This window comes from Cetorhinus maximus, chromosome 23 (assembly GCF_964194155.1).
Source record: "Cetorhinus maximus chromosome 23, sCetMax3.hap1.1, whole genome shotgun sequence".
In the NCBI taxonomy this organism is placed as follows: domain Eukaryota; kingdom Metazoa; phylum Chordata; class Chondrichthyes; order Lamniformes; family Cetorhinidae; genus Cetorhinus; species Cetorhinus maximus.
Window position 1 is genome coordinate 8,560,682 of NC_135901.1, and position 60,948 is coordinate 8,621,629.

The following is a 60,948-nucleotide window of genomic DNA, read 5'->3' on the forward strand; positions in this document are numbered from 1 at the left end:
ACATCCGATCCGCAGATAAAGAAGATAACATTGTGGTTATCCATTGACAATCCCTCATGTCAGGGATGATTCTTTCTTGTCGATGACTGGGTGGAAGTGAGATGTCAGTGTTAGCTGTGGGTTCACAAACGACTAATGAGCCCTATTTTAGCCTTGCAGGCTCTCCCAACAGTGAGGACATGGGAAACAAAAACAGAATTACCTGGAAAATCTCAGCAGGTCTGGCAGCATCGGCGGAGAAGAATAAAGTTGACGTTTTGAGTCCTTCATGACCCTTCAGCAGAACTGTTGAAGGGTCATGGGGACTCGAAACGTCAACTTTATTCTTCTCCACCGATGCTGCCAGACCTGCTGAGTTTTTCCAGGTAATTCTGTATTTGTTTTGGATTTCCAGCATCCGCAGTTTTTTGTTTTTTATCAGTGAGGACATGGGGGTTGTCAGCCAGTGGAGTTGGTGGTGGATTGTTGACACGAGCAGCTGCCCTCGCTGTTTGTCTCTCTCAGTGGCTGCTCTTGTTGATTGGAACATTTTTGGATGATGAATCACCATTTTGGAGGTGATTGGGAATCTGCTTCCCAAGTGTTTATGTTGATAGAACAGAATGTCATGGAGGCCTTGAGATTGTCTTTGAAAAGTTTCCTTTGGTCCCATGTGAAGGGCCTCCCTGGTGTAGCTCTGAGTACAGCACCTGTTTGTCAATCTGAATTCAAGCATTCTGATGACATGCCCAGACTTAGTGGTTACATTACTGGATTACTAATCGAGAGGGAATAATGATCTGGAGATGTGAGTTCAAATCCCATCACAACAATTAGAGATTTTAAATTCAATTAATTCGATAAATCTGGAATAAAAACCTACTATAAAAGCTGTTATCAGTGATTATGAAACGAATGCATTGTTACAAAAGTCCAACTGGTCCCCTGACATCCTCGAGGAGCGGAAATCTGCCATCCCAGCCTCATCTGGTCTTCAGGTGACTCCAGACCAACAGCAATGTGCTTAATGGTGCATAAGCCACTTGGTCATGTGAAAACCGCTCAGAGAAAGTAAAATTCAATTGGATTGCAGCGGTTTGGGAAGGCAGGTCACCATCACGTTCTCAAGGGCAATTAGGGATGGTAATAAATGCCTGCATTGCCAGTGACACCCACATCCTGTGATGAATGAAAAAAAAGGAGCTGCAGCCTGTTTCCAGGTTTCTCTGTGTTATTGGTGTGTGACAGTATAACTAAAAATACACTACCAGGAATATCCACAAGACGACAATCCTGACAGTTACTCACTGAAAGGATTCACTCAGTCACCCCATCTGCTGAGTTCACATTTGACTGGAGGTATTGGATTCCGCGTCATTGCTGCTGTTTTGGTAAAACTTTGGGGGATTTGCAATTCACCATCAATTCCCTTCTTTTTGGTGGATAATGGAGGTTCTGTGCACTTGGGCTTCTGTATAATTTGGTTGCTAATTTTATTGACTGCCCAACACTCGCCCCAATCCCCACATCGTTGCAAAAAAAAGGATTCACGATTCACCAATTAGGCCATTCGATGGCGAGGACTTTACCCAGCATCGCCTGCGGTGGTGACTGTCCCCTATTCCCCACCAGAGGAGAGCAGTGCGCAGGCGCAGTACCGCCCAGTGTTTGGAGCATGCACCATAATGGCGATGCGGAGTCTTTTGTCTGTCTTATCTTCAAGCTGGTAAGGAAATGAAAACACGGAGAGATCGATGGAGGCGGCGGGAGGACGGGGAGGATTTCTAAACATCTTGTAAAGGCTCCAAACCTCGAATAAGACCCTGAGATACTCCCGTTTGCAGCCCGGTTCTTTTTTCCGAACAAGCTCAAATTAACGGCCGCCATTTTGGTTGAGCGGGGAGCAGAGCGCATGCACAAACGTCATGGTGACACAACAGGGAGTGGGCGGGGCTGCAGGGATGAATCTGTTCCCAACTGGGTCCCAGTGCCCGGGATTTGTTGTTATCGGGCAGCGCGTCAGTCTTCTATGGTCTTGCCTGTCCCCTGGTGGCCAGGGCCAGCGAGGATGCAGTGTCCATCCATATGGTTGATGCCTTCTACAAACAGTGGGCCCCTCAGATTGCAGAGTGTCTCATAGTCACTGCAGTTAACGTTGTGGTTTAATTGTGAAAATTCCATTTGCTTTTTTGCCTTTTGGGGCTCCTTTTAGTTTGATTTAGATCACTTGTTTGGAAGAACAGAGAGAGAAAACTAGAAACGAGAATTGTCTGTTTTGAATTTCTAACATGAACTTATAGCGATACTGACACTGTCAACTCTTTCTGCAGGATATTAGAAGGAGATGATTTGCATAGAAAACTAACCAAACATCAAATCAACACCTCTCAGAGTCAGTCGATTCATCAGGACCTGAATATCATCAGCCTTTGAATGTGGAAGGAGAAATGTTTCTCTGATCTGTCTGTGGGAAAAGATTACAAACATCAGTGTGACCAGAAAAGCACCGAGACACACACACCCGAGTAACAGTGTTCCAGTGCACTGACTGTGGAAAGAGCTTTAACCAGTTACACAGCCTGAAAAAACATCACACCATTCACAGCAGGGAGAAACTGTACATGTGTTCTGTGTGTGGACAAGTTTGCAACAGATCTTCCAACCTGGAGAGACATAAGGACACCCACACCATTGAGAAACCGTGGAAATGTGGGGATTGTGGGAAGAGATTCAGTTTTCCATCCCAGCTGGAAACTCACCGACGCAGTCACACTGGGGAGAGACCGTTCACCTGCTCTGTGTGTGGAAAGGAATTCACTAAGTCATCCAGCCTGGGGTCACACCAGAGAGTTCACAGTGACGAGAGGCCTTTTAAATGCTTTTACTGTGGAGATTGCTTTAAAACCTCTCCTGATCTAATTAAACACCAGCTTGTTCACACTGACAAGAGACCATTCAGTTGCTCTCACTGTGAGAAGAGATTCAGACAATCATCTCACCTTATTCAACATCAGCGAGTTCACACTGGGGAAAGGATATTCACCTGCTCCATGTGTGGGAAGCGATTCACTCAGTCATCCAATCTCCAGACACACCAACGCACTCACAGTGGGGAGAGGCCATTCACCTGCTCCGAATGTGGGAAGGGATTCAACCGACCATCCAACTTGTTGAGACACCAGCAGGTTCATGTGTGACTGCAGGGGTTGGATGCTGCTGCTAATCACATGTTTTGTTTATTTCTGCTGAAGGTAATAACTCCTATCACTGGGCCAGAGTTTAAAGTTCTTTGCAGGGCAAGTGCTGTGCCGGGACTGCAGCAAGTAGGAGTTTCTGGAGAATATTGTGATCCTGAACTATCATATCTGTGGTGAGTGTCTGTAGCTCAGGAAACCTGGGCTCAGGGTTATTGAGCTGCAGTCTGAGCTGCAGACATCAGGGCCATCACGGAGGGGGAGAGTCAGCTGGACACTTTCTTTCAGGAAGCAGTCACAGCCCCAAGGTTCAAGAGAAATTTACAGTTAGTCAATGGTCAGGATATATCAGAATATGTCAAGGAAATCAGTTTTAGCATCTGTGGTCTTAATTTCTCTGGGTTAAGAGGAGAAAAACTGACATCTGGACTTAGTGTGTGTCAGTCAAGGCACCTTTCCCTTCTTTAAGACGCTGGAACATTGATTCTGATGTTATCAGTGAAATTAACTGATCTGAGAAATTGAAAGGATTCTCGTTACAGCACATCAGGGATTTCAACCTAATTTCGACTTTGGGACAATCAGAATACTTGGTAATAGACAAGACACCGAAAGGCTTGAAGGGATGACTCTGAAGAAGAATCATATGGACTCGAAATGTTAACTCTGTTTTTTTTAACTCTCCACAGATGCTGTTAGACCTGCTGAGTTTTTCCAACATTTTATGGTTTTGTTGCCCTTGAACTGAGTCGCTTATCACACCATAAGAAGTTAAGAGTCATCCACATTGCTGTGGGTCTGGAATCACATGTAGGCCAGATCAGGTAAGGGCAGCAGGTTTCCTTCCCTGAAGGGCAGTGGTTAACCAGATGGGATTTTACAACAATGGTTTCATGGTCATCATTATTGAGATTAGCTTTTCAATTCCAGATTATTACTTGAATTCAAATTCCACTGGGATTTGAACCCTTGTCCCCCAGATCATTAGCTTGGGATTCTGGATCACTAGTTTAGTGATATTTCCACTATGCCACCATATCCCCCTCCCTGCCCCATGCCACACACAAATAAATTATTGATTAATTTATTTCAAGTTTAATGAGAAAATGATTAGACCTACCCTGTACCTATGTCTAACCCATTGGAAATCTGTGAAGTTATTGGATTCAAACAAACCCATTCGCTCCTCCTCAGATCCACAGTGAGTGAGACAGGGAAAAGCAGAAAAGCAGCAATATTCCGCCCCACACTCTCCAATCGCCCGCTGCCAGCAGAAAGTGGCGACTGCAGCTTCAATCAGTGGGTTAGTGCCCATCCCTGGGATACAAGATACTCCAACCCAGGTCAAACCTCCCAATACACCCAGCACCAGCTCAGGGAAATGCAGGTAGATTATATCCCGGTCACTGAACCTCCAAGCAGCATTTACAGAATACCCGAGTGAGTGTGTCACAAATAAAAACAACTTTCTAAATATTTTCACTGCAAAACTCCTTCCTTTTTAAAAGTTGACTGTTGTGAATCTGAATATGAGCACCATGGGATTTGTGTTACCGACTGACTTGTTTTCCATTGTTTGTCCGACAGGTTTGCAACTCAATTTGTGTTGGAGATTGAAGAGAATCTGATCTTAAAATGAGGTCACAAAGCAGGTAAATATTAAATCCAGGAACAAATCCTGAAGAAAATGGATCACAGTGTTTGGAAGGAGATGCAACTAAGAAAGAGAAGCTGTGAATGATTGAATGGAAAGCATCAGCCCCTTGAACTTCTGGCTAGCACAGTCAGTAGTGCATGAGGCCTGTAACCTCAGGTTTGTGGGTTCAAGCCCCACTTTGGGTGCTGTTGCTTTTTCTTTAAACTTTGGTGCTTTCATGGGTGAACCTCAGCTCTCCATTCATCCACTGTGTCACTGTGCTCCAACTGAGTCTTTCTCCATCCTGCTTTGTCTTTATCACAGTTGCTGGTTTATGAAAGCAAACTTCCTCCACTTCACTGGAAATGCTAGAGACCAGTTTGTAGGTGCGGCCTAATGTACAATGAATGATGACACTTTAAAAGTGGCAAGTTTCACTCAAGCCCCGGGACCAACAAAACTGCTCAGAGTCACTGAGTTAGAATGGTCACTCCCTGGGTGCCCAATAGCAGTGGACCCATGTCAAGAATGATCTGATTCATAAGATTAAGGGAGAGAAATTAGCGAACTCCCACTGAAACCTTATTCACATCAAAAACAGTTGGGAAGAGGAAGCATTTCATAGGCTGGGTTTTATTTTCTTTGGAAAGCTGCTGGAATGGTTTGGCTGGGGGTGTCACTAGTTCTGGAACACAAGTCTTCAGAGATTTGATCTGATACGTTGGTTGTGAGATCGCTTACCTCTGGCTATCATAGGCTCCTTCCACTGTTTGGCAAGCAGTCCTGTGTTGTAGGTTCACCAAGCTGACATTCCGATATGGCTTGTGCTGCTCCTGACCTGCTGTCCTGCACTCTTCATTGAACCAGGCTTGATCGCCTGGTTTGATGTAATTGTGGAGTGAGGGATATGCTGGGCCATGAGTTTACAGACTGTGGTTGAATACAATTCTGCTGCTGCTGATGGCTCGCACTGCCTCATGGGTTCCCAGTCTTGAGTTGCTAGATCTCTTCTGAATCTATCCCATTTAGCACAGTGGCAGTGCCACACAACATGATGGAGAGAATTGTCAATGTGAAGGTGGGACTCTGACTCCACAAGGGCCTTGTGGGGTCATTCCTATCAATACTATCGTGGACAGATGCATCTGTGACAGGTAGAATGGTGAGAATAAGTTCAAAGATTTTCCCTCTTGTTGGTTCCCTCACCAGTTGTCACAGCCCCAGTCTGATAGAGCTGGAGGCAGCAGGTTATTAAACCCTGGAGGAACTGCCAGACCCAGGTATAAATTAGTGTTCTTCTACTGCATGGCGTGTTGCTGTTTCGAAACACCTTCAAATCACAGTTGTATTCTGAGGACAAGGAAAGGCTATGATAGAGGAATCCACACAGACATTCCTCTTTTCCCCCCACCCTCCAATTTCACACTGACACATCTTACTCCTCCTTCCCTCTAACTTCATGCTATCACTTTCCTGCTCTCACCACGGTTCCAGCTCCTGCCATTTCAGTGCCTCCACCATTACTTATTGCCTTGTTGATGTGTTTGAAGTGACTGAGTGTTTTTGCACATTATGGGAAGCAATTCCTGGACACAGTGCGGAGCTGTGTTTAATCACTTGATACAACAACAACAGGATGCAGATGTGAGGAGCTTCAAATGGCAGGGAGAGGCCAGGAGCTGCGCTGAGGGGGCTGGGGGATGATGGGGAGTGGGAGTTCTTGTTGCTGGTGAGGACCAACTGGCAATTGTGCTTCATCTATGTGGACTCGACACCCATGCTCATGGCCATGAACTTTGGGACAATTTTTGCGCTTCCTTGGTTTCGATTAAAAAAAACATTTTCCCATATAAACCTAATGTGATGGTTAATGTTTCAAATGGGACTCACTAAGAAGGAATACATCTTGCATGAATTGTACTCAATAATCAATCCCCACCCCCCAAAATAGTGTTAAATATCAGGCTGCATGACATATTTCACATCGTTACCAGCTTTTGTAACAAAATCTGAATAGTTGGGTGGACACAGATGGGAAGTGGATTATGAAAAAAGATATTGAAGACAACAGTGATTAAAAACAGAGTGAGAAAAAACAATGGGGTCAGATGAATGCTGGAGCTGTAGAAAAAAAATTGAGAAACAAACACTGGTTATTAAGGTTTTTGAATAAATTAGTCTGGGAGACAACCAGCTTCAAGACATTTGATTAAAGTAAATGTATGTGATAGAACAAATATGAAATGCGCAGCTATTCCCTATGTGTTATATTCACAGCAGATCTACCAAAGCACAGATCATACTGAGCCAGATTATCTGCTGTTTTACAACCATAGGAATGTTATACAATGTGATGAACCATTTAACAGAGACACGGATTTATGTTGCTAAAATGTGTGCGTTTCCATTTTTATTGTATGGAAATTGTGTTTTTGTAAAGGTGTTATATAAATGCAGATTTTTGTTGTTGTTGACTGTTTGGAGTGATTCCATTGCCATTTGAGATGGAAACTCTTGTGTAGTCGCACCAGGGGGAGGATTTTCAGAGCTGACAGGACATGGCAGCAAAGCCACATTGTGACAGACCATTCAGATAATTTACACGTGTGAAAGGATTGACTGAATTTTCCCACCTGGTGGAGAGAGGCTTTTTAAACGTTGTGTTTGTGGGCAGCGATTCAGTTGTTCTTCCTGCCTGCTGGGGCACCAGTAAGTTCATATGTGACTGTAGGGGTTGGATTCTGCTGTTATTGCTGCTCTTTGGAGATTCTCTATTTTCCACTAAATCCCATTCTCCTTTCTGCTAGATAATGGAGGGTCCGCGCAGTTGGGTTTCAGAATTACAGAATCTCTCAGTGCAGAAGAGACCCTTCGGCCCATCGAGTCTGCACCGACATGTGAGAAACACCTGACCTACCTACCTAATCCCATTTACCAGCACTTGGCCCATAGCCTTGAAGGTTATGATGTGCCAAGTGCTCATCCAGGTACTTTTTAAAGGATGTGAGGCAACCTCCACCACCCTCCCAGGCAGCGCATTCCAGACCGTCACCACCCTCTGGGTAAAAAAATTTTTCTTCACATCCCCCCTAAACCTCCTGCCCCTCACCTTGAACTTATGCCCCCTTGTGACTAACCCTTCAACTAAGGGGAACAGCTGCTCCCTATCCACCCTGTCCATGTCCCTCATAATCTTGTACACCTTGATCAGGTCACCCCTCAGGCTTCTCTGCTCCAACGAAAACAACCCAAGTCTATCCAACCTCTCTTCATAACTTAAAAAACCAGGGCAACATCCTGGTGAATCTCCTCTGCACCCCCTCTAGTGCAATCATATCCTTCCTCTAATGTGGCGACCAAAACTGCACACAGTACTCCAGCTGTGGCCTCACCAAGGTTCTATACAACTCCAACATGATCTCCCTACTTTTGTAACCTATGCCTCGATTGATAAAGGCAAGTGTCCCAAATGCCTTTTTCACCACCACGCTAACATGCCCCTCCGCCCTCAGAGATCCATGGACACACACGCCAAGGTCCCTTTGTTCTTCAGAACTTCCAATGTCATGCTATTCATTGAATACTTCCTTGTCAAATTACTCCTTCCAAAGTGTATCACCTCACACTTTTCAGGGTTAAATTTCATCTGCCACTTATCTGCCCATTTGACCATCCCGTCTATTTCTTCCTGTAGCCCAAGACATTCAACCTCACTGTTGACCACCTGGCCAATCTTTGTGTCATCCGCAAACTTACTAATCCTACCCCCTACATAGTCATCTATGTCGTTTATATAAATGACGAATAATAGGGGACCAAGCACAGATCCCTGTGGTACGCCACTGGACACTGGCTTCCAGTCACTAAAGCATCCTTCTGTCATCACCCTCTGCTTCCTACAAGCCAAAACCTTGTCAAAGGCTTTGCTGAAATCCATATAAACTACATCAACTGCACTACCCTCATCTGCACACTTGGTTACCTCTTCAAAAAATTCAATCAAATTTGTTAGGCATGACCTCCCTCTGACAAAGCTATGCTGACTAACCCTGATCAAACCTTGCCTATCCAAGTGGCGAAAGATTCTCTCCTTCAGAATTTTCTGCAATAGTTTCAATATAATATAACGATATAATTTGTTTCCTACGTTTATTATTTGATCTTCCTGCCCCAGTCTCCGTACCACACCAGGAAAACAAATCGCGATACAATAATTTGTACTTTCAATGGCGACGCCTTCACCCATCATCCCCCGCGGTGGGGAATATCCCCTATCCACATCACAGGAAAGCAGTACGCAGGCGCAGTGGGGAAAAAACCATTGGAGCATGCGCATAGCGAGAAATGGCAATGGAGAGACGGTTATTTGTCGGATCCGGATCGGTAAGGGGAAAAGTAGGGGGACAGAGGAAGCGATGGATCCGGTGGGTAGGCCGAAAGGGTTCGTAAACATGTTGCGTAATCCGCAAAACCCCGAAAAAGACCTTGGCGTTCCCACTTTTGCACGGAGCCAGGACGGCAGTTTTGTTCCGATTGCAGCCCCGAGGTAACGGTCGCCATCTTTATTGTGGGCGGGGCGCATGCGCGGCCGCCATCTTTCTTGTCGGCATTTTTTGAAATGTTCCCAATGACAGACTGAGGACAATTGTCCATCGAGCTGCTTCACACTTTGAATTACAATGTGTAATTGATGAGGCAAATCAACGATATATGTCCAAGGCAGTGACAATAATTATGCCTTTAGCATAATTTTCCAAGGCATTTCACAGAAATATTACAAAGTAACGTTTGACACTGAGCCACATGAGCCATATTAGGGCAGGAGACCAAAAGCTTTGTCAAAGAGGTAGGTTTTATGGAGTATTTTAAAGAAAAAGAGTGAGGCGTAAAGCTGTGGCCTAGGCAACTGAAGGAACAGTCACTGATGGTGGAGCGATTAAAATCGGGAATGCTCAAGTGGCTGGAATTAGATCAGTGTAGAGATCCTGGCGAGGGGGCGGCGAAGGTTGTGGCTGGAGGAGAATACAGAGATCGGGATCATCACAACCATGGAGGAAAATATGAGAATTTTAAAGTTTTGGTGCTTTTAAAATGAGAGCCTTTGTCGATCAGTGAGCACAGGGGTGATGTGTAAACAAGACTGAGTGTGAGTAAGCACATGGATAGCAGAGTTTTGGATGACCTCAAGATTCTGGGGGTGGGAGGATGGAGTTGAATGTTGGAGGCCGGTTGGGTATGCATTAGGATAATTTAGACTACAGGTAACAAATGAATGGATGACGCTTTCAACAGCAGATAAACTGAGACTAGGGCGGAGTCGGGTGATGTTACTGAGACGCAAATAGGCGGTCTTGGTGTTGATGCGGATATGTGGCTGTAAGCTCATCTCGCGATTCTGAACAGTGTGATTCAGCCTCAGGCAGTTGCCAAGGAGAGGGAGAGAGTCAGTGGTTAGGGAGTGGAATTTGTAGTAGGCACTGAAGGCAATAATGTGAGCATTGGTAGCTCAGCCAGCATTTATTGCCTATCCCTAATTGCCCTTGAGAAGGTGGTGGTGAGCTGCCTTCTTGAACTGCTGCAGTCCATGTGGTGTAGGTACACCCACAGTGCTGTTAGGAAGGGAGTTCCAGGATTTTGACCCAGTGGCAGGGAAGGAATATTTAAATGGAGGAGATTTCTGCTCATCCAGTGCTGGATGTCAGACAAATCTGCACGGTGTGAGACTCGGACTTTTTAAAATTCATTTATGGGCGTTGCAGGCTGGGCCACATTTATTGCCCATCCCTAATTGCCCTTGAGAAAGTGGGAGTGAGCCATCTTCTTGAACCGCTGCAGTACCTGGAGGGAAGCTTGGAGGTGATGGTGTTCACATACACCTGCTCCCCTCATCCTTTTAGTTAGTGGAGGTTGAGGATTTGAGAGATTCTGTCGAAGTTCTAGTCGAGCTGTAGATATATAAAATCCCTCTCTTTCACTCTCTGCCTCCTCTTTGTCTTGGTGGCAGGTTTCCTTCCCTGAAGGACATTAGTGAACCAGTTGGGTTGTTATGACAATCCAGCAGCTTTCATGGTCACTTTTGCTAGTGTCAGCTCCACAAATTACCAGATTCATTTATCTCAATTTCACAACTTGCCTTTGTGTTTTTGTGGGTTCTCTCTCACTCCCATTTTTTCTGTTTTAAATCAACTTCACAGAGTATTAGAGGGGGAGGATTTGCAGTTGGGAAACTCAAAGCAAGTATCACATCAGGATCTGATGGAGTCGCTCAATTTATCGTAACCTGAATGTCATCAGATTTTGAACGTGGAAGGAAAAAGCACCGTTTACAGTGGGGACAAACAGTGGAAATGTGGGAAATGTGAGGAGAGGTTCAGTTACCCGTCTGAGCTGGAAGCTCATCGACGCATTCACACTGGGGAGAGGCCGTTCACCTGCTCCGAATTTGGAAAGGGATTCACTCGGCTATCCGACCTGCTGACACACCAGTGAATTCACACTGGGGAGAGACCTTTCAAATGTCCAGACTGTGGGAAATACTACAGAAGTTCTGGGGACCTGATGTACCATCAATGTCTTCAAACTGTTGAGAGACCGTTCAGGTGCTCTCACTGTGGTACTGGGTTCAGGGGATCGTTTCAACTCATTGTACACCAGCGAATTAAGTAGTGAGAGGCCATTCACCTGCTATGTGTGTGGGAAGAGATTCACTCCATTGTCTCATGTGCTGAGACATGAGAGAGTTCATACTGGGGAGAGACCTTTTAAATGTCCAGACTGTGAGAAGTGCTATAAAAGCTCTGGGGAACTGATGTCCCATCAACGTGTTCACACTGATGAGAGACCATTCAGGTGCTCTCACTGCGGGACTGGGTTCATTCGATTGTCTGAACTAACCGCACACCAGCGAATTCACACTGGTGAGAGGCCGTTCAGGTGCTCCCACTGTGGGACTGGATTGAAGCACTCATCTCAACTCACTTTATCTACCTCATGTAAACCTGTCATAAACTTGTACCTCTCTATAAATCTCCCCTCAATCTCGTTTGCTCCAAGGAGAACAACCCCAGTTTCTCCAACCTAACCTTGCAACTAAAATTCCTCATCCCTGGAACCATCCTAGTAAACCTCCTCTGCACTCTCTCAAGGACCCTCACATCCTTCATAATGTGTGGTGACCACTGGTTTGTACAGACCCAGATGTTCTGTGTTCGTGTCTGTGATGTCATCACACACTGACAATTGCTCAGTGACATCACCCCGCTCCCCGGGTATTTCCTCAACTGGGAGATTTTTTTCTGACTCCAGTGCTTCTGATATCTTTCCAGCTGCAGGCTCCAGCAGAAGATTTTAAAATTGAAAACCGAAATTGTTCACTTGTCGGCTTAGTTAACCATTCATCTAGAATTTAGGGCTTTTAGTGCTGTGCTGTGTTGTCTGTAAGGGGTTCCATGGCTCTTGGACTGGTGGATCTAATCCATGTCCTTCCACTGCCCTGTTTCACCTCTGCCCTCCCTGATCACCTCTTTGCTGTTGTCTAACTTCCTCTGTCTCTGGGTGTGTTTGAGCTGTGTTTAGTATTTTACTGTTACTTCTGCAACCGTGTCTAAATGAGGTTTCCACCATTGTTCATCCCTCGACCTTGTGCTGCCGACTTACCAGTTTTATCTTCCTGCAGCATCTTACAGTCAGGAATTGTTTTTCCGGTGCGATTGTACATTTCTCTCATGTTTCAGAACTTATATTAACCATCAAATTCTGCATCATTGTAATTCCGTGTAATTTATTTTGCACAACCTGAAATGTTAACCTTGTTTCTCTCTTCATACATTCCAGCAGATATTACCAATCCCCAGTTACCTGTGGAGATGATGATGTTTGACCTTCTTGAACCGCTGCAGTCCGTGTGGTGAAGGTGCTCCCACAGTGCTCTTAGGTAAGGAGTTACAGGTTATTCACCAGTGATGATGAAGGAACGGTGATATATGTCCAAGTCAATGACAAAAGTGTGATATAAATACAAATTAATGTAATAAAATATTCCAAGACATTTCACAGAAATGTTACACAGCAAAATTTGACAATGAGCCTCATGAGCAGACATGAATTCAGGTGACCAAACGTTTGTTCAGAGGTAGGTTTTAAGGAGCACCTTAAAGGAGGAAACTGAGATAGGGAGTTGGAGAGGTTTAAGGAGGAATTTAAAACCCTTGTGGTCTTGGCAACTGAAACAGCGGCCACCAGTGGTGGGGTGATTAATATCAGGAATATTAAAGAGGCCAACGGTAGATAAACAAATGTTTCAGGGGGTTCTGTGGGTGGAGGAGATTACAGAGATAGGGATGATCGATCGCAGCCAGGGAGGAAATCCATTGAGTGGAGGGTTGTGTGGGTATTATGACACAGCCAATGGTAAATGCTGAGATGTTCAAATCCCGGAAGGAAACTTGAAACAACTGTCATAGCCCATTTTTGCAATTTGTGTGTTTCGAGATGCAGGCTTTGAATTCAGTAGTAATAAGACCACTGAGTCTCAGGTTTTTTATAAAACTAAATTAGACATTTATTAACACAAGAAAGATTGTAAGCACATACATATGTCTACAAAATTACTGCTATAAAAACTACAAAAATCCCCTAATTAACCTGACTCTCAGTTACACCTCACTTAAGGCAACAGTAAAACACAGATTTAAACAAGCAATGGGCCTAGTGCTGGAAAATGGGATTAGAATAATTAGGTACTTGTTTGACTGGCGCAGACTCAATGGGCCGAAGGGCCTTTTTCTCTGCTGTAGACCTCTATGACCCCTGGCAAAGCACTCCCTGGACAGTCACATTCAAAATGAGTTTCTTTCAGCACTGGGCTCTTGCATACGGACTTGATGGAGGCTTTAGATCTTAGAATCCCTCTCCTTTTACCAACAGCCTTCTCTTCCTTTATACATATTTTCCTCTTTAAATGCAAATTCTCATTGTCACTAGCTTTTTTAAAATTTTTAATCTTCTGTCAATAAGACTCTTTCATAATACCCACTTTGCTAGTAAGCTTTGAAAAAATAAGCATATTGTTTCTGAGTTACACCTGGTTAGGTGTAATATTTCACTCATTCTTTTGAATGGTCTATTTAAAAATGCAAATTGGCCCTTTTACATCTCACTTTCTATTTCTCTATGTTTATCTAATTACCATTTCAAATCTACTTCTCTCCTATACATCAAAGCCTCTAGACCAGCTGGTTTTAATCCAATTAAGACACACATACATAGATACAGACACCACTAAACTCTATTTTTAAAAATTTTCAATAACATTATGGGCATTATTATATCTTCTTGACATCCCCCTCCTTATCAAAAATGAACTCCCATAATTCTAAAAGACAGCTTTTTTATTAACCCAACTTACACTATCTCCTATACTTAACTATATACTTACACTATTACATTACCAGTTGCATTCATTAACATAATATATATGCAAATCCTTGGTATCAGCAGAAATCATTCCAGTTCAGTGTCCAGGTGTTAAAATGTCCAATATTCCCTTTATGTTTCAAACACTTGATAATGCATCTGCAATCAGATTCTCTCACCTAGTGACATGTATTATCTGTAGATTAAATGGTTGCGTTAATAAACTCCACCTGAATAGCCTGGCACTTTTGTCTTGAAATTTGTCCCGAAACTTGACTTTCACATCCTTTGGAGCCACCTTACCATGTCCAATAGTATGGTCTAGATATGTACCTTGCACTTTTTCAAATTCACTTCTAGTCAAGCTCATCACCAAATTAGCTTCTTGTAATCGAGTAAATAACTCTTCCAGATGCTGTAACTGCTCCTCCCGTGTCTGACTGAAAACTATTAAGTCATCAATATAAACCGCACAATTGCTTAGACCTGCAAATACATTTTTTTGTCAGTATTTGAAATGTCACAGGTGCATTCTTCATGCCACTGGCATGACTTTAAACTGATATAGTCCATTTGGCGTCACAAAAGCCGATATCTCCTTTGCTCTCTCCGAAAGCGGTACTTGCCAATATCCTTTTAGCAAGTCAATCTTTGTGATAAATTTTGATTGTCCCACTTTCTCAATACAACCCTCTAACCTTAGGATATGAATCTGCTTTTGTCACCGTATTCTCCTTTCGATAGTCCACACACAGTCTCTGTGTTCCATCCAGTTTCGGTACCAGTACTATAGGCGAGCTCCAGTTACTGCAACTAGACTCCATGATATCATTTTGAAGCATGAAGTCAATTTCTTTCTGTACTTGTAATAACTTTGCCAGATTTAATCTATAAGGATGTTGCCTCCTCGAAGATGAAACTTCTACAGAGACATCATATATGGCTAAATCTATCCTCCCCAACTTATTTCCACAAATAGCTTTTTATGACTGCAATAGCTTTTCCAAATCATTTTGACACTTGTCTGGAAGGGAACTCAATATTACGTTTAAGCTTTCAAGTTCCCCATAGTATCCAATTTGACTAGAGGAAAATCAATGTCAGTGTTCTGCATTCCTACCTCTTTCTCATCATTTACCACCACGAATACCTCTTTTTGTTTCTCTTCCCTGTCAAAGTACTTTTTAAGCATATTTACATGACTCACCATCTGCTTTCTTCTATCTGGAGCATTTGTTGAATAATTAATTCACTCAATTTCTTTTCAATCCTGTAAGGCCCACTAAACCTTGCCTTTAACAAGTCACTCAGTACTTGTAACAGAACTAACACTTTGTCTCCGGCAATAAAATTCTGAGCTGTAGTCTTCCTGTGTGAATAACATTCTGGGATACATTTTGCCTCTGTTTCTGAGAAAGCTGTCTGATATAACTATTTTAATTGCAAATCTTTTGCTGCAACTAAATTAATTGCCTTGAGTTAAACACTTCAGTTGAACTGTCCTCTGCTGTGTCTTTACGAACAATGTTATCAAACACAGTGCCTGCTCATTGTATTTCAATACCTTCTTCATGCCTTTGAACTGCTTATCCTTTTTGTTTCTCTTGCTTCAACCTGTGTGCCTGTGAATTCGTTATCACACAACCTGGAAACAATCCAGGATGCTCCCCTTGTAACACCTCTATTGAAAACACTTCTGCAGGCTGCTGACCTACCATTGGCATCACCCACATTTGTGATCCAGCTATATCATTACCCAGAATAAATTGAACCCCTGCAATGGGCAATTTTTCCACCACCCCAACAGTCACTTCGTCAGTTTTCCACTTACTCTTCAAATTTATCTTCCACAATGGAATAGGTTTAGCATCTCCATGAACCCCAATTATTATCACCTGTTCCTGCAATACTTCCTCTGCACAACAACTATCACTATCCCACAACATTAAGGATTGACTAGCCCCGTGTCTCTTAAAATTTAACATCTTTACCTACTCCACCCTTTACACATGGAAAGACTTTCCCTTCACACACAAAGTCTTTAAACATTTCTGCAACCTGCTCCTCAGAATTCTCTTGGGTAAGCTCAACACATTCCCACTTCTTTACCTATCACTGATTCTCCCTGTTTTACTTGTACACAAACCACTGGTTTATCCTGTGCCTGAGCCTCAGAACACACAGTACTTTTACTTCCAAAACTTTCCTGCACCTGAATGATTCCAACAAATTCTGCAATTTCCAACATACTGACTTTGTGTGTCCTTCTTTATTACAATGAAAACACCTCAACTTTCAAATGTCACTTCTACCCTCAACACCTTCCTTTTTATTCTGAGAAAAAACTTCCTGGGAATTTCCAGCTACTCCTCTTCCCTGACTACCCATCTTCTTTTCACCTTCCCACTTTTTATCCGTTTCCAATTTGAAAGGGTGACAAAAAAAGGTTTAGCTCTATGAACTAACTCACAATCATCAGCTGTCTCTGCTGCATGTCTTACCGTTTGAACCCTCTGTTCCTCCACATTTGTTCTCACTACCAAAGGGATTGAATCTTTAAATTCTTCCAAAATAATTACTTCTCTAAGCACTGCATATGTTGTCTCTATTTTTAATGCCCGTATCCACTGTTCAAAATTACTTTGTTTTACTCTTTCAAATTCGATATGTTTGCCCACGCTGTTTTCTCATATTCCTAAATTTCTGCCTGTATGCCTCAGGAACCAACTCATATGCACTCAAAATAGCCTTTTTTACCACATCATAATTCACCGACATTTTTGATAACGAAGCATATACCTCATGTGTTCTACACACCAACCTGGATTGTAACAGCAATGTCCACTTCTCCTTGACCATTTCACCAGTTTAGCTATCTTCTCAAATGAAATAAAGAATGCTTCAATATCTTTTTCCTCAAACTTTGGAAGAACTTGTACAATTTAAACATCTCCCCACCGGGTTTTAGGTTACAGGTTTTTTCCTCATCAGAATCTGAGGTCTCTTTTTTTAACTTCCAGCCTTTTAAGCCGATATTCTCTGTCTCTTTCCTTAGTTCACTCTTTCATTGCTAACTTTTCCCTCTGGAGATCAAGTTTTTGCATTTCTATTTCTTTTTGAAATAATCTGTCTTTTTCCCTTTCTTTTTCTGCTGCCTCTAGTTCCAGTTTTTTATTCATGTCCTTTGCTTGTTCAAGTTCAAGGTTCTTCAGTTCAAACTGAAGTTGCACCACCTCTATCTGTGACTCACTGATGCCAGGTGTCACTTCCAACTTCAAATGCTGTGCTATCACTTCAACTATATCTGCTTTCCTAGCCCCCACCGGTAACCCCAATTGCAAGTTATCCACCAACTCTGTTAACTTATTCTTGGATACTTTCTGTAACCCAGTCAGAGTTATATCTTCTACTTCCATAAAGATTTAGCCATGGATACAGGCATTTTTGCAGTCTCATCACTTCAAAAATACCTCACACCCATTCCTGAATTCAAAGTGCTTCTCGTACTCGTAATCTAAAAATCACCAATCAAAAAAATCAAGGAATTACAAATATACCCCTCAAAGAGCCCCCAATTATTATGACACAGCCAATGGTAAATGCTGAGTTGTTCAAATCCCAGAGGGAAACTTGAAACAACTGCCATAACCCATTTATGCAATTTGTATGTTTCGAGATGCAGTCTTTGAATTCAGTAGTGATAAGACCACAGAGTCTCAAGAGGTTTTTTATAAAACTAAATTAAACATTTAATAATACAAGAAAGATTGTAAGCACATACATATGTCTACAAAATTACTACTATAATAACTACAAAAATCCCCTAATTAATCTGATTGTCAGTTACACCCCAGTTTAGGCAACAGTAAAACAGATTTAAACAGATCCCTGGCAAAGCACTCCCTGGACAGTCACATTCAATATGAGTTTCTTTCAGCACTGGGTCCTTGCAGACAGGCTTAGAGGCTGGAGGCTTTAGATCTTAGAATCCCTCCTCCTTTTACCAACAGCCTTCTCTTCCTTTATATATATTTTCCTCTTTGAATGCAAATTTGCATTGTCACTCGGTTTTTTTTAACTTTAAACCTACTAACAATAAAACCCTTTCATAATACTCACTTTACTCGTAAGCTTTGAAAAAAATAAAGACATTGTTTCTGAGCTTCACCTGGTTAGGTGTAATATTTCACCTCTTTTGAAAGGTCTACTTAAGAACGCAAATTGGCCCCTTTACATCTCACCTTCTATGTTTATCTAATTACCATTTCAAACCAATTTATCTTCTCTACATCAAAGCCTCTAGACCAGCTGGCTTTAGTCCAATTAAGACACACACACTTAGACACAGACACCACTAAACTCTATTTTTTAAAGAATTTCCAATAACATTATAGGCATTATTATACCATCTTGACAGCGGGTGGAGTTGACTACAGAGATAGGGATGATCGCAGCCAGGGAGGAAAACAAGGATGAGAATTTTTAAGTTTTGCTGCTTCTTAACCGGGAACCTTTGAAGATCAATGAGCAAAGGGGTGAACGGTGAACAAGACTTGATGCGAGTAAACACACGGGCAGCAGAGTTTTGGATGACCTCAAGATCACAGGGAGGTTGAATGTTGGAAGCCGGCCAGGACTGTGTTAGGATTGTTAAGTCTAGAGGTAACAAAGGAATGGATGATGGTTTCAGCAGAGGATGAGCTGAGACGAGGGTGGAGTTGGACGATGTTACTGAGGTGGAAATTGGCGGTCTTGGTGATGATGTGGATGTGCTTGGAAGCTCATCTTTGGGTGAAATATTTTTCCATGGTTGTGAACAGCCTGGTTCAGCCTCAGGCAGTTACCAGGAAGAGGGATGGAGCCGGTGGCTGGGAATGGAGTTTGTAGTGGGGACTGAAGAAAACGGCTTCAGTCTTCCCAATACTTAAATGGAGAAAATTTCAGCTTATCCAGCACTGGATGTCGTACAAGTCAGGATGGTGTGTGACTTGGAGGGGAACTTGGAGGTGATGGTTTTCACATACACCAGCTACCCTGGTCCTTCTCGGTGGTGGAGGTTGAGGGTTTTGGACATTCCCACACAGTTCTGATCAAGCTGTATATGTATATAAAATCTCTCTCCTTTACCCCCTGTTTTCTTTCTTTATTTCTCTCTTGCTCTCTTTTCATTCAGTTCTATTTCCCAACCTGCCTTTGTGTTTTTGTGGGTTCCCTCTCACTCCATTTTTCGGTTTTAAATCAGTTTCACAGGATATTAGAAGGGGAGGATTTGCAGTCAGAAAACAGCATCTGAAGAAGTCGCCCAATACATTGTAACCTGAACAGCATAGCATTTTGAACATGGAAGGAAAAAGCACTGTTCAAATTGGAGAGAAACCGTGGAAATGTGGGGACTGTGAGGAGAGATTCAGTTACCCGTGTCAGCTGGAAACTCATCGACGCACTCACACTGGGGAAAGACCGTTCACCTGCTCCGTGTGTGGGAAGGGATTCTCTCGATCATCCCAGCTGATTACACACCAGCGAATTCACACCGGGGGGAAACCATTCACCTGCTCTGAGTGTGGGAAGGGATTCACTCAGTTATCCAACCTGCTGAGGCACCAGCGAGTTCACACTGGGGAGAGACCTTTTAAATGCCCAGATTGTGGGAAATGCTATAAAAGTTCATGGGAACTAATGCTCCATCAATGTGTTCACACTGACGAGAGACCATTTAGGTGCTCTCACTGTGGGACTGGGTTCAAGCGATCATCTCACCTCACTGTACACCAGCGAATTCACACTGGCGAGAAACCGTTCACCTGCTACATGTGTGGGAAAGGATTTACTTGTTCAGCCAGCCTGCTGAGACACCAGCGAGTTCACACGGGAGAGAGACCTTTCACCTGCTACATGTGTGGGAAGGGATTCACACAGTTATCCCATGTGCTGACACACCAGCGAGTTCACACGGGAGAGAGACCTTTCACCTGCTACATGTGTGGGAAAGGATTCACTCAGTTATCCCACGTGCTGACACACCAGCGAGTTCATGCTGGGGAGAGACCTTTTAAATGCCCAGACTGAGGGAAGTGCTTTAAATGTTCCAGGGACCTGATGTCCCATCAATGTGTTCACACAGTCGAGAGACTGTTCAGGTGTCCTCACTGCAGGACTGGGTTCAAGCGATCATCTCAACTCAATGTGCACCAGCGAGTACACACTGAGAGAGGCCATTCACCTGCTACTTGTGAGGGAAGGGATTCGGTCAGTTATCCCACGTGCTGAGATACAAGAGAGCTCACACTGAGAGAGGCCATATACCTGCTCCGAGTCTAAGAAGACATTCACTTGGTCATGGACTCTGCTGAGTCACCATCAAGTTTACAAGTGACGACAGTAATTGGATTTTTCTGGTAATCACATCCAGGACTGAACCATGTTCATTGGGGTCTGTTTCTACTGATATTAATAAACTCCAGGCCAGTTAGAGGTGTTAATGTTCTGGATATAATAAAAATAAAGCAGCTTTGTGTGAAACACACAGTGTGCCGAGTCTTCTTAATATCTGTAACACAAGTTAAGTGCATCCCTCTCCCGTCTCCTCTGTACTCACCTCCAACCCACCAAGGCTCCTTAGACAGCATCTTCCAAACCCACGACCACTGCCACCTAGAAGGACAAGGGCAGCAGACACCAATGACCACTCCATCCTCCTCCAATGCCTCTCCACTGGTATCCAGCTGGGTGGGACTGCACAGTCCTGATTCCTTCCTTATTGACTTGTAGCCAGAGAATCTCCTGCGGTAGCTGTAATTATTTGAGTTACACTGTTACAAACTCACTCACTCGATAGGTGATCAGGTATCACTGCCCTTTGATATACAAATGTTCCATTATCATGCTCACAGTGACTGTGTTTTACAGACAAGTCCTTCTTACCACACCAGTCCTCCTGGATAGATCAACAGAGAAATGCGAAGACATTATAGACAACTAGCCAAGATCATAGTGGTTAAAAACATTTGATAATTCCCATTAAAATATAAAGCACAGCAGAACAACTGTGCATTGGTCTGTTGCAAACTTATTGAAACAGATTCATTGCCACCTCCTCCTTTTCCACGTTCCAGGTCCCCAAACACACTTTCCCGGTGACACAGTAATTTACTTGTACTATTTACAATTTAGTATTCTGTATTCACTGTTCACGATGTGGTCTCCGCTACACTGTGGAGACTAAATCCAGATTGGGTGACTGCTTCATGTAAAATCACCATTCACTTTGCAAGTGCGATCCTGAGCTGCTTCTCATTTACTGTTTTAATTCTCAGCCTCACTTCAAGTCTGACCTCTTAGCCCTCGGCCTCCTGTACTGCCGCATGAAGCCCAACAGAAGCTCGAGGAACAGCAGCTCGTCTTTGATTAGTCACTTTACAACCTTTCAGACTCAACATTAATTTTAATAATTTCATATCATAAACATCACTCCAATTTTTAGGGCAGGAGATGCTGGTAATGGCTCTGCTGTTACCATTTATCCCTCCTCTGAACCTGTCTTATTTGTTTACTTGTCCCATTAGTTTCTTTAATTGTCTGGTCACCCAATGTTGCCTTGCACCATTGTCCCCTTTATCATTTACTCTCTCCAGCCTTCCATCCTGTCACAAGACCGTTTGTTGTTTCCTTCTGTCTGCCCCTGTTTTCTCTGACTCTGGACTTGTTTATAAACTGTTAAATCTGGGAAATTTTCCAGTTTGGATAAAAGTTCAGCGACGTGAAACATTCACTGAGAATGATGCTGTTTGACCTGCTGAGTGTTTCCAACATTTTCTGTTTTGAGATCGGATTTGCAGCATCTGCGGTATCTTGTTTTTGGGGTCACTGTGGATCAGTTTTCCCTCACTTATCGTTACCTGTTTAAAGGTGAAGAAGGAGCTTTTAAAGAATGAGACGACAGGAACTGTCACCCTGTTCGATATGAAACTAAACTCTCTGTTAATTCCTCATCAGTAACAATGTTAAACACAAAGTTTCCAGCCGGGATTGAACCGGGGACTTTCTCATGTAAAGTAAACGTGATAATCACTGCACTGACGAAATGAGTGCGAATCACCCCCGGACAGAGGGGAACTGACCATCCATCTCTAGCTCTAATTCCCAAACAGAAAATGCTGCCAAAAATCAGCAAGTCAGGCTGAGTCTGTGGCCCCGCTCAGCGTTTGAAACCGTCACAATGCCCGGGTGATTGACGGCAGCTCCGGACCAATAGGAAGAGGGGGCGGGACTGGAGGACCGAGCGTCGGGGCTGGTCCTCCAACCAATCGGAGTGAATGAGGGGGCGGGGCCGGGCTGTGACTGGAGCATGCGCAGTACAGGTAATGGAGATGGAGAGACGGGTCCACAATGGGTAAAAGGGGGGATGGCGGGGCGGAGGGAGCGATGGATCCGGCGGGTGGACGGAGAGGCTCCGGAAACATGTTGTGTAAACCGCAAACCCCGGAAATAAACTGACCGGTCCCCCCTCCCCCGTTTGCACCGAGCGGGGCCGCAGCTCCCAGATCAATGAAGAGCCGGTTTGTATCAGGCTGGACATTGGTTCCAGAGGCTGGTCCCTGGTCTCCAGTGTCGTTTCTTTATCATTGAATCATTGAATGTTTACAATACAGACAGAGGCCATTCAGCCCGTCCTGCCTGTGCTGGCTCTCTGGAAGCGCAAATCAGCTGGTCCCACTCCCCTGCCCTGGACCACAAGACCAGCAGCAGATATTACCCATCCCCAGTTACCTGTGGAGAAGATGATGTTTGACCTTCTTGAACCGCTGCAGTCCGTGTGGTGAAGGTGCTCCCACAATGATGTTAGATAAGGAGTTACAGTGATGATGAAGGAACAGCGATATATGTCCAAATCAACAACAACAATGTGTGTTTATATAGCACATTTCATGTAATAGACCTTCCCAGGTTTAACAGATGTGCTAAAAAGCAACATTTGACACAGAATCATGTAAAGAGGTAAGAGGGCAGATGGCCAAAAGTTTGGTCAAAGATGTAGGTTTAAAGGAGAATCTTGAACGAGGAAAGAAAGAAAGAGAGCGGAGAGGTTTATGGAGGAAATTCCAGTGCTTATGGCCTTTGAGTTTAGATGTGGATACTAAGGATGAAGCGATTAAAATCGGGAATGCTCAGGAAGCCGGAATGAGCAGACTGCAGAGACCTGGGTGGGATGTGAGGCTGGAGAAGATTACAGAGATAGGGAGGAGTGAGACCATGGAGGGACTTGAAAACAAGGATGAGAAATTTAAAATGTTGGTGCTTCTTAAACAGGAACTTTCATAGGTCAGTGAGCACAGCGGTGATGGGTGAATAAGACTGGGTGCGAGTAAATATACGGGCAGCAGAGTTTTGGATGAACTAAAGATTATGGGGAGGTTGAATGTGGGAGACCGGCTGGAAGTGCTTTAGGAAGGAACATAAGAAATACGAGCAGCAATAGGCCATTCAGCCCTTTGAGCCCTTCTGCCATTCAATGAGATCACGGTTGATCTACTTCAACACCATTTTCTGGCACTATCCCCTTATCCCCAATGTTTTTTATATGTAGAAATCTATTGATCTCAGTATTGAACATTCTCAACGACTGAGCCTCCACAGCCCTATGGGGCAGAGAATTCCAAACACTCACCATCCTCTGAGTGAAGAAATTCCTCCTCACCTCAGTTCCAAATAGCCTGCCCCTTATTTTGAGACTGTGTCCCCTGAATCTAGAACCTCCAGCCAGAGTTAAGCCTAGAAATAACAAAGGAATGGATGACAGTTTCAGACGAGCTGAGACTAGAGTGGAGTCGGGTGATGGAAATTGGCGGTCTTGGTGATGATGTGGATGTGCTTGGAAGCTCATCTTGGGGTGAAATATTTCACCACGGCTTCGAACAGTCTGTTTCATCCTCACAGAGTTGTCAGGGAGAAGGATGGAGCCGTTGGCTAGGGAGCGGAGTTTGTATTGGGGAATGAAGACAATGACTTTCATCTTCCCAATATTTGAATGAAGGAACTTTCTGCTCATCCAGTCCTGGATATCAGACAAGTCAGAACAGTGTGTGAGTTGGAGGTGATGGTGTTCACATACACCTGCTACGCTGGTCCTTCTAGATGGTGGAGGTTCAGGGTTTGGGAGATTCTATCAAATTGTGGTTCAGTTGTCAGTCTCTAAAATGCCTTTCCATTGCCCCTGTCTCTCCAACCCTCTTCTGTCTCTCTTGTGCCCTTCTATTTCTCTTTCTTTCTCTATCCCATTTCTCTCATTTTTTCTCTCTGTGTCTCTCCCACTTCTCTCTCTCTTTTTCTTTTGTCACATAGAATTCTCCATCCCGGAAGGCTCTGGATGCTCCATCTTTAAATATATTTAAGGCTGAGATGGAGAGATTTTTGGTCTCTCAGGCATTCGAGGGAAATGGAGAGCGTGCGGGAAAGTGGTGTTAAAGACCAAGATGAACTAATATTGTTTCAGGCACACTATCTAGACCTTTATTTCTCCAACATAAGAGAAGATTAATTGATGTCCAGTTGCTAACTGCTCCATTTTTGGAGTCTTTTCTCCTTTCTAACTCTAGATTATTTCAGTTCTCGTGCCTTCAATTACTCTCACAGACAAGTCCCAGCTCCCTATACCTTCCAGGTTGTCTCTCCTAGACTCGGGATCCAGGGAAGTCTCCCAGGATCACTAAACACATAACCCAGTCCCAGGATCACTAAACACATAACCCAGTCTTTTGTACTGATATGCTGGGATCATTGAGAATGGTGATGTTTGTGGAGCCTACTCTTCCTGTTAGTTGTTTAATTATCCATACCTTTCCTGACTGGATGTGGCAGGACTGCAGAGCTTTGATCTGATCCATTGTTTTTGGGATTGCTTCACCCTGTCTCAAGCATGCTGCTTCCACTGTTTAGAATGCATGTAGTCTCATGGTATAGGGTCACCAGATTGGAATCTCAGTTTTAGGAATGCCTGGTGCTGCTTCTGACATGTTCTCCTGCAGTTCGTGTTGAACCAGGGTTGGTCACTTGGCTTGATGGTAATGGTAGAGTAAAGGATATGTGGGCCATGTGGTTACAGATTGTGGCTGAATACAATTCTGCTGCTGCTGATGATCCACAGCACCTCATGGATGCCCATTTATATCTAGATCCATCCTGAATCTATTTCATTTAGCATAGTGATAGTGCCTCACAACATGATGGACAGTATCCTCAGTGTGAAGACGGGACTTTGTCTCATAAGATCACAAGAATTAGGAGCAGGAGTAGGTCTTTTGGCCCCTTGAGCCTGTTCCACCATTAATAAGATCATGGCTGATCTCATTGTGGCATCAACTGCACTTTCCTGTCTGCCCTCCCCATCCCGTCGATTAACTCTTGATTGCCGGGATGAAGAACTGTAGCTACGAGGGTAGATTGGAGAGGTTGGGTCTGTTTTCCTGGGAGAAAAGAAGGCTGAGAGGAAACTAAATAGAGGTATTCAAGATTCTGAGGGGTATGGACAGAATAAATAATGAGAAACTGTTGCCACACTCATGAGTGCATCAAGAGCTAGAGGGCACACATTCAAAATAATGGGCAAAAGGAGTATAAGTGATGTGAGGAATTTTGTTTTTTACCCAGAGGATGGTTGGAGGCAGGTTCGATCGAGGTATTCAAAAGGGAATTGGATTGCTACTTGAAGAGAGAGAATGTGTGAGGTTACGGCATAAGGCAGGGTAGAGGGATGAGGTAGAATGCTCTTTCAGCACGTCAGTGCAGACTCGATGGGCCAAATGGCCTCCTTCTGTACTGTAAAGATTCTGTGATCAACCACAATCATGTTGAATGGCGGAGCAGGCTCATTGGGGCTTATGGTCTACTCCTGCTCCTATTTCTTTTTCTTTATTCATTGGATGTGGGTGTCATTGGCTAGCCCAGCATTTATTGCCCATCCCTTATTCAGAGGGCATTTAGGAGTCAACCGCATTGTGAATGTGGAGTCACATGTAGGCCAGACCAGGCAAGGACAGCAGATTTCCTTCCCTAAAGGGCATTAGTGAACCAGATGGGTTTTGACGACAAACAACAATGGTTTCATGGTCATTATTAGACTTTTAATTCCAGATTTTTATTGAATTCAAATTTCACCATCTGCTGTGGTAGCATTCAAACCCGGGACCCCAGAGCATTACCCTGGATCGCTGGATTACCAGTCCAGTGACAAAACCACTATGCCACCGCCTTCCCCTAGTGTTCTCATAGAGGCCAGAGTCTTGTGTAGCCCAGACTGGAGGCAGGTTCCCTTCCCTGAAGGACATTAATGAACCAGTTGGGTTTTTACAAAAAATCCGACAGCTTTCATGGTAATTTTTTCCTAGTTCTGGCCCCAAAAATTACCAGAATCATTAAGTTCAATTTCACAACCTGCCTTTGTGTTTCTGTGGGTTCTCTCTCACTCCCTTTTTTTCTGTTTTAAATCAATTTCACAGGATATTAGAAGGGGAGAATTTTTCAGTCAGGAAACTCAAACCAAACATCACATCAGAATCTGAGAGAGTCGCCCAATTTGTTGTAACCAGAATATCATCGGATTTTGAACATGGAAGGAAAAAGTACCGTTCACAGTGGAGACAAACTGTGGAAATGTGGAGACTGTGAGGAGGGATTCAGATTTCCATCTGACCTGGAAACTCATCGACGCAGTCACACTGGAGAGAGGCCATTCACCTGCTCCGTATGTGGGAAGGGATTCACTCAGTCATCCAGTCTGCTGAGACACCAGCGAGTTCACAGAGGTGAGAGACCATTCACCTGCTCTGACTGTGGGAAGGGATTCGCTCAGTCATCCAACCTGTTGAGACACCAGCGAGTTCACACTGGGGAGAGACCATTTACTTGCTCCAAGTGTGGGAAAGGATTCGCTCGGTCATCTGACTTGCTGACACACCAGCGAGTTCACACTGACGAGAGACCTTTTAAATGTTCAGACTGTGGGAAGTGCTTTAAAAGTTCCCGGGACCTGATGCTCCATCAACGTGTTCACACGGACGAGAGACCATTCAGGTGCTTGCACTGTGGGTCTGGGTTCAGACAGTCATCTCAACTCACTGAACACCAGCGAGTTCACACCGGCGAGAGGCCATTCACCTGCTCTGACTGTGGGAAGGGATTCGCTCAGTCATCCAACCTGCTGACACACCAGCGAGTTCACACTGGAGAGAGACCTTTCACCTGTTCTGACTGTGGAAAGGGATTCACTCAGTTATCCACCCTGCTGAATCACCAGAGTGTTCACACTGATAAGAGACCTTTTAAATGCCCAGACTGCGGAAAGTGCTATAAAAAGTCCAGGGAGCTGATGTCCCATCAACGTGTTCACACTGATAAGAGACCTTTTAAATGCCTGGACTGCGGAAACTGTTTTAAGAGTTCTGGGGAACTGATGCGCCATCAACGTATTCACACTGACGAGAGACCATTCAGGTGCTCTCAGTGTGGGACTGGGTTCAAGACATCATCTGATCTCACTGTACACCAGCGAGTTCACACCGGGGAGAGGCCGTTCACCTGTCCCAACTGTGGGAAGGGATTCACTCAGTCATCCACCCTACTGACACATCAGCGAGTTCACACTGGGGAGAGACCGTTCATCTGCCCCAAGTGTGGAAAGAGATTCACACAATCATCCAACCTAATGAGACACCGGCGAATTCATAAGTAACTAGAGTGATTGGGTTTTGCTGGAAATCACAGAGGACTGAACCGTGTTCATTGGGTCTGTTTCTACTGATGTTAATAATTTCCAACACAGTTACATGGGCTAATATTTTAGATAAAAGTCAAATAAATCAGCTTTGTGTTGAATACATTGTGTTGAATCTTTCTAATATTTCTAACACAAGTTAATTACTTTCGAAGGTTTCTCTCACTCCCCGTCTCCTCCATCCTCACCTTCCAACAAGTATGAGGAGATCATGGAATTTCCTTGTCACTAAGATTGAAACAATCCAATCAGCTGCCTCTGCTGCTTCCCTCCCTTATACTAGTGCACCGGGCCAAACTGTCTCCAAAGTTCCTCCTTACCTGAGCCCTGAACTCACATCTTTCTCCAGTTTCTCTCCCTTCTCCCATCATGCCCTGCAGTCTATTCTAGGGCTTCTCGGCACGACTACCAATGGTGCAGTGATTGAAATGGGGGATGCACAGGGGGCCAGAATTAGAGGAGGGGGTTGTGGAGATGGAGGGTCTGTCTGTGAGTTAAGACATAGGGTGACAGAATTTTGGATGACCCAAGGTTACAGGGGGCAGAATGTGGGAGACCAGCCAGAGGGTGTCGGAATAGTCGAGTTTGGAGGTGATAAAGGCGTGGATGAGATATTCGGCAGCAGATGAGCTGAGACGGGGGAGGAGACGAGTGATGTTACGGAGGTATAAATGAAGGGTTAAGCTTGATGGAAGTTGGATATGTAATAGCAGGAGATTGTTTAAGTGGAGGATAAAGGTCGATAACTCCCCAGAACAGGTAAAGCACCGGTTAGATACAGAAAAGCCTTCTCCAGTGTTGGGAATTTTTCTATGTTCTTTATCACCATCTCATTTTGCCTTGCACCATCATCCCTTTCGCTGAATAATCCCTCCTGCCTTCCACAGACCTGCCCTCTTTTGTTTTTTACCCCACCTCTCTAACTTCTGGAGCTGAAAGGTTGACCTTGTTTCTCTCCCTGCAGAAGCTGCCAGACCTGCTGAGCGTTTCTAGCACTCGCGATTTTTATTTCAGCTTTTGCAGCATCTGCAGGATTTTGCTTCCGGACTGAGACCGCGTCCTGTGCTGACGTCACAATGAGTACTCAGCGGAGGACCTGCCGCCCACTCGGTCCTTCAGCCTTTGCCCGCGCTCTCGCTATTGGTCGGGATGCACGTCAGTCACCAGCCCAGGCCCCGGCCCCACAGAGATAAAACAAAAAACTACTGCGGATGCTGGAAATCCAAAACAAAAACAGAATTACCTGGAAAAACTCAGCAGGTCTTGTAGCATCGGTGGAGAAGAAAAGAGTCGACGTTTCGAGTCCACATGACCCTTCAACAGAACTGAAGTATAGTTAGGAGAGGGGTGAAATATAAGCTGGTTTAAGGTGGGGGGGGCGGGGGGAGAGAAGTTGAGGGTGGGGTGGTTGTAGGAACAAGCAAGCAGTGATAGGAGCAGATAATCAAAAGATGTCACAGACAAAAGGATCAAAGAGGTGTTGAAGGTGGTGATATTATTTGAGAAAAGTGCTAATTAAGAATGGAAGACAGGACACTCAAAGTACAGCTCTAGTGGGGGTTGGGTGGAAAGACTAACAAGGTATTAGTTGTAGATTTAAAAATAATGAAAATAGGTGGGCAAAGAAGAATCTATATAAATTATTGAAAAAAAAACAAAAGGGAGGGGGAAGAAACGGGGTGGGGATGGGGGGAGGGGGAGTTTAAGATCTAAAGTTGTTGAATTCAATATTCAGCCCGGAAGGCTGTAAAGTGCCTAGTCGGAAGATGAGGTGCTGTTCCTCAATGAGCAAGCCAAGGACAGACATTTGGGCAAGAGAGCAGGGTGGAGTGTTAAAATGGCAAGCGACAGGGAGGTTTGGGTCTTTCTTGCGGACAGACCGCAGGTGTTCGGCAAAGCGGTCGCCCAGTTTGCGTTTGGTCTCTCCAATGTAGAGGAGACCGCTAGAGGAGACACCTTAACTGGTCTATAGTTTCCTGCTTTCTGTCTCCTTCCTTCTCTTCAATAACGGCGTTACATTTCTGATTTTCGAATTTGCTGTGATCTTTCCAGAATCTAGAGAGTTTTGAAAGATTACAACCAACGCATCCGCTTTCTCTGTAGCCACTTCCTTTAAGACGCTCAGGCCATCAGGTCCAGGAGACTTGTTATCCCTTATTCCCAATAGTTTTCCTAGTAGTTTTTCTCTAGTTGCTTCCTCCCTTTAGCCATTTGATTTTCTACTATTCTTGGGATGCTTTAGGTGTCTTCAACCATCAAGACAGATACAAAATACTTGTTCTGAGAAGTGTTTATCTTTGGCAGTCTTCCATCTCCTGAGATGATTTTTTTTTATTCCTTCATGGGCTTCACTGGCTGGGTCAGCATTTATTGCCCATCCCTAGTTGCCCTTGAGAAGCTGGTGGTGGTGAGCTGCCTTGTTGAACCGCTGCAGTCCATGTGGTATAGGTACACCCACAGTGCTGTTAGGGAAGGAGTTCCAGGATTTTGACCCAGCGACAGTGAAGGAACAGTGATATATTTCCAAGTCAGGATAGTGAGTGGCTTGGAGGGGAACTTCCAGGTGGTGGTGCTCCCATGTGTCCACAGCCCTTGCTCTTCTAGGTGGCAGAGGTCGTGGGTTTAGAAGGTGCTGTCAAAGGAGCCTTGGTGAGTTGCTGCAGTGCATCTCGTAGATGGAACACACACTGCTGCTACTGTGCATCAGTGGTGGAAGGAGTGAATGATTAAGGTGGTGGATGGGGTGCCAATCAAGCAGGTTGCTTTATTCTGGATGGTGTTGAGCTTCTTCAGTGTTGATAGAGCTGCACTCATCCAGGCAAGTGGGAGTATTCCATCACACTCCTGACTTGTGCCTTGTAGATGGCGGAGAGTCTTTGGGGAGTCAGAAGGTGAGTTACTCGTCGCACGATTCCTAGCCTCTGACCTGCTGTTGTAGCCATAGTATTTATATGGATAGTCCAGTTCAGTTTCTGGTCAATGGTAACCTCCAGGATGTTAAGACTGGGGGATTCAACGATGGTAATGCCATTGAATGTTAAGGGATGGTTTGTGCTGTGGTGGTGAACTCTGTGTTAAGCATAACCTGGTGTGGCTGAGGGCCCTACACAGTCATGGAGGCCTCTGCTCCATGTGCTGAAGATAAAGGCAGTGGGCTGAGAAGGTGCAGGATTCAATGGCCTCTGTTTGCTCTGGGCCCTCATCTCAGCCAGCTGAGCTTTCCGTTTCTTCACACCACTTCCAAGGCCCTGCCAAGCAGTCAGCTTCCAGAGGACACAGCCATTGGCAACTGTCTCCCCGTTGTCAGTGTCAATGTCCTCCATCTTCATATCCTCCTTGCAGTGGAGAGCTGGATGTCCAGAGGATTGTTACCCAGTGGCCAGTTCACCTACAGAAGAGCTCTGGGTAAACAGCCATCATCTATCCGATGGGTGTGGCTGAGCCAGCACTTTTACTTTGTAATGAGCGGCTGTTGATGGAATTAGCGTGTGCCAGGGCCTCCGAGTTGATGACTGAGAGATGCTGAGGAAACGTGTTGAGATGACAAAGGTGGAAACTGTTCAGCCTTTTCTCCTGCCCTGCATATGTTGTCCAGGTCTCACCACTGTCGAGGAATGTGCTGAGGACGCGGGCTTGGCAGACTCACAGATTGGTTCTTGGTCAGGTTGCTGTTGTTCCACATTCTCTTAAAAGTTTATCGATGTACACTTTTATATATATCTACAATTAATAAATAATATATAAACATTTTAATTATTGTATTATTTTTGCCTGTGATTCCTCCCCCACTCTGCCCCCTGTCCCAGAACAGCCCCAGTTTCCAGTCCTAGCTCTGTGCTGCCTCAGCTGCTCTCACCTGGGGACAGCGCCTCACAACCTGCTTCAGCGCACCTGAGCTCCACACCACACCCTGCCCCCCGCCGCACCATCATTGGTTGGAGGACCCACCCCCAATCTGTCCTCCAGTTCCACCCACCCTCTCCATATTGGTTGGAGCGCACATCAGTCACCGCCCCCTCCCCAATTGTGATCACCTGGTCTGCTCTGCCCAGCTCCGCATCCGCTCCAGTTGGTGTCCCGTTAACCCCGGTCCAACTCTCAGGTTTGTACTTTATTTGGTACTTCTCCCTGCCCACTTCTCCACCCCCACCCAACATCACCACCCCTGGGTATGTCCTGTCCCACTGGAAGAACAGGCCCTGCAGAGGTGGCAGCACAGTGGTATACAGCTGAGAGGGAGTTGCCCTGAGAGCCCTCTACATTGACTCTAGACCCCATGAAGTCTCATGGCATTAGGTGAAACATGGGCAAGGAAACCTCCTGCTGATTACCACGTACTGTCCTCCCTCAGCTGATGAATGAGTGCTCCTCCATGTTGAGCACCACTTGGAGGAAGCACTGAGGGTGGCAAGGGCGCAGAATGTAACCTGGGTGGGGGACTTCAGAGTCTATCACTAAGAGTGGCTCGGTAGTACCACTACTGACTGAGCTGACCGAGACCTAACTGACATAGCTGCTACACTGAGTCTGCGGCAGGTGATGAGGGAACCAAGAAGAGGGAAGAACACATTTGACCTCATCCTCACCAACCTGCCTACCACAGATGCAACTGTCCATGACAATATCAGTAGGAGTGACCACCGCACAGTCCTCATGGAGAGAAAGTCTCACCTTCAAATTGATGATACCCTCCACAGTGGCACTGCCACCGTGCTAAATGGGATAGATTTTGAACAGATCTAGCAACTCAAGACTGGGTATCCATGAGGCGCTGTGGGCAGCAGCAGCAGAATTGCACTCAAAAAGAATCTATAAAGAATAGCCTGGCAAATCCCCCACTCTACCATTACCATCAAGCCAGGGGACCAACACTGGTTCAATGAAGAGTGCAGGGGGGCATGCCAGGAGCAACATCAGGCATAAAGATAAAGTTTCAACCTTTTGAAGCTATAACACAGGACTACTTGTGTGCCAAACAGCATAAGCAGCAAGTGATAAACGGCTAAGCAATCCCACAACCAATGGACCAGATCCAAGCTCTGCAGTCCTGCCACATCCAGTCATGAATGGTGGTGGACAATTAAACGACTCACTGGAGTAGGAGGCTTCACAAGTATCCCCATCCTCAATGATGGAGGAGCTCAGCACATCAGTGTAAAAGATGAGGCTGAAACATTTGCTACAATCTTCAGCCAGAGGTGCCGAGTGGATGATCCATCTCGGGCTCTTCCGGAGGTCCCCAAAATCACAGATGCCAGTCTTCAGCCAATTGAATTCACTCCAAATGCTGTCAAGAAGTGGCTGAAGGCACTGACTGAGAGGGCGGGGCCGGACAGTGACTGAAGCATGCGCAGTACAGGTAATGGCGATGGGGAGACGGGTCCACAATGGGTAAAGGGGGGAGATGGCGGGGCGGAGGGAGCGATGGATCCGGCGGGTGGACGGAGAGGCTCCGGAAACATGTTGTGTAAACCGCAAACCCCGGAAATAAACTGACCGGTCCCCCTCCCCTGTTTACACCGAGCGGGGCCGCAGCTCCCAGATCAATGAAGAGCCGGTTTGTATCAGGCTGGACATTGGTTCCAGAGGCTGGTCCCTGGTCTCCAGAGTCGGTTCTTTATCATTGAATCATTGAATGGTTACAATACAGACAGAGGCCATTCAGCCCATCCTGCCTGTGCTGTCTCTCTGCAGGAGCAAATCAGCTCGTCCCACTCCTCTGCCCTTTCATTAACAAGACCAGCAGCAGATATTACCCATCCCCAGTTACCTGTGGAGAAGATGATGTTTGACCTCCTTGAACTGCTGTAGTCCATGTGGTGAAGGTGCTCCCATAGTGATGTGGGGTAAGGAGTGACAACGATGATGAAGGAACAGCAATATATGTCCAAATCAACAACAACAACAATGTGTATTTATATAACACATTTCATGTAATAGACCTTTCCAGGGTGTTTCACAGGTGTTTTATAAAGCAACATTTGGCACAGAGTCATGTAAGGAGATATGAGGGCAGATCACCAAAGGCGTAAAAAAACCAGAGGTAAGTTTTAAGGATAACCTTAAAGTAGAAAAGTGAGGTCGAGATGTGGAGGGGTTTAGAGAGGAAATCCCAGAGCTTATGCTGTTGGCAGCTGAAGATGTGGTCACCAAAGATGGAACAATTAAAATCAGGAGAGCTCAGGATGTCAGAATTAGAGAAGCACAGATATCTGGGAAGCTTGTGAGGTTGGAGGAGATTACAGAGCTATGGCGGGCAGTCACCATGATTGTAGAGTCCGGTTGGGCAGTCACCATGGTTACAGAGTTATGGCAGGCCGATACCATGGTTACAGAGTTATGGCGGACAGTCACCATGGGTACAGAGTTATGGCGGACAGTCACCATGGGTACAGAGTTATGGCAGGCTGTGAGCATGAAGGGATTTGAAAGCAAGGATGGGAAATTTAAAATTTTGGAACTTCGTAACCTGGAGACTTTGTAGGTCAGTGAGCACAGGATTGAAGGGTGAACATTCGTGCCACACAAATGTCAGGCAATGACCGTCACTAACAACAGTGAATCTGACCATCTCCCTGTGACATTCAATGGCATTACCATCGTTCAATCCCCTACTATCAACATCCTGGGAGTTACCATTGACCAGAAACTGAACTGGACTAGCCATAGAAATACTGGGGCGACAAGGGCAGGTCAGAGGCTGGGAATTCTGTGGAGAATAACTTACCTCCTGACTCCCCAAAACCTGTCCACCATCTACAAGGCACAAGTCAGGGATGTGATGGAATATTGGAATATCCACTTGCCTGGATGAGAGCAGCTCCAACTACACTCAAAGCTCAACACCATCCTGGATAAAGCATCTCACTTAACTGGCACTCCAGTCACTTAAACATTCACTCCCTCCATAACCAATGCACAGCAGCAGCAGTGTGTACCATCTACAAAATGCACGGCTGCAACTCAGAAGGATTCTTTGACAGCACATTCCGAACACACGGCCACTACCATCTGGAAGGACAAGGGCAGCAGATAGATGGGAACACCACCACCTGGAAGTTCCCCTCCAAGTCACTCACCATCCTGACTTGGAAATATATCGCCGTTCCTTCACTGTCACTGGAACTCCCTCCCTAACAGAACTGTGGATGTACCTACGCCACATGGACTGCAAAGAGAATTGGACATCCCCACCAGCTTCTCAAGGGCAATTAGGGATGGGTGATAAATGCTGCCCTAGCCAGTGACACCCACACCCCGTAAAATAATTTTTAAAAAAGACAGAGGTGATGGGTGAACAAGACTTGGTGTGAATAAGCGCACGGGTAGCAGAGTTTTGAATGACCTCAAGATTGCAGAGAAGTTGATTGTAGGACACTGGCCAGGAGTGTGTTAGGATAGTTAAATCTCGAGATAACAAAAGAATGGTTGAGAGTTTCAGCAGCAGATAAGCTGAGACTAGGATGGAATCGGGTGATGTTTACAAGGTGGAAATAGGCGGTCTCAGGGATGTAACAGGTATGTAGCTGAAAGCTCGACTCGGTTTTAAAGATGACTCCATGGTTGTGAACAGTCTGATTCAGTCTCAGACAGTTGCCAGGGAGAGGGATGGAGTCAGTGATTAGGGAGTGGAGCTTGTAGTGGGGACTGAAGACAATGGTTTCAGTCATCCCAATATTTAAGTGGAGGTAATTTCTGTTCATCCAGTACTGGATGTCAGACAAGTCAGGATGGTGTGTGACTTGGAAGGGAACGTGGAGGTGATGGAGTTCAAAAACACCTGATACCCTGGTCCTTCTAGGTGGTGGGGGTTGAAGGTTTAGGATGTTCTGTAGTTCTGGTCAAGCTGTCGATATAAAGAATTCCTCTCCTTTGTCTCCTGCCTCTCCCACTTCTTTCTCTCTCCCTTTCAGCCCTCCCATAGAGGACAGAGTCTTGTGCAGGCCCAGACCGGGTGGCAGGTTCCCTTCCCTCAAGGACATTAATGGACCAGTTGGGTTTTGATGACAATCCAGCAGTCTTCATGGTCACTTTTTCCTAGTGCCGGCCTCACAAATTGCCAGATTCATTCAGCTCAATTTCACAACCTGTTTTTGTGTTTTTGTGGGTTCTCTCTAACTCCCTTTTTTTCCTGTTTTCGATCGATTTGACAGGGTATTAGAAAGTGAGGATTTGCAGTTGAAAAGTGAAACCAAACATCACATCAGGATTTGACAGGGTCGCCCAATTTATCATAAGTATCATCAGAATTTGAACATGGAAGGAAAAAGCACCGTTCACAGTTGGGAGAAACCGTACACGTGTTCTGTGTGTGGACAAGGCTTCAACCGATCATCTAACCTGTCAAAACATAAATGCAGTCACAACAGGGAGAAACCGTGGAAATGTGGGGACTGTGGGAAGGGATTCAATTACCCCTCAGAACTGGAAACTCATCAGCGCAGTCACACAGGAGAGAGGCCATTCACCTGCTCTGAGTGTGGGAAGGGGTTCACTAAGTCATCCACTCTGCTGACACACCAGCGAGTTCACACTGGGGAGAGGCCGTTCACCTGCTCTGTATGTGGGATGGGATTCACTCAGTCATCCACTCTGCTGACACACCAGCGAGTTCATACCAGGGAGAGGCCTTTCATCTGCTCCATGTGCGGGATGGGATTCACTCACTTATCCACCCTGCGGACACACCATCGAGTTCACACTAGGGAGAGACCGTTCGCCTGCTCTGTGTGTGGGAAGGGGTTCATTAATTCCTCCAACCTGATGACACACCAAAGAGTTCACACTGACGAGAGATCTTTTAAATGTCTGGACTGCGGGAAGTGTTATAAAACTTCTCAGGAACTGATGTACCATCAACAAGTTCACACTGATGAGAGACCGTTCAGGTGCTCTGACTGTGGGACTGGGTTCAGACGATCATCTCATCTCGCTGTACACCAGCGCACTCACACTGGAGAGAGACCGTTCACCTGCTCTGACTGTGGAGAGGAATTCACTCAATCATACACCCTGCTGAGACACCAGCGAGTTCACACTGGGGAGAGGCCATTCACCTGCTCTGAGTGTGGGAAGCATTTCACTCAGTCATCTGCACTGCTTAGACACCAGCGAGTTCACAGTGGGGAGAGGCTATTCACCTGTTCCAATTGTGGGAAGAAATTCACTCAGTCATCCAACCTGCTGAGACACCAGCGAGTTCACACTGGGGAGAGGCCGTTCACCTGCTCCGATTGTGGAAAGGGAGTCACTCAATCATCCAACCTGCTGAGACACCAGTGAGCTCACAAGTCACAACAGTGATTGGATTTTGCTGTTAATCAAATCCCGGACTGAACTGTGTTCATTTGGTCTGTTAATAAGCTGCACCCTAGTTATAGAGGCTAATATCCTGGACAAAGATCAAGTTTGTTTTCTTTGTGATAACCACACTGTGTAATGTCTTTTTAGTATCTCTGAAACAAGTTAGTTCCTTTTGAAGGGCTCTCCCTCTCCCCCATCTCCTCCATCCTCACCTCCAACAACAAGTGTGAGGCGCTCATGGAGCTTCTTTGTCACTAAGATTGAGACAATCTGATCAGCTGCTTCCCTCCCTTTCATTAGCCCACTCGGTCATTCTGTCTTTAAACTTCCCCCTTGTCTAAACTCACATCTTTCTCCGGTTTCCCTCCTACCTTCCATCATACCCCCTCATTTCTCATCTTGTCCATGAGACCTGCCTTCTTCTCCCTTTACTCTTTCCCCACTTAAAGCACTGATCACTCAACTTCCTTACGTTATCTGATATTGTTAATGGTTCTGTCTCTCTTATGATACTGTCCCTCACACCTTTAAATTCACCCTCATCATCCACCCCAAAAAACCTTTCACACCACCGTCTTTGCAAATATTACCACCCCATCTCCAACCTCCCTTTCCTCACCAAAGTCCTTGAAGTTGGTGTTCCCCAAGGATCTATCCTTGGCCCCTCCTATTTCTCATCTACATGCTGCTACTAGGCGACATCACCCAAAAGCACCGTGTTAGTTTTCACATGTACACTGAGAACGCCCAGCTCTACTTCACCACCATCCCTCTCCATTCCTCTACTATTACTAAATTATCAAACTGCTTATCCGACATCCCGTACTGGATGAGCAGAAATTTCCTCCAATTAAAAATTGGGAAGACCAAAGCCATTGTCTTCGGTCACCACTACAAATTCCGTTCCCTAACTACCGAGTCCATCCCTCTCCCTAGGAACTGTCTGAGACTGAACCACACTCTTCACAATCTTAGTCTCATATCTGACCCCAAGATGAGCTCCCGACCACATATCCACACCATCACTAATATCGGATATTTCAATCTCCATAACATCTCCTGTCTTCACCCCACCCCAGCTCATCTGCTGCTGAAACCCTCATCCATGTCCGTGTTACCTTTAGACTTGACGATTCCAATACATTTCTGACCAGCCTCTCACGTTCACCCCACTGCAACACGAAAACGTGAGATTATCCAAAACCCATGTGCTTTCTTAGACCATGTCTCATTCACCCATCACCCCTGTGCTCACTGACCTACATTGGCTCCTGGTCAAGCAATGCCTTGACTTTAAAATTTACATCCTTGTTTTCAAATTCCTCCATTGCCCTGTCCCTCCCTATCTCTGTAATCTCCAGTTTCACACATCCTGTGAGATATCTGCACCCTTCTCATTCTGGCCTCTTGAACATCCCTGATTTTAATTACTCCCCCAATGGTGCATGTGCCCATGCATGAAACTCTGAAATTCTCTCCTTAAACCTCTCTAGCTCTCTCTCCTGATTAAAGTTGCTTGTTAAAATCTGCCTCTCCAATCAGCTTTTGGACATCTGTTCAAATAAAGACCAATGTGACTCAGTGTTAATTTTTTCTTTATGATAACTCCCCCGAAGCACCTTGGGATGTTTTATTACATTAAACATGTTATATAAATACAATTTCTTACTGTTTTACAATAGCCAGTTTGCACATGGTAAGATTCCACAAACAGCAATCAGACGATGACCGATTAATCCAGTCTTTTTTGGTGTCAGTTAAAGCATGAATGTTGGTCCCACTGCACCAGGAGAACTCCCCTGTGGACAGTATGTGGGGTTGTTGAGATCTCCTGAGCTGAGAGTGGAGCTGATTGAGCTGTTGGGTCTGCAGTGTACCTTGAAGAACCGCTGTCTGGGATCTTTCCTCTTAATTCACTAACCCCCTGAAGTTGTTTATGCAATAAAATAGTTAGTTGATCTGAATTTAATCTTTGGAGAAAAATCTACAACTTTAAATCAGCTGTAAAAGAGAAAGAAAATTCTTCTGTTAATTTAACACCTTTCACACCCTCAGAACATCCTAAAGTGATTCACAGTCAGTGATGCATTTTGGAAGGAAGAATGAGGAGAGGCTATAAACTAAATGGTACAATTTTAAACAGAGTGTGTAGCAGCAAAATACTTGGGGATGAAAGTACACACTTCTTTCATTGTGATAAGGCAAGTTGATCAAACTGTTTTTAAAAATGCTAATGGGATTCTCAGTTTATTAATGGAGGCATGGAATACAAAAACAAGGAAGTTATCCTGAATCTTTATAAATCCCTGATTAGCTCAAATATTGTGTTCAATTCTGAGCACTGGGTGAGGGCCCCATTCAGCAAAAGGTATTCAAATAGAACTGGATACAGATAAATCATATCACTGCTAACTGACATTTAGATTTTATTTACTGCTCCTGATACCTGGCACCTGCCGTAATCTCGGGAGAGACCAGTAACTTGTTATTTAAAATAGAAGAAATCTGAAATCTCAGTTATTTATGGAAAGAACGAAGACACAAGATTCCATAATTTAAACAGAAGAATTTTTACTGTACGGGAGTCAAGCAAAGCAAACACTGAACACTTTCTTAGTTAATCACCTATACTCTAAAACCCAAAGTCAACATTAGTTCAACATGAATTAAAAGGCAAATCATGGTCAATTATAAATGATAAATTACACATTAAATGACAGATACAATTATGATAGGTCTTATGATTTGACTTGGCAGTGTATCTCGCTTATATGTCATCAGTCTCAGTCACAACTCAGAACACTGTCTTCCTCACAAGGAATTTCAGCTCCTCTTCTTCTAGGATGTAGCCTGATCTCGAGCCAACAGCAGCGCACAACCAACCTGAGTTCCACGGGCATGGTCTTCACCAAAAATGACACACATCTGCGGAACCACCTCAACTCTGCTCACGACGGTCTGGATGGTGTAGATCCACCAAGTAACAGAAACAGCTGCAGCTCCTGTATCGAGTCTCTATCTTCTTCAGCCTGCCTGGACTGCAGTACTGAACCCATCATCCACCACTGAGCTCTGAGGGCCCTCTGTGACCTTTTATATGATTTTAACCAGGTTCAGTCTTAGTTTCCTTTGAAAGTGGGAGGGTCAGTTCCTTTCTCAGTTTCCCTTTTCAATTAGGGTCTGTCTCAATAATTACAACCTCTGACCACAGATTCCAGAACACACCTCTTAGCTCGAACCATCACATCAACACTTGGAGCAAATGACTGGCCTGAGGCCTGTCTCGGATAAAAACACAAGGACCACTTGTCATCACAGAAATTTACAGCACAGAGGAGGCCATTCAGCCCATCATGTCTGTGCCACCTGAAAATGAGCTCTCCAGTCTAATCCCACTTTCAAGCTCCTGATCCATAGCTCTGTAGGTTACAGCACCTCCAGTGCATTTTGGAGTACTTTTTAAATGCGACTATTTCTGCCTCGACCATCCTTTCAGACAGTGAGTTCTAGACCCTCACCACCCTCTGAGTGACAACATTCCTCAACTCCCTGCTAATCATTTCACCAATGACTTTAAAAATCTGCCACCTGGTCATTGACCTCTCTGTTAATGAAATAGGTCCTTCCTACCCACTTTATCTGGCTCCCTGACCAGAACTGTGCTCAGTACTCTAGCTGTGATCTAACTACTGTTCTTTATAGTTCTAGAATAACCGCTCTCTCACCTCCCATTGACTTCAATGTAATGGAAGCTGACGAATGGAACCTGTCAGCATTTGAAAGACATTTACAAATGATTCGAGGGTTTCTTACAGTTGGGATCTTTCTCTGTTCTGCCCACTCCAGGTGTTAGGTAACAGACTTTGTCTTGGGAATATTGAGCTGGAGTATTGGGCCATGTGTTTCCTTGTTCATCTTGTTGACTCTAAATGTTGAATCTTGTGGTTTCAGACACCAGATAATCAAGCTCACATCAACAGATTATCTTTTCCTGACTTTATTAACAACACTGCAATCATACAGACAGAGTATAGTCCCCCAATCTGGAGAACAGGGATCATGTTGGGGTAGACTCCTTGTTGTTCGAGTATGTCCAAGCTGTAAATGATTCCATCATTTTCTGTGGCTCCTCTCATGACTGAAGTGTCTGACGTGGGATTGACATGGACGCCCACAGAACTGGCAGTTCATGTTGTTGTTGTTGGTACCGGGGGAACTTCTGCAGCTGCTCCACCACTGGTCTTCCTCTGGGCATATTGGATGTTGCGAGTCTGGAGTAGATGGCCTTTGAAACATGCTGAACCAAATTTCAGTGTTTGCCTCCACATGGGCCGGTTGGCTGCAATGTTTTCCCCAGAGAGGTGGTCTGCAATGCAGAAGTTTGTAAGGATCTTTTTTAAGGTGTTCTTGTACCGTTTGTACTGACCACCTTGATGTTGTTTACCCTGAGACAGTTCCCCATTGACGATCTGCTTGGGGATTCTGTCATCATCCATGTGGGGGACATGGCTTGGCCATCTAAGTGGAATTTCCTGGAGGGTGGTCTCCGTGCTGTTGAGCCCAGCACGATGGAGAACCTCTGGAAGGTATGGGAGCTGGGACTTGTCCATGAGAGGAACCAAAGGTCTGAGAACTGAAATAATCCAGAGTTAGATAGGAGAACGTAAGAAACAAGAGCTGGAATAAATCATACAGACTCTAAAACCTGCTCCAACATTTAATCAGATCATGGCTGATCCTCAATTTCAACTCCACTTTCCCACTCAATCCTCATAACCCCTAATTTTCTTAGAGTCCAAAAACCAGTCAATTTCAGCCTGTAACACAGTGAATAAGTGAGCATCCACAATCCTCTGGAGTAGAGAATTCCAAGGATTGACAACCCTCTTAGTGAAGTAAGTTATTCTCATCTCAGTCTGAAAGGCCAGAGATGATGCCTCCTAGCTGTAGAATTTTGGAAACTCTTTCGAGTTATCAACAGTCACAGATTGCAACTCTTTCGAGTACAATCACAGTTCTTGGTTTCTGGGAGTGGGACGTGAACCCACAACCCTGACAGCCTCTCAGAATCTTCCATTAAACTACAGAGAGTATAGGCCCAGTCTACTCAATCTCTCATCATAGCACATTCCATCATCCCAGGAATCAATCTAGTGAACATTCTCAGAGCCTTCCATTAAACTATAGAGAGTATAGGCCCAGTCTACTCAATCTCTCATCATAGCGCAACCCCATCATCCCAGGAATCAATCTCGTGAACATTCTCAGAATCTTCCATTAACCTGCACAGAGAGTATTGTCCCAGTCTATTCAACCTCTGATCATAGCGCAACCCCATCATCCCAGGACTCAATCTACTGAACATTTGTTACAATCCCTCTAAAGCAAGTAAATCCTTCATTAGGTAAGGAGGTCAAAACTGTAAACAGCAGTCCAGATGTGGTCTCACCAGAGCCCTGGACAATTGTAGCAAGACTTCCTTACTCTTGTATTCCAATCCTCTTGGAATCATCACCACCATATCATTTATTTTCTAATTGCTTGCTGCACTTGTATGTTCATTTCCTTTGCTTCTTGTACAAGGAAACCCAAATCCCTCTGAACAACAACATTTAGTTTCTCACTATTCAAGAAAGATTCAGTTTCTCTCTGCTTCTTACCCAAGTGAATAGCCTCACATTTTCCCATATTATACTCAATCTGCCACCTTCTTGCCTACTCATCCAACCTGTCCATGTTCCTTTGCAGACTCCTTGTGTCCTCCTCACAGCTTACTTACCCACCTAACTTGGTATGATCAACAAACTTGAACACATTGGATTCAGTTCCATGAAGTTATTCCTGAATATAGACTGTAAGTATCTGAAACCCCAGTCCTGCTGCTTGCGCTGTTCCAGAATAACAGCCCGCTGACCTCAACATGACATGATTATTCCTAATCTCTGTTTTCTATCCTTTAACCACTCCCCCACCCGTGCTAATATTTTACCCCAACCCCATGAGCCCTGACCTTGTGCAACAACCTTTTGTGTGGCACCTTATCAAATGACTTTTCAAAATTCAATCATTACATATTCCCTTGTTCCCCATTATCAAATCTGCGAGTTACATCCTCAATAAATTCTAACAGCTTTGTCAAACACGGTTCCCCTTTCATCAAACCATGTTGACTTTCGTCTAATCATATTGTCCTTTTCTAAGTGCTCTGTTACCACTGCTTAAAAATAGATTCCAGTACTTTCCTGATGACTGATGTCCAGCTAAATGGCCTGTAGTTCCCTGTTTCCTCTCTCCTGCTTTTCTTGAATATTGGGATTACATTTTCCACCTTCCAATCCATTAGTACCATTCCAGAATCTAGGGAATTTTGGAAAATCACAAGTGGTGCATCCAATATCGGTGCAGCCACCTCTTTCCGAATCCTGGAATGTAGGCAGTGAGATCCAGGGATTTGTCAGCTTTCTATCCCAAAAAGATCCAAAAATGGAGCAGTCAGTAACAAGAAGCCAATGAGTCTCCTTTTATCCTGGAGAAATCAAGGAGTTGGCACACACAAAGGTGATTCATTGGACACCAAACCCCAATTCAGAAAGCCAGAATTCTGTCAGAATGAACATGGTTCAGTCCTGGATGTGATTATCAGCAGCAATATCAGCAGAATCAAACACCTTGTGGACTCACTGGTGTCTCAGCAGGTGGGATAACTGAGTGAATCCCTTCCCACGCTTGGAGCAGAGGAATGGCCTCTCCCCAGTGTGAACTTGATGGTGTCTCTGCAAGGTGGATGAACGACTGAGTCTCTTCCCACACGTGGAGCAGGTGAATGGTCTCTCCTCAGTGTGAACCTGCTGGTGTGTCAGATGCTGGGATGACGTAGTGAATCCCTTCCCACACATGGAGCAGACAAAAGGTTTCTCTCCAGTGTGAACACGCTTGTGTTCAGCAAGTTGGGATGACAAGTGAATCCCTTTCCACACTCAGAGTTGGTGAATGGCCTCTCCCCTGGGTGCACATGTAGTTGTTCAGTGAGGCGGGGTGAACACCTGAATCTCTTCCCACACTCAGGGCAGGTGAACAGCCTCTCCAGTGTGCACACGTAAGTGTTTTGTGATGCCTGAATCTCTTCTCACACTTGGAGCAGGTGAATGGTCTCTCTCCTGTGTGAAGTCCCCGATGTTGAATTAAAAGTGAAGGAACGATGATATATTTCCAAGTCAGGATGGTGAGTGACTTGGAGGGGAACTCCCAGGGGGTTGTGTTTCCACCTATTTGCTGCCTTTGTCCTTCTAGATGGTAGTGGTTGTGGGTTTGGAAGGTGCTGTCAAAGGAGCCTTGGTGAATTACTTGGTAACCTTGTAGATTGTACACACTGTTATGGATAGCAAGCAGGTTACAAAACAGAAAACAGACAGAAGAGGTTAAGAATAGCTACTCAAGACTGGTAAAAGGTGAGAAGTGGTGTTCCACATGGAGCAATGCTAGGACCACTGTTATTCACAATTTACATAAATGATTTGGACCCAGAAATTGAAACTCCAATTTTAAAATTTGGGACAGAGTTACAGTAAATCACTGATAAGAATTCCCAATCAACAAAACTTTGTAGCATAGTTCATTAAATCTTTAATTCTGTTGCCGCCTGAACAAGGACACAAGGACCTGATGCAGTTAATACTGAGCAAGACTGCAACAAAATCCTTGGATCTAAAATGCACACATGAATAAAACAGGGAGTTCCTGGAAACATGCTGCAGGTTCTTCATTACCTGGAGATCAAATGTCTGTTGTATAATTGTCCCAGCAGTTAACACGATCTTGCGAACTTTTGCATGTGTTATTTTAATACAGGCTTTAAACGATATAATTGAACTGCATTTTATTATGTTAAAAGTGCTATATCAATACAAGTTGTTGTTGACGTTGGCTTAAAGTGGTAGATTCAGGACTGTCACTAAAATATCTTTAAAACTTCACAGAATAATCACAGTCACTTTTAAACTGGAAACTTAATCCTGGTGTTTAAGTTTCAGTCAAGGATAGAGCACAGTTTTACCCAGATCTCTGATTTAACAGCACATTTCCAGTCTGCCTGACTCAGGTTGAATAGCCACAGTTGTAAAGGAGCCTTCTGCTCTGCACCTAGGAGCTTTGAACCACCATGGTGACAAACCAGAAATCAGAGGGTTAGATTTATAGGGAGTTTGTATTTTTCCATCCATTTTTCTATGTGGCCTTGGACTCCACACAACCTGACCTTGGTCATCTTTAGGCTGTATGTACTGCACAGAAGTGGCTGTGACACATTTCTTGCACACCTCAGGATTAATCCACATGTGGGTTTTGCTGTCAGTGAAGAGAAATGAGTAAGGCCAAAGTGCCATTTGTCCCTCTCAGCATGACCCTGAAGGACTGTGTCCAGGCTGAAGTTCTGTTCCTGCCGTGCGATCCTCCCCCAGATTGTCCTTTCTGAGCTCCAACCAGGTGATGTTAAACACTCAAGTGGGAAGGATAAAAATCTACAACAATGTGTTCAAACCAAAGCTTGACATGCTATTCGACATCTATACAGAATAATAAACAGCAGCCCAATTATATGGTCCAGTAAAATCTGCAGAAACAACCCCAACTGTCAGAATGAAAGAATTCAATCCTGAACATGATTAACAGCAGCAAAAAATGCAGAATCCAACCCCTACAGTCACTTGTGAACTCGTTGGTGTGTCAGCCAGGAGCCTGACTGAGTGAATCCCTTCCCACACACGGAGCAGGTGAATGGCCTCTCCTCAGTGTGAACTCGTTGGTGTGTCAGCAGATCCTTTTTACTTTTAAAGGCCTTCTCACAGTATGAACATTCAAAGGGTCTCTGATCAGTATGAACAAGTTGGTGTGTCAGAAGGTGGGATGATCGAGTGAATCCCTTTCCACACACGGAACATGTGAATGGCCTCTCACCAGTGTGAACTCGCTGGTGTGTTAGCAGGTCAGATGAATTAGTGAATCCCTTCCCACACATGGAGCAGGTGAATGGCCTCTCCCCAGTGTGAATTCCCTGGTGTGTCAGTAGTTTGGATGGCCGACTAAATAATCGATTAAATCCCTCCCCACACAAAGAACAGATGAACGGACTCTCCCTCGTATGAATGCGCTGGTGTGTCAGCAGGTAGGATGACTGAGTGAACCCCTTCCCACACACGGAGCATTTGAATGGCCTCTCTCCACTGTGAGTTTGCTGGTGCCTCTGAAAGTTTGATGAATGACCGATTGCCTTCCCACACATGGAGCAGATGACTGAACTCTGTTCAGTGTGAACGCGCTGGTGTCTCAGAAGGTTGGATGAATGAGTGAATCCCTTCCCACACATGGAGCAGGTGAACGGCCTCTCCCCAGTGTGGCTGCGTTGATGAATTTCCAGCATTGATGGGGAACCAAATCCCTTCCCACAGTCCCCGCATTTCCATGGTTTCTCCGTGGTGCCGGTGTCCTTGTGGCTGTCCATGTTGGATGATCAGATCAAACCTCGTCCACACAGTTTATTCCCACTGTGAAAGGTGTGAAGCTTTTTCAGGCTGTGCAACTGATTAAAACATTTCTCCGTCCATATTACACATTCAGTGATATCCAGCTCCTGATGTATTGAGTGAATCGGTCAGACTTTGACGTGATGTTTGGTTTGAGTTTCCTGTCAGCAAATCTTCCTGTTCAAATATCCTACAAAAGGGATTCACAAAAGTCAGTACAGGATAGAAATCCAGAACAACACAATCCTAGTTTCTTTCCTTTTTCTAATCTGTTCATGCGATGTTGGTGTCACTTACAAGGCCAGTATTTGTTGCCCATCTGGAATTGCCTTGAGAAGGCGGTGGTGAGCCACTTCCTTGAACTGCCTGTAGTCCACGTGGTGTAGGTGCAGTTCGAAAGAAAGTACCAGGATTTTGACCCAGCAACGGTGAAGGAACAGCGATATATTCCCAAGTCTGACTTATGATGGAAGAAAGGTTATTGATAAAGCAGCTGAAGGTGGTTAGGCCTAGGATACTGCCCTGAGGAACTCCAGCAGCGATGTCCTGGGATTAAGATAACAAAGAATAAATAAAAATACTGACAAATATGAAATAGTGTTGTTGATAAAAGAGATACTCATGCAATTTTTCAGAGATGAATGATTCCTCAGGGGTTCACTCTGACTCCCCTGACTGACTGACTCAGGGTCCAGTCCTCAATCCCCCCCGATTGGTGACTGAACTCGCTGCTCCTTTGCTCCTCCGGCCTCTGAGCTCCTCTTGCTGTTGTTTCCCAGGACAGTCAATGCCCGCTCTCCAACATGACCCTGTCAGATGGAGTTCAGGGGCTCAGAGGAAGAAAAGAAAATGAGGCGGTGAATCTGAGTTGGGAGAAACAAGGAGAGAAACAGGATTCAATGGAGAAACTGAGCGGGGGCCGAGCGCAGCCTCAGGAACAGCGAGTGCGGCTCTCAGAGGCCGAATGAGAGCGGCCGGGCCCGGCGGCCGTGCGGTGATCTCCCCGGGCTGGGGGGTCGGGTGTCGGGGCTGCCCATTAAAGCGATGCTGCAGCGCCTCCCCCATCCTCGCCGCCGCTTCCCGGTTTCTTCTCCATTTCCACCGAGTCCGACTCACAACAAAGAGACCGCCCAGAATGCCCCGCGGCTGGTCCTGGGGAGCATGCGCACTCTCAGCGCCTGGGGGAAAGGAGCGAGTTGAATAGAGAGGTTTCTGGGACGCAGGGGATTGTGGGACTAATGTCGCCATTAATCAGCAGCTGTCTGTAAGTTTTTCACTGCATCCTGACAAAAAGGTCAACGGCATGAAATTCTTTCTTGCTTCTCGATGCACAGATTTTGCATAACCTACTTAATATTATCAGTATTTGCCTCAGTATTGGAGTTGGATGCCCTTGTCTACCCCTGGCCTCCTGAGTAGACCTTTAGTGTTGCATCAGTTTGAACAGGAGTGGAGATGGAGGAGGAGCTTCTGAGCAGTTTTCAGCCCAGTGCAGCCCAACAATTCTCAATGTGTGGGACTACCAAGTGAGGTTGCTAAACAGACACAGCCCCTACAATGTAAACAAATATTGTTTTCAGAACAATAATTTCAGTATAGGCTTTTAATTCATTTACATTTCCTTCTCTTAAATTAATTTTTGTGGCGTGGGCTTTTGCGAGCAAGGCCAGCAAACATAGTGGATGAGTGTGGCTCCAATTACACTCTAGAAGCTCAGCACCATCCTGGACAAGCTGTCCGCTTGAGCCACTCACCACCTTTAACATCCACTCCCTCCACCACCGACACAGAGTGGCAACAGTGCATACCACCTACGAGATGCGCTGAAGCAATTCATTAATTTTGTTCTACAACACTTTTCAAATACACAACCTCTACCACCTAGAAGAACAAGGCGAACAGACACATGCGAACACCAGCATCTACAAGCTCCCCCTACCCCCGCCCCCACACCCCCCCCCCCGCCTCCCCACAAGCCACACACCATCTTGACTTGGGAACTAAATCACTGTTCCTTCACTATTGGTGTATCAAAACCCTGGAACTGCCTTCCTAGCTCCACTGTGGGTGTACCTATGCCACATAAATGTAGCAGTTCAAGAAGGTAGATCACCACCATCTTCTCCAGGGCAATTTTTTTTTTTTTTTTTGTAAAAATATACTTTATTCATAAAATATCTTCAATCACATTCAAAACCATCTCAAAAACAACATTACAAGGGTACAATCCAGGTTAAACTTTTACAAAATGTATCACCAGGTGCATCAGTACAAACAATATTACAATCATTTACAGCCTTTCATTTTGATCTGTACAGCCCGAGGGGCTCTAAACAGTTCCCAGTCTCTCGGTGCGCTGTGGTAGAAAGGTCTTAGACAGCGACCCTTCCCCATTGCGCCTTTGCGGCAGCTGCCCCAAGCTTTAGTGCGTCCCTCAGCACGTAGTCCTGGACTTTGGATTGTGCCAGTCCGCAACAATCGGTCGGGGACAACTCTTTGTGCTGGAAGACCAACAAGTTTCGGGCAGACCAAAGCGCCTCTTTCACCGAGTTGATGATCCTCCAGCTGCAGTTGATGTTTGTCTCGGTGTGTGTCCCTGGGAACAGCCCGTAGAGCACAGAGTCCTGTGTCACAGAACTGCTCGGGATGAACCTCGACAGCAACCACTGCATCCCTCTCCAGACTTTCTTTGCAAAGGCACAATCCACAAGGAGGTGAACAACGGTCTCTTCCCCACCGCAGCCACCTCGAGGGCAACGTGCAGAGGGGGTGAGCCTCCTGGCGTGTAGGAAGGATCTGACGGGGAGGGCCTTTCTCACCACCAGCCAAGCTACGTCTTGGTGCTTGTTGGAAAGTTCTGGCGATGAGGCATTCTGCCAAATGACTTTGACAGTCTGCTCGGGGAACCATCCCACAGGGTCCACCCTCTCCTTATCCCTCAGGGCCTCTAGGACGTTACGTGCTGACCACTGCCTGATGGACTTGTGGTCAAAGGTGTTTTTCTGCATAAATTTTTCCACCAGGGACAGGTGGTACGGCACGGTCCAACTACTTGGAGCGTTCCGCGGCAGCGTGGCCAGACCCATCCTTCGCAACACCGGGGACAGGTAGAACCTCAGCACGTAGTGACACTTGGTGTTTGCGTACTGAGGGTCTACGCACCGCTTGATGCAGCCGCACACAAAGGTGGCCATCAGTATGAGGGCGATGTTGGGCACGTTTTTTCCCCCTTTATCTAGAGGCTTGTACATCGCGTCCCTGCGGACACGATCCATTTTCGACCTCCAGATAAAGCGGAAGATGGCACGAGTGATCGCCGTCGCGCAGGAGTCTGGAATGGGCCAGACCTGCGCCACGTACAGCAACAGCGAGAGTACCTCACACCTGATGACCAGGTTCTTACCCGCAATGGAGAGGGAGCGTCGCTCCCACATGCCCAGTTTCCTTTTCACCATAGCCACTCGCTCCTTCCAGTTTCTAACGCATGCCCCGGTCCCTCCGAACCATATCCCCAGCACCTTCAGGCCGTCAGCCCTGACAGTGAAGGGGACAAAGGATCGGTCAGCCCAGTTCCCAAAGAACATGGCCTCGCTCTTCCCACGATTTACCTTGGCTCCCGAGGCCAGTTCGAACTGGTCGCAGATGTGCATCAGTCTGCGCACCGACAGCGGATCCGAGCAGAAGACGGCGACGTCGTCCATGTACAGGGAGGCTTTTACCTGAGTGCCTCCACTGCCTGGGATCGTCACTCCTCTTATGCCCGGATCCTTCCTGATGGACTCGGCAAAGGGTTCTATGCAGCACACGAAAAGGACAGGCGAGAGAGGGCAGCCCTGCCTGACTCCAGATTTAATCGGAAAGCTATCTGTTTCCCACCCATTGATTGAGACTGCGCTACTGATGTTAGTGTAGAGCAGTTGGATCCAATTTCGAATTCCCTCCCCAAAGCCCATTTTGGAGAGCACATCCCCCATGTAGGTGTGCGATATTCTGTCAAAGGCCTTCTCCTGATCCAAGCTGATGAGGCAGGTATCCACACCCCTGTCCTGTACATAGGCAATCGTATCCCTGAGCAGCGCCAGGCTGTCAGAGATCTTCCTGCCTGGCACAGAGCAGGTCTGGTCAGGGTGAATCACCAATTCCAGAGCGGATTTGACCCGATTGGCGATGACCTTGGACAGAATCTTATAGTCCATATTCAACAGTGAAATGGGTCGCCAATTTCTAATTTCCTCCCTTTCCCCCTTGTGCTTGTAGATGAGGGTGATGATGCCTTTCCTCATGGATTCTGACATACTACCGGCCAGGAGCATACTCTCGTACACTCCTAGCAGGTCTGGGCCGATCAAGTCCCACAGAGCCGAATACAACTCCGCCGGCAAGCCGTCACTTCCGGGGGTTTTACTCTTCTCGAAGGACTCAAGGGCCTTAGTCAGTTCATCAGGAGTTAGCGGTTTGTCTAGGCTCTCCCGCGTACTGTGGTCTAAGACCTCCGTGATAGAGGACAGGAAGGACTGGGAGGCCGTGCTGTCCGTGGGCTTCCCGTCATACAGTCCGGCATAAAAGGATTTGCTGATCCTCAGAATGTCGGACCGTGATGACTTTACTGAGCCGTCTTCTTCCTTCAGGCTGCTGATCACAGAGCGCTCTCTGTGTACCTTTTGGAAGAAGAAACGTGAGCACGTCTCATCCTGCTCCACGGAGCGGACCCTGGAACGGAAGATGATCTTGGAGGCCTCCGAGGCAAAGTGCGAGGCTTGCTGGCCCTTCACCTCTTGGAGCTCCTCCTTGACATCGACCCCCATCGACTGCAGCCGGAGCAGATTCTGCATCTTTTTCTGGAGTCGGGACATTTCCCTCTGTTCCTTTCTAGCTTTCTGGGTGCCTTTGCGGATGAAAAACCTCTTGATGCTTCCCTTGATCGCTTCCCACCAGTGTGTCAGGGACTCAAAGAGGGGTTTCACGGTTCTCCAACCTTTGTAATCCCTCTTGAGCTCCTCAATGTTCTCTGGGGTCAGCAGTTGCACATTTAGCTTCCATGCCCCCCTGCCCACCCTCAGGTCCTTCTCCAAGTGGCAGTCCGCCAGTAGGAGGCAGTGGTCAGAGAAGAACACCGGCTTGACCTCGGTGGATCTGACTGTGAATGCACGGGACACAAACAGGAAGTCTATCCTGGAACGAATGGACCCGTCTGGCCGCGACCAGGTATATCTACGCTGCGCTCCGTCTGCAGGGTTGCTGAAGACGTCGTGCAGCTTGGCATCCTTAACTGTTTCCATCAGGGATCTGGACGTAGCGTCCAATCTGCTTCCGGCCCTGCCGGATCGTCCAGCCGCATCGATGATGCAGTTGAAGTCCCCGCCCAGAATGACCGGCCTGGAGGTCGCCAGCAGCAGTGGGAGCTGCTGAAAAACCTCCAGCCGCTCAGCCCCTTGTGCCGGGCCGTACACGTTAATTAACCGGAGTGGAGCGTTCTTGTACATTACGTCTGCTACGAGGAGGCGCCCACCCACCACCTCCTTGACCTCGGAGACGGTGAAGTTGCCTCCCCGCAGCAGAATACCCAGGCCGGAGGAACGAGAGTCGTTTCCGCCCGACCAGATCGATGGCCCGTGGGACCACCATCGTGACCATTGCCTGTAGGAGCTGAGGTGCGGTATCGCACACTCCTGCAGAAACAACAGGTCAGCTTTGACCTTGGCTAGGTAGTCCAAGGTCGCAACACATCGCGTAGTAGATTTAATGCTACGCACATTTATGGATACAATCTTTAAACCCATTTTAAAGCATTTATTCTCCTACCAAACCCACTGTCTCTGAGAGTCCCAGACCTTTAGTCTGCTCCTTCATACTCGTAGTGAGCTCAAATTCCTTCACTTTGGATGGGCTGAGGTAGATCTCCTTGGCCGTGTTCTGCTCCGGTGGCATCTGGAGGTTCACGTAGAGAGCGGGTTTTGAGATGACCTTTGCTGGAGAAGCTTCTCCAAAACTCACCCCCTCTGGGGTGTTGCTGTTCCCGGCTTCCTGGAGCTGGGGTGCGATGATTGCCTCACTGCTCCCAGATTCCAGGGGCTGTGGTGCACTGGCCTCCTCAGGTTGCAGGCAAAGTTGGGGTGCGCTGGTCTCCTTGTTGTCTCCAATTTTCTGGAGCTCGGGTGTCTCGTCCTCCAACGCCCTGGAGCTTTGCCGCCTCTTCTGTCGGTGCCGCTCTGGCACTTCATCATCCGAAGAGCTGCTGCCCTTGTCGTCCGTGTCGGATGGGAGACGCCTCTTGCCGCTTCTCTGGGAAACGCCTTTGCTTCTTCTTCGCTCCCTCTTACTTTTCTTCTTCTTCACCGTCCGCCACTCCCCCTGCTGCTTTTCCACTGCTGCCTCCTCCTCCATTGATTCGCTGTCCTGAGGACTGGGAGGTTCAGGGGGTAGTGCTGTTGATTGGCTCTCTGTTGCCTCAATCTCTTTCTCCACCTTGTCTCTCTCTGTGTCCTCCTTTGTCCCGTTGAGCTCCCTGGGGGCCTTGGTGGTTGGAGTGACACGGAACATTTCTTCTGCTTCCCCCTGGTCGGCTTTGGCTGCCTGTGCGTAAGTACGGGAGCGTTTGGGGCAGGTCCTGTAGAGGTGACTTGCCTCGCCACACAGGTTGCAGCACTTGGCCTGTTTGCAGTCTTTTGTCTGGTGCCCTTCCTGTTTGCAGATCTTGCAGAGGGAGGCGCTGCAGTTGGCCGCCACATGACCAGCCTTGCCGCATGAGCGACAATGCTTGGGTTGCCCAGCGTAGACCAGGTAGCCACGGTTTCCCCCGATGGCGAAACTGGAGGGAGGGTGGAAAATGGCTCCCTTACCATCGGTCTTTAGCGTGACCTTAAACAGGCGTTTGCCTGTCCAGATCCCCAGGTCGTCTCGAATCTCGGTGCCGCTCCCCACCTTATCGAAGTACCTGGTGAGGAAGGTGACCACGTCGGCGACAGGGACGAAGGGGTTGTACACATGCACCATCACCTCACGTTCCCGTTGCAACGGCAGAGAAAAGTGCGGCTCCGCCGTCAGGATCTTCATCTCCGGCAGGTCTCTCTTCTCCTCGAACACCCTCAGGAGCCGGACGCAGTCTGCCACTCGCTTGAACGTCACGTCGAAATAACCACCTTTGCGGGAGTCGTGCAGGGTGAAGATCTCCGTAGCTTGGAAGCCGCACGCCTTCAACAGGATCCTCCTGGTGAAGAAGCCCCGATCCATAGGTGATCCTCCTTCGCTGTGGTTCACCGTGACTCGGACGGTGATAGGTAGCCCACGGTATGGATTTGGATTGCGATTGGTTATCGCCCTTCCATCCCGACCTTGCCTTGGCAGGACCATGGTGTCGCCCCTGCAACACTTGATCTTAGCCAAAAGGCCGAAAAGGCCGCTTTAACAATGCTGTGTGGTAAGGGGTTGCAGGATTTTCACCCAACAATGATGAAGGAACGGTAATATATGCCCAAGTCAGGATGATGTGTGTGACTTGGAGGGAACTTGGAGATTTTTGCATGCACCTTCTGTTATTGTCTTTCAAATGGGTCGAAGTCAGTTTTAGAAGGTTCTGTCTAAGTTCTTGTCGACATGACAATGTATAAGATCCCTCTCCTTCAGTATCATCCCCCCTCCAAGGGCCCCAAACCTTTTACCTCTCTATCTGCTTCCATAGAGGCCAGAGTCTTGAGTAGGCCCAGACTGGGTGGAAGGTTCCCTTCCCTGATGGGCATGAATGAAATGGTTGGGTTTTATAACCCTACAGCTTTCATGGTCACTTGTTCCTGGTGCTGGCCCCACAAATGGCTAGATCCATTCGTCACCTGGACTCTGTTTCTCTCTCCCCAGGTGCTGCCAGACATGTTGAGTTTTCCTGCACTTTCTGTTTTTATATCAGTGAGCCCTTAATATCTGCTTCATATACTGGTCAATCGATCTTTCCACAGGGGTGAGTGTGTCTGAGAAGTGTGCAACTGGAAAGCCTTATCCATTCACCTCTTGCATTACTACAGCAGATATACATTGTCCTGACAGTGCCAGCAGGGCTGTGGAATTTATTGGAGAGATCTTTCAAAAAGCTAGCATAGGCATAATGGACTGAATGGGTTCAATCTATGCTGCATCATTCTATAAAACAGTGGATATTCGGTATCAGGGGATAGAAGAGAAAGAAAAGAACCAGTGACGGTGTGACTTAACCGAGCTGGAGTCAGCACCTTCAGGGAGGAGAGACAGAGGGGAACCAGTCGGAAAATCTTCAAAAGCTCAGTAAGCAAAGGTTCAAATCACTTAAAAAAATAAAGAATGGCACAGCACCTATTCAGTAGGATATATGTGTGATTTTAAAAATTAATTTATCGCAATTGGGTTCCAATTACGTTCTATTCCCGCTTTAAAATTCAAATGGCGCTGCTGTTACCCAACATTCCCTGCGGATGTGAAAGTGCCCTATTCATATTACAGGAGAGCGGTGCGCAGGCGCAGTGCTGTACTCTAGCTGGAGCATGCGCATTATCAATTTGATCAGAGCTGAGCGAGTGAGGGAGAGGCGTTTCTCAGCGGGTGAGTGTCGATGGGGCGGACTGAGGATTGGAACCAGGAGTCGGGGTGAGGAGGAAGCGGAGGCTTCATAAACGCTCACTGCAGGCCGAAATCCAGGAATAAGACGCTGCAGGTCCCGTAATCGCAGTTCCAGGACATTTTTCCCGGTCCAGCACCAGGTTAGCGGCCGCCATATTGGTCCAGCGGGCGGCGGAGGGCTTACGCGGCCATCTTGATGACGCAACAGAGAGTGGGCGGGGCCTGAGGGTCCCGGTGACTCGGAGAGAAAGGCTGCGTTTGCTGCCAACGCCGTGAAACTCTTTTGAGTTATCAATAGTCACAGATTGCAACTCTTTCGAGTACAATCACAGTTCTTGGTTTCCAGGAGTGGGACATGAACCCACAACCCTCTGATTCAAAGGCGAGGGTGCTATGAACTGAGCCACAGCTGACACCTCTCCAACGCCGTGAATGTGGGCTGAGACAATGAGCTTGTTAACCTGCTCTTTACTGCCTAATAAAACTGCTGCTGAGCTGTGGCTCAGTTCATAGCACCCTCGCCTTTGAATCAGAGGGTTGTGGGTTCATATCCCACTCCTGGAAAACCAAGAACTGTGATTGTACTCCAAGAGTTGCAATCTGTGACTGTTGATAACTCGAAAGAGTATAATAAAAGCAAAATACTGCGGATGCTAGAAATCTGATATAAAAACAGAAAATGGTGGGAAATACTCAGCAGGTCTGGCAGCATCTGTGCAGAGGGAAACAATTAACATTTTGATAAAAACAAAACAAAAACAGAATTACCTGGAAAAACTCAGCAGGTCTGGCAGCATCAGCGGAGAAGAACACAGTTGACGTTTTGAGTCCTCATGACCCTTCAACAGAACTAAGTAAAAATAGGAGAGGGGTGAAATATAAGCTGGTTTAAGGTAGGGGGGTGGTGGGAGAGAAGTAGGGGGCGGGGTGGTTGTAGGGACAAGTAAGCAGTGATAGGAGCAGATAATCAAAAGATGTCACAGAAAAAGGAACAAAGGTGGTGATATCTAAAAGAATGTGCTAATTAAGAATGGATGGCAGGACACGCAAGGTACAGCTCTAGTGGGAGTGGGGTGAAATAAGACTAAAAGGGCATAAACAGTATAGATTTAAAAATAATGGAAATAGGTGGGAATAGAGAAAGCTATATAAATTATTGGAAGAAACAAAAGGGATGGGGAAGAAACAGAAAGGGGGTGGGGATGGAGGAGGGAGTTCAAGATCTAAAGTTGTTGAATTCAATATTCAGTCTGGAAGGCTGTAAAGTGCCTATTCAGAAGATGAGGTGCTGTTCCTCCAGTTTGCGTTGAGCTTCACTGGAACAATGCAGCCAGCCAAGGACAGACATGTAAGCAAGAGAGCAGGGTGGAGTGTTAAAATGGCAAGCGACAGGGAGGTCTGGGTAATGCTTGCGGACAGACCGAAGGTGTTCCGCAAAGCGGTCGCCCAGTCTGCGTTTGGTCTCTCCAATGTAGAGGAAACCGCATTGGGAGCAACGAATGCAGTAGACTAAGTTGGGGGAAATGCAAGTGAAATGCTGCTTCACTTGAAAGAAGTGTTTGGGCCCTTGGACAGTGAGGAGAGAGGAAGTGAAGGGGCAGGTGTTGCATCTTTTGCGTATGCATGGGGAGGTGTCGTAGGTGGGGGTTGAGGAGTAGGGGGTGATGGAGGAGTGGACCAGGGTGTCCCGGAGGGAATGATCCCTACGGAATGCCACTTGGGGGGGTGAAGGGAAGATGTGTTTGGTGGTGGCATCATGCTGGAGTTGGCGGAAATGGCGGAGGATGATCCTTTGAATGCGGAGGCTGGTGGGGTGATGAGTTAACATTTTGAGTCTGTTTGACTTCTTCAGAGCACATGAACTTGAAACGTTAACTCCGTTTTTGTCTCCACAGATGCTGCCAGACCTGCTGAGTTTTTCCAGCATTTTTGTTTTTATTTCAGATTTCCAGCATCCACAGTATTTTACGTTTATTTTACAGTTTAAATCACTGCCACTTCTCTTCCAGGAATGCCTACCTTGAGGAAGTATTGCTCTTCTCTCTGAAGTGGATTTCTGTTTGTCTCTTTCACCATGTTCACCTTCATTGCTTTCCATTTACCCCCTGGGATTTGGTAAGGTGTTTCCTAAAACTCGCTTTCACAGCCATATTTCCTTCCTCAGCGATTGTCTCCATGTCCGACTTACCCCATGTGGATTCCAACTGAAGTTCCATCCCTCGTGTTTTGAATCCACCCAGGATTACAGGTATCTCCAGGACATACAATGTTCCTCGGAGATCTGTTCTCACTCAGTGCCATGTGCCACCATATGTACACACTCGACCCCTCTCTCCAGCAGCACCGAATCACACTATCTCAAAGCCATCCTTGTCCCCAGATTCACTTTATTCTTTGTCACATCAGACACCTTAACAATAAACTTTTTCTCTTTCCTTCAGGTGTTAAACTGCTGCTGCTGCTCCACTCTCTCTGAATGAAGATTTAGCTTCACACACACCAAATGTTCCTCCTGTGCCCAACATCTGTGAGTAAAACATTTTGTTTTCTTTCCCATTGCATTTCTTTTCTAATTCTGGGTTTAAATTGTTGACTTGCAGGAACTGAAGGGAAAGGAGGTGAATCCAGGGAGGACACTGACTCTGGAAAGGTTGGCCCAGGTCTCTCTCTCTCTCTTAAAGACACTGACATCCTTTGCTCTGTCAGCTTGACATATTTATTATATGGCTAAAAGAATGGCTCCTTTCCTCATGCTCACAATTAAAGGGGTGGCTTTCCCAGGAGATGGCTGACATTTAAGGGACAGGAAATTAATATAGGACGTAGATATGACTTGTGTTAAATAGTAGACATTTTATATAAATTATTGATGGTACTGTAATATAGCACATTTATTATTATTTCTATTTTTAAAAAATATAGTACTGATTAACACACATTTTTAGTCAGTTATATGTACATAGACTAGCATAAACATTTTCAGGTCCCTGTCTCCAGGACATGAAGCCCTGACCATTGATCTCAGCATGAATCGCTTCTTCAGGAGCATTGGGAAGCCGAATATTAAGTACGGCAAAGTGGGAATGGAGAGTAGGTGTCTGGGATGACTTTTGAATGGGAGAAGAATGAATGTTTCATAGAAACGAGAATTGCCTGTTCTGAGTTTCTATCCTGTACTGACAGTGATGACTTTTGTAAACTCCTTTTGCAGGATATTAGAAGGAGAGGATTTGCAGACAGAAATCTCAAATCAAACGTCACATGAAGATCTGACAAAGTCACTTAGTTTATGAGGACCAGAATATCATTGGCCTTTGAATCTAGAAGGAGAAATGTTTGTCTGTATTGTCTGCTTCAAAAGGTTTTAAACATCAGTGTGACTGGTAAAACATCAAGACACACAGAGCCGAGCCAGAGGTCCTGGAGCACTGACTGTGGAAAGAACTTTTACTGGTTACCCAGTTGAAAAAACATCTCACAATTCACAGTGAGGAGAGGCTGCACATGTGGCCTGTGTCCAGACGAGGCTTCAACTGATCGTCGAGCCTGGAGAGGCACAAGGACACCTGCATCATGGAGAAACCATGGAAATGTGGGGACTGTGGGAAGGGACTCAGATCCCCATCAGAGCTGGAGATTCATCGACGTAGTCACACCGGGGAGAGACCGTTCACCTGCTCTGAGTGTGGGAAGGGATTCATTGATTCATCTGCACTGCGGAAGCATGAGCGAGTTCACAATGGGGAGAGACCGTTCACCTGCTCTGACTGTGGGAAGGGATTCACTAAGTCATCCAACCTGCAGTCACACCAGCGAGTTCACACTGGGGAGAAACCATTCTCCTGCTCCAAGTGTGGGAAGAGATTCACTCATTCATCCAACTTGCTAACACACCAACGAGTTCACACTGGGGAGAGGCCATTCACCTGCTCTGAGTGTGGGAAGAGATTTATTAACTCATCCCACCTCGTGGCACATGAGCGAATTCACACCGGAGAGAGACCGTTCGCCTGCTCTGAGTGTGGGAAGGGATTCGGATCCCCATCTAAGCTGGAGATTCACCGACGCAGTCACACCGGAGAGAGGCCGTTCACCTGTTCCACATGTGGGAAGGGATTCACTCAGTCGTCCCACCTCCTGTCACACCAGCAAATACACACAGGGGAGAGGCCGTTCACCTGCTCTGAGTGTGGGAAGGGCTTCATTGATTCATCCGCACTGCGGAAGCACAAGCAAGTTCACACTGGGGAGAGACCATTCACCTGCTCTGAGTGTGGGAAGAGATTCAGTCATTCATTCAACTTAGTGACACACCAGCGAGTTCACACTGGGGAGAGACCATTCACCTGCTCTGAATGTGGGAAGGGATTTGCTCATTCATCCACCTTGTGGGCTCACCAGCGAGTTCACACTGGGGAGAGACCTTTCACCTGCTCTGAATGTGGGAAACAATTCAGTGATTCATCCACCCTGCGGAAACACCAGCGAGTTCACAGCAGGGAGAGGCCATTCACCTGCTCTGACTTTGGGAAGGGATTCACTCATTCTTCAAACCTGCTGACACACCAGCAAGTTCATGAGTGATTACAGAAATTGGATTCTGCTGTTATTGCTGCTGTTAATCACATCCAGGATTGAACCATGTTCATTCTCACAGTTAGTGAAGTGGGAGGGTCGGAGGGTTTCATTCTGCTGGACTGGCCGGTCACCATAAGACCACAAGATGTAGGAGCAGAAATAGTCCATTCGGCCCATTGAGTCTGCTGCTCTATTCTATGAGATCACGGCTGATCTGATAATCCTCAACTCCAATTTCCTGCCTTTTCCCCATAACCCTTGATTCCCTTACTGATCTTAAAATCTGTCTATCTCAGCTTTGAATATACTTAACGACCCAACCTCTACAGCCCCCTGCGGTAAAGAATTCCGCAGATTCGCTATCCTCTGAGAGAAGAAATTCCTCCTCATCTCCATCTTAAATGGGCGACCCCTTACTCTGAGATTATGCCCTCTGGTCCTACACTCTCCCATAAGGGGAAAAAAACCTCTCAGCATCTACCCTGTCAAGCCCCCTAAGAATCTTATAGGTTTCAATAAGGCCACCGCTTATTCTTGAGTGAGTACAGGCCCAACTTACTCAAACTCTCCTCATAAGAAAATCCCTCCATACCCGGGATTAACCTCGTGAACTTCTCTGAACTGCCTCCAATGCCCCTTAGATAGATGGACCAAAACTGTCCACAATATTCCAAACGTGATCCAACAAGTGCCTTGTATAGTTTTAGCAAGACTTCCCTATTTTTATATTCCATTCCCTTTGAAATAAAGGCCAACGTTCCATTTGCCTTGCCTATTACCTGCTGAACTTGTATGCTAGCTTTTAGTGATTCATGCACGAGAACCCCCAAATCCCTCTGTGCTGCAGCTTTCTGCAGTCTTTCTCCATTTAAATAATATTCAGCTCCTCTATTCTTCCTGCCAAAGGAATAACCTCATGTTTTCCCACATTATATTCCATCTGCCAAGTTTTTGCCCACTCACTTTACCTGTCAA

At 46.0% G+C, this 60,948-nt stretch overlaps 1 protein-coding gene across 3 annotated transcripts; it reads left to right on the top strand.

Moving 5' to 3' along the window:
* The first annotated feature begins 9,137 nt into the window (after window positions 1-9,137).
* On the top strand, window positions 9,138-60,234 carry LOC144698158 (uncharacterized). 3 transcript variants are annotated; one of them, XM_078570101.1, is made up of 7 exons: window positions 9,138-9,192; window positions 12,643-12,742; window positions 19,466-20,281; window positions 26,880-27,945; window positions 36,436-36,534; window positions 36,871-37,269; window positions 59,046-60,234. In XM_078570101.1, exons 3-7 carry the CDS (start codon window positions 19,564-19,566, stop codon window positions 59,977-59,979), a joined length of 3,216 nt encoding a protein of 1,071 aa, XP_078426227.1. In that variant the 5' UTR covers window positions 9,138-9,192; window positions 12,643-12,742; window positions 19,466-19,563; the 3' UTR covers window positions 59,980-60,234. The 3 variants fall into 3 exon arrangements, with proteins under 3 accessions (XP_078426227.1, XP_078426228.1, XP_078426229.1); XM_078570102.1 differs by lacking the exons at window positions 9,138-9,192; window positions 12,643-12,742; window positions 19,466-20,281; ... (1 more) ...; window positions 36,436-36,534; window positions 36,871-37,269 and adding exons at window positions 55,355-55,535; window positions 57,837-57,922 and having other exon boundaries at window positions 58,607-60,234; XM_078570103.1 differs by lacking the exons at window positions 9,138-9,192; window positions 12,643-12,742; window positions 19,466-20,281; ... (1 more) ...; window positions 36,436-36,534; window positions 36,871-37,269 and adding an exon at window positions 57,940-58,045 and having other exon boundaries at window positions 58,607-60,234.
* The last annotated feature ends 714 nt before the right edge of the window (window positions 60,235-60,948 follow it).

Coding starts and splice junctions, on each gene's coding strand:
- LOC144698158 (XM_078570101.1), top strand. CDS start 19,564: ATGGAAGGAAAAAGCACTGTTCAAATTGGAGAGAAACCGTGGAAATGT. Junction 27,946..36,435: donor AGACACCGGCGAATTCATAA/GTAACTAGAGTG, acceptor TCATCAGCGCAG/TCACACAGGAGAGAGGCCAT. Junction 36,535..36,870: donor CGAGTTCACACTGGGGAGAG/GCCGTTCACCTG, acceptor CACTGATGAGAG/ACCGTTCAGGTGCTCTGACT.